Below are 72,089 nucleotides of genomic sequence, written 5' to 3'. Positions count from 1 at the left end.
TGCCAATGGAAGTGGCGCTGCACTAGATATCTCAGTCATGTTTTCTACCACTTCTATGTTTTTGGAATTGAGTTAATTGAGTTAATTAGGTTATCTGACTAATAATACGACTTGCTGTGTGTGCAGATGATCCAAGAAATCTGATGAGCCAAGAAAACAACATTATGGTGGCTTGAAAATGCAGCTACATCCACCTTTTATAGAGTCTGCCATTAAATCCAGATGTTCTTTCCAGCAGAAAGCCAAATTTCCAAAATATAGAAATGTTACTTTACTTTCAAAGAATGGGATCTGTCAAGTATCATACTCGGTTTGCTGTGGAAATCATTTCTAGGCTGCTAAACTCTCAGAGTCAAAATGATTGTACATTGGCATTCAAAAAGGCTGCTTCTGTCCCCTCGTCCTTCGTTCCCAGACTTTCCATCTGAGCGCCTCGCAGCTTGTGACTCTGAACAAACTTCTTTGGACGGGCAAAGAGAGCAGCTGACAAACTGGTTGTCCTGGGAACGCCGTGTGCATGCTCACTTTCCACTCGACATACATTACACTTCCACTTGACATGTACTTTACATTACAAGAGACACGCGGCAGGGGGAGGGAGAGATGTGTGTGGGAGACAAGGATCAGGAGTTACTTTTCTGAGGATGTGGCTTGTCACAGCACATCACAGAGACAGCCGAGCTGCGAGCACAATAGGCAATTAGAAGCTCCCATGGAAGCAGAGGAGACATGATGTAGCTAATAAGGGAAAATAGAGGAAGGGCTGGGTGTAGGAGAGGAGGGGGTGGTTGTTGTTGTTTGGATGTTGCATCCTTTGAAGAGTTTGATCCCGCCAGGAGGAGATTCACCTTAATTTACTTGTAGGAAACATCGGGAGCTTGAGGGGTTTGTGTTTGGGACGTACACAGCAGCCACGCGCTCTGCTGTGATATCGCAAATTTCTCACAAACACGGCATCAGCCCGCATGCTTCCCTAAATTACTCCATTTATAGCCTGAAGTGGCAGCAGGTGTTTGATTCTTTGTGGTGTAAAAGTCGACAGGACCGGTGAAAATCTCCGGCGTAGCTTTTCGCCTTTCATCTCAGCCGCCGTCCCGTTTAGAGACGGCAGCAGCTGACCTAATTTTCCAGGAATGTGGATGCTCTGTTTTTAAGCCCATCGATACCCTTTCAATTGGCTGGATGCACACTGACATATCTGTGTTGTCACATTTGTACCTTGTTGTGGAAAACGTCTTATCCATCATGCAACAGCATCGGGGAGAGGCCTGACCCTGACCCTGGTCTGGTTCCAAATTCATTTTGCAGGAGTACAAACATAAAGAACAATGTTCAGCTGCAACAGTTCAACAAGCACAGGTCCTCTGGAAGAACTGAAAGTAATTTATTTTATCCAAGTATAAAGTTTGAGCAAGAGACAGGCCTGCCTTAGCCTGACCAGAGAGCCAGATTGACGTAGATAAAGTGAGTGACGTACCATATATTGAACAGCCAAAAAGAAACATGACGCACAAAGTTTTGAAATGTGTTAAAATCTATAAACTCTAGTAGACATGACAAATTAAATTAATAGGAGATGGCACTCATGCACTGGGGCTGGAAACACGAGAAGTTAAAGCTGAGTTTTCTTCTTCAAACTGTTCCTGCATCTCCCTCTGTGCAGTCTGGGATCTCTGAGCTGCTGCACCGTAGCAGCGCGGGAACAGCAGGCCAAACATGCACAAAAACAGCCAATCAATGACGCAATCAACAACCGGACTGGCTGATTTTCTACTGTTTGTTATCTTAATGTTGAACTGTTTGCATTTCTCAAAGCTTAGTCAGTTTGTCAGTTGTCAGTGCATAAACTGCGAATGCACAGTGCAACTTTGTGCTTCAAATTCTCATTGAGCAACGCTCTGGGCTTTGAGATTAAAGATTCACAGCTAGAGAAATTTGACCCCTTTAGTGATGCTGGTGACTTCACCAATGCACACAACGTCTTTCACCACAATCCAGATGGAGTAGTGCAGATTGTGATCGATCTGCAGTTTCTTCTAAACCTAGTGGAGCTTTTACTCACAAGTTAGGAGTATTTATCTGTGTGCATTGTTACCAAACTACAATTAGTCAAAGACACAGTTTGACATCTTTACGCTAACAACGACAGTTAAGGCCTGTTCACACTGAGTGCTTTTGCGAAAAAATTAGACGAAAGGCAAACTTGTTGTGTATCATCCACAAACACACTGAAAATGTGCCGTTTTTGCAAGAACTTTGTCCTTAAAAAACTGAATTTCTAAATATGTAATTGACAACAAACAATAATGAGCTGGTCCCCGTGTTTCTAAACAGTAACTGAGATTCTGGGTTCATCCAGTTCTCACGAGACGCCAGCAGCAGGGAGAATTTCACGGTTTCATCCAGGAGTTGAAGCTGTATCACAATCGCTTTCATGCATATTTCAGGATGTCAGAGGGGCAGCTTGAGCTCTTGTCTGCAGAGTTGGGACCACATCTGAGGACGCACAGAAACTGATTGACCCGAAGCAGCATCCAGCTGTATGTCTGAAACAAAATAGTATTATTTCACTATTTCCATATCATTGTACATTCAGTAGCTACATGTGTTTTGAGCTACGAGCATGCTTGTTGCCAAATCCAGTGGTCTGATTGGTCCGATCGCATGCAAAAAATAGGAAAAAACAAAACAAATCAAGCTAGGTTTGAAAAATCAAAATGCCACAAATCTGTTTTGCTAAATTATGTGATCGGTGTGAACAGTGAACAGTGAATACTTTTAATGCATAATTTATTTGCACATTTTACACATCCGGTGTTTAAAGGCCTTTAGTCTGGAAATGTTTTGGAAACAAAGTAAAAAAAAGGTTTTTTAAGTGACACCAAAACACCACATGCCAGCCGTTGTGCGTCACTTTTGGCATCATGCTGCTGTTGACAAAGATGAGCATAAATTCAGTGTCATAAACATTCAAGACTGTTACTCTGTCATAAGTGGTCTCCATCACTCCAGTTGCTAAGTTTAAGTTATTTATGTTAGACCCCTCCTGGGTAAAAGAGAGAAAATATAGAACAACAGCACAGGAAGTAAACACACACAAATAAATAAATCTATAAATAAATTGTCCACATCCAAATACAAATATAAATATAAGTTCATTTGAAAATGTTGTGAGTGTGTGTTGTATTGTAATATCTTTAGAACATATACAGACAGATATTTCTGTCTTTGCTACTTACAAAAATTGCCCAAAAGCTTTCCCAATCTACAGAGTGCACAATACCTGGCACGTCCAACCCCACGAAACCATCGAAACCTCATAAATTAACACCAAAAAGAAACATCTAGACTTCACAGGAACACCTGGTTGAATATTCTATAATTTATACAGAAGCTGTTGTTAAAAATGACAGATTTCTAACTTTGCTTGAGGATATCAGATATCCTCATCTCAACTGCAGCTTTTCTGTACCTGCCATTCACTGCACATAAATAAGTCAATCATGCATAATCAAGTATTTGTTTTAGCTTTGCCATCAATTTAAAAACACTCTTGTCCTGGTTATTCGAGAACAACCCAAAGACAGATGAAAATTAACTGAAAAATTAACTTCAATTTGGGGTCCAAGGACAAAATCATAAAACACAGGAGGGGAAAAAACATGGGGATGATAAACAGACACTGACGAAGGAAAACGGGAATATATCCAAACACAATGAGGAAGAGGAAGTAACTAAACAGGGAAGCATCTAACACAGGAGGGAAAACCTGAGGCAACAATAACTACAACTAAGAATTCAACATTATAAGACCAATAGTTAAACTAAGGATCAAACAGAGAATATTCAGTAATAATTAACATTTCAAAGTTTAAAAAAAAGAAAAGAACAAACAAAAGCAAACCCCAAACCCTGCGTCTCAGACTGAGGAACATGACACGGTTCTCTCCAGGTACTCTGGCTTCCTCCCACTGCTTGTTAGGTTAATTGATTATTCTAAATTGGCTGTTGACAACCCAGCTAAGCAGGAAACAATGCATGGAAGGAAATATGAAAAGATAATTTATTCCTGTTGCCATTCAATAATGTGAACCAGAAGAAAATCATCTTTGTCTTGGTAAAAGAGTTATTTTGACTATTGTTGCTGTGAATACTGTGGTGCTGCAGAGCGGATGCATGTGAAGAACGCTGAGGGAAGTTAAAAAAGAAAAAGCAAACCTTTCATAGCTCTTATAAAAGAAATATATATATATATATACACTATAAAAAAATACAAATAAGTTGTTTGGCTTTTCTGTTTTATTGAGTTCTCACTCTGGTAATTAAGATATTACCGTTGTCCATTATTATTGTTATGTGTGTGTATCTATAGCTATGAGAATGTAGGTGGCCTGTGTAAAGTTTAGTTTGTAATTTAGTTTCTTTGATGCCAAGTTTATGTATGTTTGCTACCAACCTCACTGATGTATCTTGGTTTTTCACTTTATCTTTTTATTTATTTGTTGGAAAAAAACTAATCCATCTAAAGGGCAGTCTAAAAGAAGCAGGAAAAGCTCGAGGAACGAGAGGTACGCAAACAGAAATTAGAGACAGCAGCAACAATGAGCACAACACAGACAATAACAAAAGAAGGAACAGAACGAAAGCTTGATGTTGATGTGAGCCAGACACAGCGATAAAAGCAACCAACATAGCAAAATGTGGAATACTTTTGCATGATAATTTGACTACTACTATAGCACCTAAGCAAATACTAACAGTAGGTGTGTTTACCCTGAACAAATAGAGTCTGAGCAGAAGTGCAGAATAGCTCTGCTTGCTTTCTCTTCCTACACTGATGCTACACCTTTTGTCAGCAACAAAGCAACAGCTTTCCCATCAATAATGAACACTGACAGTCTGCCCAGGTGCCCTGCAAGATGTATAGAATTAGACTGTAAAGACTGTAAAGAATTATTTGACTTGTCCTTAAGTTTATTGTATTCATAGATGATGGCTAAGAAACACTGAGAGACACAAAATGCACATTTGAATGGATGAAAAACAGGAAGAAACTGAGAATTCAAGCTTTTGAAGCCCGATAAATAAGACAGCTACAATCCTGCTGCCGCAGATAACCACGTATGTACGATGTAATAGATCTGCTGATAATTTGTGTGGCATTATGAGTCCTCAGAAGAGGCTCTAGATGAGGCTGCAGCACTTCAGCACTGCAAAGGATATTCAGAGAAGGCCTGATGGTTGGAGAAATGTTCACAATAGATAATAATTCTTAACATAAATACCAAATTGATCCTGCCCTGCTCTATCCAACCTTAATTACCACACTAGATTGCTAGTTCTGGACAATTTAGCAGCAGCTTCGATAACACACAATTGCATTATTATTGCTCTTTCCATCAATATTGGCAGGGTTCAGCAGGAATCCCAGCCATCTGATTTTTTCTGCACATCCAAGAAGGAAATGTCAGATATTTTGAGTGCAGCTGTTCTTACCTTATAGTGGCGAGGCCCCCAAAACAGAGCCGTGTAGGGTCACCAGATGTCCCTCCTTATGTAGGACTGCACAATATTTTTAGCCCTTGTCCTCCTGGCCCACATAGTAAGACAATGCCCCACATTTTGATTGTCTCTGCTTTTCTAAAGTCAATACTGTAGGACAAGACAGTTTTCTAAGATCTGGCTTGTATAAAATGGATTTGAACAAAGGTGCAAATTTGAGACTAACCACCAAGATTTTTGTGGAATATGGTGATTATCACATATAAAAGGAAATTCAACTGCAAGCAAGAGGAAATTTCCAATATTTGTGTGAAACAGGTTGAAGGTGATTCTCTGAGTAATTTTTTTCCTGCTCAAAATGACATGTGAAAGAATAAATATCAGCTGAAATACCAATAAACAGCAGTTTTGGCTCTACTGATTCTGAGTGAACTACAGTCAGGGTACAGTGTGGTATGACCTACAGTCCGAAATTATTCCATTTCAAATGATGCAGAGAAAAGCATTCACAAAGAAGTGGCAGAATCCAGACAATGTTTAACATTGATGTAATGCTTTCAGAGAGAGGAGGAGCCATACCAGAGGCAGGGAGAGTGAAATCCAAATATTTATTCCAGGCTTGAGAGCAGATAAAAGATACAGAACGACTGGAAAGCAGAGGATTGCGCTATAAAGCAGAATTTGGGGTTAACTTTTAGGATGAACTCTGGGTTTTCACTGTTACAATGATGTTTCACTTACTGGTGTAAGTTATGCTATAGATCTGGTTCAGAGCAGGTTGTGTTTGAGATAAGAAATGAACAAGGACAAACCTACTGCCTACTGGCCTATTAATACTCTGGAAAATAGCATCACGAGTCCTGGAAGATGCTCAGATATCAGTGTGTTGACAATAAGAGGGTCTGAAGTCTTTGTCTTTCTCTAATGAGCATCAGTAACAAATATGATTCTTAGATGAATCTTTTTTCTTTTCTCATATCATAATTGTCCCACATGGTCAGACTCCTGCCTTTCTAGCAAACCTGCTGAGGGCCCTTTTAACTGCTCTTATTTTAAAACCAAAGGTGATCCCAGTCTTTTAGGTTGTGGCTGCTAAACTTTGGAAGCGTCAGTCCGTCAGATAGGCTAACCAGTCTGATGGATCGAGGAAGCCTGACGTAGTCTAATGACGTAGTCTAATCGGCTGACCTGACAGACTGAGAGCTGAATCAGTGGTTTGTTTTAAAACAGCTGAAAACTCAATTTTAGAGGTTAACTTTCTCTTGATCTTTCCCCCATTATTTTTGGCTCTTGTGTGAAGTGTGTATGCAGGAATGAATGTTGAACCTGTAAACTTTTTTAATCAAACTGTGAAGCACTTTGTGACTCTATGTTTTAAAAAGTGTTCTACAAATAAAAGTATTATTATTGCTAGATTAAGTCTATGTTTGAATTCTGTTTCTAGATTAATTCTTGCTTCAGGCCGTTAAACACCACTGCTGAAAGAGTAAAAGCTAAACCGGTCCTGTGTCCATCTAAATATTACATTAAAGAAGTAATAATTACAGCCTGACATTTATTCAGTGCACTCTCACATACACTCACACACACATGTGCTGCTTTCAGCCTATATTATGGGTTCAACCATATTTTTCTAATATCATATTTTTATGTTTCTTATGTGAATCAGCTGTTCTGCTCCTGTCCATGGACATGCTAATATTTCTGATTGGATAAGTAAATGATAATTTGGGTAAGTTGAATTGCTTCATAGTGCAGGAATGCACGAGAAAATGAACTAATAATAAACAGAAAAAAATGGAAACTGAAAGCTGGAACGGTCAACTTGATGAAGTGCAAAGATAATCTGGCAAGTGGGAGGTGGACAACTGGTGTATGCACAAAGAAGGTGGTGCAGACACTGAACAAAGAGCAGTAAAACTGGCTGAAACTGAAGTAAAGTGGCAGAAATGAAAAACTATTGCAAAATATTGCCAAAAACAATAAGAAACTAAACTTTAAAAAAAATCCTTACAGGAGTGATATAAATGGTTTAAATTACATTTTATGCAAACATAATTAAGAAATGTTGTTAATGTTTTCCAAATATGGTCATTCAATATGTTCAGGGAAGACACGAGCGTCCAAGCTTGTATTGCAATATCCACAGCTTTTTTCTTCTTTTGGTTATTTGGTTTTACGGGTCCACAGCACATCATTGTCTATATCTCACCCTATTCCTACCATCCTCACTTAGCACACCAACCCCCTACCCTACATCTTGCTTCACTTCACTACATTCATGAATGTTCTGTGGTCTTTCTCTTATTTTCCTGCCTGCCAGCTCCATATTCACCACTCAGTCCAATATATGCACTCTTCCTTCTCTGCATGTCCAAGCATTAGCACTTTTTGGTTTTTGTTAGAACCAAGTTAGAAAAAGGCAATCATCTGCTTTTATTAAAGAAAAATCAGTGATTGAAAATAGAACATGGACCTCTTTTCCTTGACCAAAGTGTTTTTTGTTTTTTAAGCCACATAGTAGAGTTTGTGGCGTGAGAGTCGAGTGTTTTGTACGCCCACTATCCACCCCCACCTCCTCCTGCTGACACTGATGCAGTTTGTAAATGCTTCTCCTCATTTATTTTAAATCAAAGCTGCTTCTGGATGTGATCCAGAAGGAATTATATGTCAGCTAAGATGGGAAAATAATTGATCTGCAATGAAATATTAGAGCCAGGGCAAGTTAAGAAAAGGAAGAAAAACTGATCCATGTGCTGACCATGACCATATACGTCATCACATAGATCAAGGGCAACAACAATCATTGCTAAATCTAGGACATAAAGAGTAGTTTGTCAGAATTTTGTGATGAAAACTTCTTAAAGTGCTCTTTCCCACCTAGTAAAGGGGAAGACGTTGTGGTGTTTAACTGGTGCAATGCTTTCTAGTTTTCTCGTTAGACTTTGCCAACAAGTCTTGCTTTCTAATCCATTCAGTGTGAATGTTAGAGAGCACATACACAGAAAAAGCATTGGAATAAAGTGCTTTTATGAATGAAGCAAGTTGTATAAAGCACTTTGAGTGTTCAGAGGAGAAAAGTGCTATGTAAGAACCAGTCCATTTACCAGATCACCTGTAGTTGGCACCAAAGATGCTGATGTTTCTGCAAAAGTTGAGAAAAAAGCACAACAGAAATGGAAAAGGTTCTTTTTCAAAGTAAAAGCTGTACCTCACAACTGCAATCAACATTTTTCAAAATGCACAGTTTTACTGTGAAGCCAAATGCTCTCTGTTTCCTGTTTATGTTGCACGTTGCACAGTAGAGTAGAATAGTTGACGAGTGTTCGCTAACAACTTGATGTCTTCCATGCAAATGTGTGCAAATGACCAAAACAATGAAAGGAGGCTCTTGGTCCTGCACTGTATGCCTCTTTGTGACCAGTTTTACCTAGCGACACCAACAACCTCCATCGACCATTTGTGTTGATCATAGACCAGCCTCTAGATCTTTGTGACTGGGATCTGATGTGTCATCTGTTAGTCAAGTCACGTCAGTCTTATCTTATCAGTCAAACTGGCAGTTTTAACCTCCCGGACAGTGTGCAGGAACCATAAGAGCTTTTTTGCTTTGCTTGTTAAGTGAAGATGTGTTGAATGTGTTTCTGTCCATGTGTGTCCTGCACTGGCTGAGGCTCTCGACTTTTAAACCTGATTTAATTTCTTTTTCTGAATAGACAAGAACTCCCAAATCTATTCAGTTGGCCTCTCCAGCTTTATTTGCACTATTCATGTGCAGTTTTTCTCTAAGCCAAGTTTACAGGTTAAAAAATCCTCCCGCAGCGGTTGCTCGTGTGTCCGGTGAGCTGCTGCAGGGCTATCGATCAAGAGAGATGAGGACTGAAGGTTGCATCCTGCCTGTCTGTGTGTTTATTTAGCCTACAGTAAGGAGGGGAGCGTGTCTACCGAATGCCAATTAAGCCAGTGATGGTCAGATCATTGTCACACTGCGTTGATGACTGGCAGGTCTGACAAGCTGGCTGAGCCGTGCATGTGGTTCCTTTAATTAACTGCATGTGGGCGGACAGAGCGAATGTGCATGTCAATGGAGAGCAAGCTTCGTATATTTTTTGTAGAACAAAGGATAAGAAATTGGGGCAGCGTAAAGCTTCGCTGCTCTCTGACAGAGTAAAGTGAACGCTCTTCTATAAGTTGGTCTCAGGAGGAAAATTTTTTGGTTTCTCCAAGCATTTTGTTTGTAAGTGCAAAGCAGAATGGACGGCATTTAAGTGAGGGTAAGCTAATGCTTAGTTTAGCTCTCCCGTGACAAGTGCACATCTCTATCACAGGCTCACTCATGTATTTGAACCAGTGAGTCCCATGGGCTGCAGCCAGATTTAGGCACCAAAAAGTCAGCATTAGCATTTCAGATGTCCTATCTGTTTTCATTAACTCAATCTTGCATGAGAGTTCCCAAACTTCCCTGGAGCCTGAAGCTCTGTCAGACATTTATGGACTCCAGGGGGAGGTTGCCATTTCAGAGTCTTGATGCATCACAAATTCAAACTCCTTATCCTCCATAATTAAAGCAAATGTATTAAAGGCTGCAGCAATACAGTCATTGAACTCCAGAGGGACCGAGGCTTAGGTCTGCATCACAGGTGGCTTCAAAGAAACTTAAGCACACACATTCACACATACAGTATATCGAAGATCTTTTTCAATGCATCCTCAAGGCCCCCTTTTAATAATTTAACTGAGAGACTTCCCTGCATCTACCTCAGCTGTCTGCTTATGAGCTGCATTTGCCATTACTTTTAATTACTCATCACATTTAATCCTAATGTTCAATCTGATGCTGGTGAAATCACTTTTGAAGCAAATCAGAGCTCCTTCACTGGCAGAAAGTGGTTATAATACCCCCATAATACTCTCAGAGGATCAGACTTTAACAATTATGGTAGTTTCTGAATTTCCTATGAGGGAATATGGCAACATTCTCATCTTCTGCAATCTATTATATTAAATAGAAACCTCTTTTACTCTCTTAGAGTGCCTTGTGTTGTGATTAAAAAAGTTTTTACTGCATCTTTGCTTTTATTTGGCTGAGTAACAATTGGTTCAAATAAGGCAACTTTAGTGAGCAGAACCAACTGCTGCAAAATTACATATATATACAACAAACAGCATATATATATATGTAAACAACAGCAACAGTGTAGCTTGCAGGTCAAAAGTTTGGCTGTTTAGGTTAGCCTCAGGGTTTTTTTTTAGCAACAATACAGGTGTTTGGTGACCAGTGGGCCCCCACCTACTGCTTAATCTATCAGGCTCCTGCTAAGAAGCCAGTTGTTGTCATTTCCATTTCTATGGCTATTAAAATGTACTCCTTTGCCTATTTATAGGTCATTTGCATTCTCATCAGTATTAAATGGGGATAACAAAGGATTTTATAGGAAATATCTTGTAGATGGGGGTGAAATTACAGGTACAGTAAAATCTACATTGGCGAGTGAAAGCAATGAAATTGGATCTTATCCAAACCATAATCTTTTCCTAATACTACCCAAGTAGTTTTACTGCATAAAATTAAGCAAACAGTGACAGAAAAGTGGGAAGGCAAAACTAAAACTCAAGTATAAACCTAGGCTGAGACTCAAACACTCTGGGTAAAAAGTCTGACTTGAGCCTCTGCTTATACTCTGTTGTGGACATGGACAGTTGGAGATACGATGGCCTGTTCTACTTGTTTGTAATCCACTCAAAGTCCGCTGCCTGGAATGCATACGGAAATTTGTCCACTGTAATTGGACAAATCTGCACAGTCACAGAAGCCTAGCAGGCATATGGATATCCCCACGAGCCTCGTGCTCGCCATCTGATGATGAAATTTACATCACTTGAAAGTATACTGAAAGCCAGATTCCACTACCTTTCCTCCAGTTATTTAAGAGACTTTTGTTATTCTTCTAAACTGCAACACACTGATCAGCCACAATATTAAAAGCACCCACCCAAAGCTATGGTTATTGCAGATCTATTGGTTATTGCTTGTGCATAACCATAACCATTCAATGCTCGCACTTACGGCATGCTTGACTTGCTGCAGCCTTGTGTGGAGGTGTCACAACAGGAAATAAAGCAATTCTGAATGTTTCTTCATGGCTTTCTGCAGAATGTTTCATCTTTCCCAATTAGAAAAGAAAATGATCTCCCTCAGCACGATCGGGGAATCCTTATGCTCCCGCAGAGACCAACTTTCATACAGGCTCTTGCCTCCAGCTTGCTTGCTCCAGTAGACATGGCATCAGAAGGACAGGCAGTGAACATATCCTGCCTATAATATGACAGGGCAGCCAATCCTTTGGGTCCTTGAGTTTTGGGGCTTCCAGGCTGGCACATCCCATGATGTGGTGGTGTAGAGTGTAGAGGACCCAATCTACAGAATGCAATAAAGTTGAACCATCTACCTATTGCAAAAAGGAAACGCAAAGAACAGTCCTAGATTAAAACCACAAAGAAGAAGAAGAAGTGGCAAAAAACAACCAAGGAGCACAGGCTGGTAATATAACAGACAATGTGCTAAAGATGGCGGCAGGACTGTATTAATACACTCTATATTGTTAGATTGGAAGCTGTAGCTGAATGAGACACAAGTAAAAGTGATGAAGATATTCAGACAGAGAGAAGTTAAATTTCAAAGCAAGGCGACACTAAAACAAAATGTAACTAAAAACAAATACAATGATTTGATCTAAAAATACATTTTCAGAAAACTGTACATATCAAATGTACAGTTTTCTGAAAAACAGAAGGTCATTTTGAACGGCTGCTAGATGTAAATGGGCTTTGGCGCAGAGAACACGGCGTTTGTTAGCATCCAATATTGATTTTCAGCCTTGTCCCTTACACACAGAGATTTCTTCGTATTCTCTCTGGATGACATTCAAAGTCTTGGGGAATTTTACATGAGGACCGTTATTGTGAAATGATTCAACAATTTGTAGATGGAGTTTTACTGATTTTGTAGACCTCTGCCCATCTTTACTTCTGAGAAACTCTGCCTCTCAAAGATGCTCTTTTTAGACTCCGTCTGTAACTGACCACTTCCTATTTAACGTAATTAGTTGTAAAATATTCCTCCAGCTGTTTATTTTAGTACCACTTACATTTCTAACCCTTTGCTTCCCCTGCTACAACATTTATGAGCTGTGATATCGCCATGAAATTCAAAATGAGCTAATATTTTAATGTATCAGTTTAAACATTTAAACTGATACATTAAATTTAAGTTCTCTATGTTCCATTTTGTGAATAAAATAGGAGTTTATGATATTTGCAAACTCCTTTTTTGGAACTGGTGTTTTTTGAACTAACGCAGGACATGAAAAGAAACTAAACTTTCAAAGTGAAGCAGGAAGAAAGTAAAAGAGAAATACTGATCACACAGACAAGATGATTCAGGCGGGGAAGCACTGAGGGAACTAAAAATACCACTTTGACCAAAACCTACAGCGCATGAAGAGAATTATCATGAAAAAGAATCAAGAATAAAAAAAATCATAATGACAAACAAGAATCTGAACCACAAAACCCGAGGATCATGGATGCTCAGTCAAAGTGGGAGAGCTGGAGAGCTTGGAGGCCTGGTTAGAGCCTTGGGCTCTTTGTCTCTTCACCCTCTTATGAATGGTTTGGAGTAGACTGATGCTTGGAGTAACTGCTGCCCTAGGGGCTGGGCTGTAACAGTGTTTAGGTGGGTGGTAGATCCATAGTTTCTAGTTTAATGTCAGCCACTACAGCTGGCAGTGTTTTTATAGTTGAGGTTCACTGGCTTATGACATTTCACAGCCGCCCTTATATGGCGTGACAACGACCCGAGCTTCCTTGTTGTTGGAGGAGGGCGCCTGCTGGAGCTATACATGGAAATGGCATGCAAGTGAGAACAGCCTCTAAGAAGAAATGGATATAGGAGGAGATTTAGCTTGAAATTAATGACTGCGTGAATGGGTTATACTGGCCAGGCACTTAAAATGTAAAATGGAGGCTACTTAAAAACTAGGACAACCATGTTAAAGGAACTGGGGTAACCACGGGCGTTGTTAGGATTAAAAAAGAGGCACAAATGTGACTGGACTTGGATGGGAGACCAGAGGTGAAACTGGGTCAAACATCGTCGGCTTTTGTGTATCTAGGGTTCGGATTAATTAATATAATAAGGCATGAAAGGAGCTGGGGGTGGTTGCGTGGGGTGTAGACATGCCCCAGCTTTTCTGAATGGCACTTGTCAAAAAGGACAGACTGTACCCCTCCTCCTCCGGGCATCTGTTCCCACTTTAAAACCGTACATGCCTTTTGCAGAGCAGTTAGAGCCCCAGAGGAGCTCGGGAGTGCAGCAGGACTCGCATCACATCGCAGCGCAGCCTGTTTTACTCCGATACCTGCAGCCTGTGATGTATTTATTTATACACATTATTTTGTCTTCCCCCTGACAGTGAGAGGGCGTATCCGCTTTGAGAGGGAGGCTGAGCGAGTACAGCGTGAGTGCAAAGAGTGGGAGGGCTGGTTGGAAACACGGGATGAAAACAGTGGAGAGCCACGCCGCCCACTAAACAAGCCGAAGCGCGTACCAACAATTTCGCAACCATCTCTTCTTCTTCTGCTGCTGCTGCTGGTGCCCTGCTTAAATGTACAGAGGAGCGGTGGAGAGCAGACATCCGCTGTCATACATCAGGCAGACAGAGGAACTAACAAAAGGTAAGCGCCGTGTCTCTCTTCCTCTTATCTCTTAAAATGGTGATTTGGTGAGTGAAGCCTGGTCTAAGGCGTTCGAAACACGGAAGAAACAAGTTATTATGAGGGAGAGGATTGCTTTGTTTTGTCGTGCAAAGGTAGGAGCAGCATCTTCGTTGTTTGGCTTTGTCTGCTCACTTTTGCGTGCGCATTGTGCTCGGTGATTCGCGCAACACGGAATGCATGATAGTGACTTTATTTAGGAAAATGAGTATTTTAGCAGTGTGCACTTTTGCAAATGCACCAGAAGTTCTTGTACGAGCGGATTTATCTTCCTCTTTGTTTGTTTATTGCACTTCCTTTGTGTTATCAGGATCCCTGCGCCTTCATCAAACTGCCCTTACCAGTATGCACTTTGGTAATTGGGTCTGCTCAGCTTTATCTGCCCGCTGTGTTTACTGAGACTGTGAGCATTCATGTTTAAACGCTGATGTCCTCAAACACTGCCTGAATTTTATTCTGTAAATGGTTTTTAATAACCTACAATAAGTGAAGCGCCCCAGCTGTGCCACAGGCCATCCGTGTTGTGCTTTACGCAGCGCTAGTTGCGCCTTTTCAGCAAGAAGACACAGGGTCATTTCATGAAACTGTGCACGCTGATTACCACTAATCTAAATGCAAACTTTGATCAGTCTTCATCTTCTCTATGAAATTGTCATTTATTTATTTATTTATTTATTTTTCCAGCTGCCGGGATGTTTGCGCTCCTACCTAATTCTGGGCTTTAGCTTAATTATCTTGAACTGTTATCACAGTTTTATTTCCCTGTTGCGCAAATAATTAAACTTTTACTGCTTTATAACCTGTCTCCCCCTCCTTTTTAAAAAAAATAAATAAATAAAATAAAATACACGCAGTTCAGTGTAATCAGTGTGTCAGACACTTTCTGCAGGCGACAGTCTGTCAGCTCTTCCAAATGTGAGAATTTGGCTGCTAAATTTAATTATTTGAAAAATACCAAGAAGTTTGAACACCATAGTAAGGCAGTGAAGGATCCATTTCAAAGGGCCACGGGGCTGACAGTGAACTGTGGCCTTTTATATAAAGTTAGATTAAAAAAAGATGTGAAAAGAACCTGCATTGTCTAATAACCAACAGGGTGTGACTCCTCTGGTTTCAAATCCATTATTGAAATCTATGGGAAAACAGCCACGGGGCTCTTGAGCCTGACTAACCACTTTCCTTTATGCGATTTACGTATTATTTAATATGATATGATGATTATTTTGTAATTCTTGGTCCCAAATTAGAGTAAAAAAGGAGAAGAACAGAGGGCATGCTTAAGAAGAGGGTTACTTTGACATTGACAGGTCAGTGAGCGTACTGTTCCTTGTCCTGCACTCCTCAATCTGGTTTCAAATTGCTATGATGAATGCAAAAAAGCTTTGAAAACATGACTCAACAAACCAGTGCTCCAGGTTTGTTTGCAGTGTTGCGTACTATTCTTATCACTATTAGCTTGTGACACGTCAGTTGGTTGAGTTAGCACACTTTTAAATCAGTCTTATGTTTGCAAGCTAGCATTAGATTTATCAGATGGTTGAGTTAGCTCACTCCAAACAAGTTACATATTAGTTACTTTACTAGCAAGTTGCTAACCTAATGGTCAATGGTCAATGGTAACTTTATTGTCCCTAACGGGAAACTGATTTGCAGTATGTCCGTACAAACAAACAAACAAACAGACAACCAACACATCACATACACTCACCAAAGTTAGCCACTTGAACTAGCTTTCTCTTAGAAGATCAGATATTAGCACTTAAACGTTAGCTTTGTCAGTGGTTTGCTATACAGGGCATATATATTTGTTTTATTAGCTACTAGGCCATGTGTTAGCTAATTTTAGGTTGTTGAGTTAGCTAATGCTAACTCGATTAAATATTAATGAACTAACAGTAGTTTTGGTAATTTATTGAGTTGGTTCACATTTAGTAGATAACAGCTAGCATTAATTCACAGGTGTCAAACTCCAGGCCTCGAGGGCCGGTGTCCTGCAGGTTTTAGGTGTGTCCTTGATCCAACACAGTTGATTTAAATGGCTAAATAACCTCAACATCTCTTGAAGTTCTCCAGAGGCCTGGTAATGAACTAATCATTTGATTCAGGTGTGTTGACCCAGGGTGATATCTAAAACCTGCAGGACGCTGGCCCTCGAGGCCTGGAGTTTGACACCCCTGTATTAATTGATTCAGTTAAGCACATTTTTACCTGGCAGTTTCTACATAACAAATAGTTTGAGTGGTTTAATTTTGTGTGTAAAAGTTCTCTTAATTCAGGCTTAATAAACAGCTGGTGCAGCTAGGTCCAGGGCCGTTTGCCTGGTTATACCTGCCAAACTGGCAGGATTTAATGTTAATGACATTAATTGAAATGAATTAACAGTGTTTATCAAATGCAGTTTAAATGAATAGGGTTCGGCATTGGTGACTCATCAGGAGATGTTGCAGAAATAAGTGCAAACAAGTAGACATGGTAGAGAAAAAACAGACTATCAGACTGAGTGCAGCAGGAGAAATGTTTAACCTTAAGAGTTCATTCAGTGCAGTCATCCTGCTACAACCTTACACTTATATTATTAAAAGACAAAATATCTCCCCAAGTTACAGTTTACATCCATTGGCTCAAACTAGCTTAGGTAGGTTTATATTCCTGCAGTTTTGTTTCTTCTTTGTCAACACCATCTAATTAGAAGTTTATCCTCCAAACAAAAGCCACATGTATTCATAAGTTGCTTGTTTACTGGGAAGAGTTGTGGTAACCCGTCAACCTGCCTGAATAGAAAGTTTGGCAGTGAGAGTCAAAACAAATCTGATTGTACTCTGTACTTGAAATGTGATGGATTTGACAAGCTTGGTCAAACAAACCAAACAAAAACAACCCCCCAAAAATGTACATGTTCTGCTCTCACAGATTTGGGCTTGCAGTAATTTAAAAGCTGCTGAGGTATTTCACAGAGACATTGCGGTCTTTGTTTTAGGCAAAGTGAAAAAGAACAAAAGTCTGGAGCTGCAATTTTAGTGTATCACTTAATTCGAGGAACCAGACGTGCAAAATTTTATAGTGCTTTGTATGTGAGAAATAAACACAAAGTGAAAATCTCATAAATCTTAGGAAGTAATGCAAATGGAATGGGATCTCTGTAGTAAATACAATGTTTTGGGTTTTTTCTTTTTCTCTCCTCTGGATATGTGGTCATACTAGGTGATCAAAAGTATATGGACAGGTTTTACGTATGCTAGTTTGGACTAAAGGGAAGCCTTAAAGATGACATGTTCTGCTCATTTACAGTTGTGCATTTTCATCCTTGTTTCTCACAGAGTGGCTTTTCACATACACAGTTGAAATTAATCTATATTTGTCTTCCTCTGGTCCTTGTCGCAGCCCCCTTTTAAGCCAACTTTCTTTTTAGTAACAAAACACAGCGATTTTAACAGACTTTCAAGGGAACAGTGTAACATCTCTGCCCCACATTTCCATGCAGTCCTTGTTAGAAGTCCAGATTATGCAGAGGTGCAGACTTCAGCACCAGTGCAACTAAATCTCTGGGGGAATATGTCGCCTTATATCACCAACACTTACCAATATTTACTTGGCTTCATCCAGCAGCTGCCTGCCTTCTGCGAGCAGTCAGAGGGAATGAAGGTAAACACTGCCTTTAAGCTTGCTGAGGCAAGGATCCTTAGAAACATGCACAGCTTTCAGACTGTCCTCTGGAGAACCTAACTCGTCCTGGCATCTTATTCCAGCTGCTTGTCTCTTTCTCTGCTCTTGGGTAGACGTTTGATATTTAACATCATAAAATGTTGCACGTTCATTCAGTGTCAGCTGAAACGGGGAGATTATTTTCAACGCTGCAGGTTAAGGTTTTTGTAACTCCTTGCTGGTACTGCGTTTTTGCCTTCAGAATTCTTTACGGCATTCTGTTCTTTGGTCTTTTGCTATGATTGGACTGATGTTGATAAATCTATGCTCACTGAAATCTATGCTTTCAGTGAGCAAAGATTTACCAATGCTCACTTGAAGATTCCTCACAAGTTTTGATCCATATTTGATACAATAGCATCACACAGTTGCTACACATTCATGGTGTGAGATTCTCAATCCACCACATCCCAAAGATGCTCTTTTGGATTGAGGTCTGGTGACCGTGGAGGTCACTGGAGGTCATGAGAAGGTCATCATACAGTGAAATCATTATCATGTCATGATGCTCAGCTTGTGCGGAGTCCAGAGTGTGTGAGAAAATATCCTCCATGATCAGGCTGAACCACTCATACAAGGAAGGATGGATCCATGTTTTCATGTCGTTTATATGAAATTGTGATCCTACTGTCTGAATGTCAGAGCAGAAATCAAGACTCATCACACCAGGCAATGCTTTTTTTTCAATCTTTTGTTCTCCAACCTTAGTGAACTTGTGTTAAAGGCAGCCTCAGATTCTTCTTAGCTGACAGGAGTAGTCTTCTGCTGCTTTAGCCCATCGGCTTCAAGGTTTGAGGTGCACTCAGAGATGCTCTTCTGCAGACTGTTGCTATAATGAGGTGCTATTTGAGTTACCATTGCTTTCTATTATGTTCAGAGCTCCAGCATGAGTAAGGTATTTTCATCCAATGAACTGTCACTCACTGGATAATTTCTCTTTTTTCAAATCGGTCTCTGTAAACTCTAGAGATGGTTTTGTGTGAACATCCCTGTGCATCAGCAGACTCTGAAAAACTCTGACCAAGAACCATGCAACATTCAAAGTCACATATATCAGTTTTCTTCCCCATTCTGCTGCTCAATTTGCTCTTCGACAGGTCATTTTGACCATGCTTAAATGCATTGAATTGCTGCCATGTGATTGCTTGATTAAACATTTGCATTAACAAACAGTGCATTCACAAAAATTCAACGAATTGCCTACCTATCGTACCATGAGCAAAGACGTGAGCATAACAACTGATCTTTGATCCTGTATAGCTCACAGGTACCATGCAGCCTTGCCTTCTCGTGTAAATTTTAACACGCATAAATCACGAACTGACTTTTCTGCACCTATACTGATTGGTGAGCCAGAGTTAGAGTTTGCAAAGATCCTTTAGTTTGACACATTTGAGTTGGTTAAATATGACAGGTAGGTCTACATTGATGCATTTGATATATCAACCTGATGCTAATGCAATATTAATAAACATCCTCCATCACCAGATATTTCCCCCCCTTGTTTCTGTTAGCTCTCTGGGGATCTTCAGTCCAGCTCTCTGTGTTCCCTCCATTCATCATTTCTCTCTTTTTTTCTCTTTCCATTTTCCAAAAGCGCACTTCCGCTGTCTCCTCCATTAATTTCTCCTCTCCCAGGACGTTGGCAGGTCCGCTTCCACCTTTCCCTCTGCTTCATTTGCATCTTGGCTCCACACGGCTGCCCAAGTGTTTTCTGGGAGTCAGGTGGCTAATTGGTTCCCATCTGTTGGGAGAAGGCGGCCTTTACGGGATGGTGGGTAATTTGTGTCAGGAGTTTTACCATATTGATTGAGTTCTTTCCTTTTGTTTCCTTTATGCTGCCTGAGCTCTGTGTTGAGTTGCCTGTTTTCTGCTGCTCTGCTTTTCATAGAAGTGAAGACTGTTCTCCCGCAAGCTTTATTTTCACTTGTTTCTGAGGAGAAGTACATCAAGGCTTGTGCTTCATTTTTTGGCTGCTTCTGTGTGTTAATAGTTTCACAATCCTTATCTGCAGCGTGAGTTTCTCTCCGTGTAAAGATAACGTTGAGAGGAGGAAGTGGTTGGATCTAGCATGGGCCCAGCAAACCAAAACAGGAAGTGGCAGGAAACACTGAAACGCTTGTTGAGACACACGCGAGAGCCATGAAAAGGACGTTTTGTTTACTTCGGAGCTACCTGAAGTTGGGGACATAATTTCACACAGCAGCCCAGGAGACTGCTGGCTCTCTTCCATACAGCACTTTACTGCAGCTGTTTAACATTCAGTATTAACAGAGACGACCGTGTTTAGCCTCAGGGGGCTGCAAAGAACCAGCATGGTGAGGGGGGAGGGCGGGGGGAGGGGTGGCGGTGTCTGGGCCGAGTTGTGATTTGCCAGCGATGAGCCAGTGTGGGCGAGCGACAGACTGACTGCAGTGTTAAGTTGGAGCGTTGCAGATTCTGTGATAACTTACCAAATGATGGGGTGCCTGGCAAGGACGAGATGCTCTCTGGTTGTGCCCCAAAGCTGTTGATTTGGTGGATGCATGACTATTGGCATATTCTCCCTCACTGTCATCGCCTCCCGGCTGTCTTAACTTTACTAACTTTGCATTTGATATGTATTTTTAGTTTTCACTCAAAGGATTTATTGCAGACAAGATGCAACATCTGGGCCACTTGATGCTGTGTTCGTAAGAATATCAAGCATGTGTGTTGTATTCTCTCTTTTGAAGTGTTTTTATTGCAATTATGTAACCAGTAGTATAGTTTGCTGTGTGGTACAGGTAGTCTGCAAACTCCAGGCCTCAACAAAAAAAAAAAAAAAAAAAAAAAAAGCAGTCATTATGTAAGTGTAAAAAACTGTAGTTCCTTTAGTGGCCACTTGAGTCAATCCCAGTAGACTCCCATTTATATGAAAGTGGTTAAAGCTTAAAAATTAATGTGATTGATGCTTTGATTTAGGGCATGGGCAGCTGTAGCCGACCAGTGTGTTTGGCTGATGGAGCGTTTTTAAGAGTTGTAATATAATTTTCTGATAACTGCTATGACTCACTGTGAGGTAAAGAACATCCAGTAAGTTTGTGGTTCAGTTTTAGTGAATTTCTAGTATTTTATTTATATCATACTAAGCTGTGTCTCAGTGTGTTACAACTATAAGTTTATAAATGCAGGTTGGCTGTGTTTGCTGATAACTCGGCACTCCTCTTGTCCAAATATGGGCACTTCTAGCTTCCAAAAACCCAAATAGCAGCAGCCATGATGCAAACATTTAAGTACAACAAACAAAGTTTGCTGAGTAACTGGTTTCCTGTTCAGTATTTTGGAGTCATATGACTGCTAACCACATGATGTTGACTAACTTTAAGTTCCCAAACTATAATAAATATGACGTGTCTGGGAAGTATTGACAGGTGTCCCAATCTGGTAGATAAAAAAAAAAAAAAAAAAAAAAGAGACGGCAAACTGAAAAATGCCACCAGCTACAGGTTGAGACGGCAGTCAGTTTGTATTCTTCTGATACAAACTGACTGCCCCTTCCTTCCTTCCCCCCTCGTGAACATGTGTGCATCACATCCTGTCTCTGTAAACCTGCTTAATTTTACCATCTCCATTAACAATCTAAACATAAAGCGTGAAGTTTTATGACATTTTATGAAAATTACAAAGGCACAATGATGAAATCTGTGTTTTACCCCCTGAATGTGAGTTTCCATTGGAAAGTGTGAGTTGCTATTGTTGTATAAAGACCTTTTTTACACTGCACATTCTGCGTCTTCATGTTATTAATGTAATGACTGAAAAAGCATTTGTATGTTTGTGTTATTATTAAAAAAATTTGCACCAGATTAAGTGTTTTCAGGAGACATTTGCAGAACAAGTGGAGGGAAATAAACCCCCGCTGCAAATTAGCTTCATTTAATGTGGATTTGAGTACCAAACAAGCGTTTAGGGAGAACTTTAAGGTTATAGAAAGATTTTGAGAGCCCACTCATTAAATATTCCTTGCTTAAATACCTTTTAACTGTCTGTTTTAATGAACCTAATTTGCAACAAAACAAACATTTGTGCCAGGTAATTTTCTTTTAGTCTCTTAGCTGATTGCTTTAAACGTGTTTAGCACCTTTTTTATGATTTTTTTTTTTTTAATTTATTTTTTTATTCTCTGACAGAAAAATTAAAACATTTCCTCATTCATTTCTTATTTTGAAGTGTTCCTTTTGAGATTTCAGCAGTACTTTATGATCTACATTATCTTCATACAATGATAAAATATTAGATTACTGTATGTTTTCATCTCCTGCCGTTACCTCTGACTGTTCAGGATGAGCTCTCAATCACTCTGCATCTGTGCATTTCTACTCATAATGTTCATCACTCCATCCCCTCAGAGAGAGCCGCCGGTGATGAATCAATTTCAAGCTCTTTTTGAGAGCTTCCCGACACTCGGTGGGGTGCCGGTGTTGACCTTGTGTAATGAGGGAAGGTTTCCATATCTGCAAGTTATCAAAAAAAAGTGAATAGCATGAGGAGATGGTGAATGGTGCACTGCTTGGGTAAATTTAATTTGCCATAAAAGAAAAAGGAAAGAGGAGAGAAATGATGAGGTGGCGCGTGGCAGTAGAGGGAAGATGAGAGAAGTAAGTGACATTGTTAGAGCGCCACAAATTGAGACGCTTTCAGAGAATTGCACACATCAGTATGTTTTAATGCCGTTATCGTTTTTACTTTCCTGATATCAAGGATTTGATTGCTTGCACCAGGCTTGTGAGCTGATACCGCCGTGTTTCTCCTTCCCGCGGCCTGACAGTCGATTTGTTTAGCTGCTGTAATCTAAAATGACTTGCATGCATGCATAGAGACTCGTCCATCCATCCTTAATGACACCATTTAATGCTTTTTTTTTTTCCCTTTGGAGGAATGCTGTGTACCTGTGGCCATGGATTCCTGAAAAGGATCCAATTTGATTCAATCACACTCTGTCCCGGTGTTCCTGTTGTTTGGTGGGTGTCTCTGCCAATGATGGATGCAGTTATTTCCATTCGTGGGATGCATTGTAAACGGTGACGAATGGCGAAGACTAATGCATCATCTGTTGTCAAGGAGAATCATTTACCTTGCCTTCACAATCCATTAAGCCGATGAGAAGAAGAAAAATTGGATGTGCAACTGTGGTTTCTCTCTGACACAGACAGAAGATGGACTGAACGGGATCTGTGGATTCTGCAGTTTGTACGTAATGGACGTGCCATTGTGAACGTTAAGTTCAGTGTATGAAATGCACTTTGACGGCTGACGGTTCTTTACATCTAGTCTTGGCTGAAAATTGGCTCCAAAACAAATGTTGTGCTGACGTTACCTCACCATCTGATCAGCTCAAATGTTGTGTAGACTTCCATCTTGGACTCCAGCAAAGAAAAATATGTGTACAAAGTATCTGATATCACATAGTAAAAAAACAAAGACAAAATCTCGCTTGTTGAGATTTGAGCCTGTGAAAATCTGAGCTGGAGACCACAACTTATGCTATTGTTCCTGTTGGTAAGGTGAAGAGTGTGACAGGTACAATACTGTGCAAAAATCTTAACCTGGACTTTGGCTGCTTTTTCACGTATTGTCAGTCCAGGCTTTGTATCTGTACATTTTTCTGATGATGTTTCTTTTTAAAACAACATTGAATTCTTTGAACAAAGTCCTTTCATTCGCTTCCGCTTATCCTTTTTCCGGGTCGTGGGGGATGCTGGAGCCTATCCCAGCTGTCTTAGGGAAGAGGCAGGGTGCACCCTGCACAGGTCGCCAGTTGTCGCTAAAACATAGACAGACAACCATTCGCACTCACACCTATGGGCAATTTAGTGTTTCCAATTAACCTATTCCGACTAACTGGATGTCTTTGGACTCCCCGGAGAGAACCCACGCAAACACGGGGAGAACATGCAAACGCCACACAGAAAGAACTGAACTCAGGACCTTCTTACTGTGGTCTCCCACAGTGATTTAGCCACAGTGTCAGGCAGTAAGTGAGTAAAATATTCATGTCTGATGCCCTTTCTCTGTTTACCCAGGTAGCGAGCTAGTGAGCGTTTGAGATGCTTATTCGAGGAATTATGCAACGAATGCTTCATTTATATATAATGTGGGTGGCGGTGCATGTCACAAACTTTGGTAGTTGGGGTTGCTAATCAGCTGAGTGACAGTCAAGCTGGGGTTCTTCTCACTGATTTGACAGAGGGGTCTGGCCCAGATGACCTATTACCTACTGATTATTTGGTTATAATGCAATCAACTGCTGGCATTCATGTTGCAGATTAGCAGAGATATGTCACCTATGCCTTAACAGGCCTGAGCTGTAGTAAAACCCAAACCATGTCAAAGTCTTTAGGTTTAAATGTTGAGATGTTGTGATTATAGTAAATGCACTTTAAATAGACACTATTAGGGATACTTCCAAAAAGGATTCTTTGCATAATAATCAGAAATACAAGGGCTGATTCAAAATATGGCCTGTAATTCTGAACACAAGCTTCAGTTATTTTTAGGTCAACAGTGTCATTTTAGTGAAAACCATATAAAAAAGATGGATGTAACTTCAGATTCTTAAAAATTGAAGATAATACATACAGGTGGGCCTCAACACTGCATTCTTCCTAATGACCAGCAGGGGGCGACTCCCCTGGTTCCAAAAAGAGGTCTATAGTAATACAACTCTTCAGTCTTGCAGTTTGATCAACTCAGCAAATATTTACTAGTTTTCCTCAGTTTCTTAGTCAAAAGATATTGATGGAGGCAGTTTCAGGCTTCACAGCGAAACTTTGCCTGCTAACAGTGACATCACCATGTGTGATGTCACTACATCCATCTTTTATGTATAGCATATGTATTCCAGTCCTCCTGAAACTTTTCCATGGGTCCCTGTTGCAACACACCTGAATACAATTAGTAGGTCATTAGCAACACTCTATAGAACTTGACTGCATGCTGAGGTGGCAATTCAGCCATTTGATTCATGTTACAGCAGCTCATGAGTGAATGAACATGGTGCAATAAAAGTAGTTTTGGAAGTACATTTTTCCAAACACTTAGATTTACTTAAATTTACTTGAGTAGGGTTAGGGGTTGGCACTTCAGCATGGAGTCAAGTTCTGTACTCTTGCTAATGACCTATTAATTTTATTCAGCTGTGTTGCAACAAGGACACATGGAAAAGTTTCAGGACACCAGCCCTCGAGGACTGGAGTTTGAGACCCCTGATGTACAGTATGTGGTCTCACACAAGATTTAAGGCCAGTACACATAATATTAAACCACACAGTATTTTTCTGCACTTCTTTTCATATTATTGACGTACATACCAGCATGTACCGCTGTTGAATTTTATTCAAACTAGATGTCATCCATTTCAAAGTAACAGCAGCAAAAAATGCAGAACTTTTTTTTGTTGTTGTCGTCTTCTCCTTTTTGCTCTTTTGCATTTAAATGCAAAGTATCCACATGTTCTCTGCAGAGCAGTCATTGTAATGCTAAAAAAAAGCTAAGGGGTAACAACATGATACCATCTCAAGAGTTGAACTGATGTCAGTAAGGTGTTAATAAATGCGTAATTAAGTTTTTAAGTGTGCAAAGCTCACTTTGCGGTGGTAATTGTTAATTGACTGAATTGAGGAGCTTTAATATAACAAGGGTGTGTTGCACGATTTGTGAAATGATCCAGATATGATTGACGAGCTGGACTGTAAATGGCCGATTTACGGTGAAAGGCGCATGTCCTAAATGCTGGGATTTGCATGATGAGATGGCATCGGCTGGCGTCGGGGTTGGGATTTCAGTGTCTGAGGCAGACATTGGAGGATTGATGGATGTTTTGTATTGGAGATGGATGAGGCTGTGAAGCATTGTTGAGCTGTGAAAAATCTGGAGCGCACAACTCTCCACTGTGCAGCGAGTGATGTATCGACAGAGCTGGCATGGCGCCCCTGGGAGTTGTTCATTGGGCAGTTCAGGCGACGTGACTCTACACCTCACCTTTTGACCTTTTAATGAACTGCAACCAAAGGACTCGCGAGTTTATGCCCTGCTCGGCTCAGGTGTAACCATTGCTTGTCATGTGACCTGTTTTTCATTTTTATTTAAAGCTTGACAGATTTTAACCATCCGTTCTCCGGTTGGGCTGAAGCCTCGGCTTGCTCGTCACGCAGCCGTGTGCTCAGCATCAGCTAGACACCTGACCCACTTTTCTTTTATTCCAACATCTGGGGCCGTCTGCCTCGATTTGACGCCTCGCACATGCCTTCATTATTCATTACGGGGATGTGACACAATCTGTGACAGCTGCTCTTCATGAAAGCATCATGAGAGAAGAAATATAAACAGCAGCAGCATATGGTGCCTTAAATGATGTTACAGATGCTCTAAAAAGATAAACCCACTGTTTGTTTATTATTTATTTTTTCTCTATATCCTTATCTCTTTGCACACACATCTTATTTGACCGGGGGACTGAATTAGAAAGCCATAACAGAAGCTAAAAATTAGGCTTCTGTAGTTGTTCTCTGTATTTTTTTTTTTTTTATATTCTGTGCCAGGTTCTGGCAAACTGAGGCCTGGGAGGTGAGTTGTTAATGTTGTTGTTATCCTGGGAGGGGGAGGTCTTTGTTAAAATGTGCTTTATTTTTTTTCAGGGTGACCTCTCCTTTTGAACCTGGTGGAGCTTTTTGGGGGACGTTCTGTGGAAATGGCTGCATGCTGTTTTGTGTCTGTAGGGTAGAGGAGTCACACCGCACTCCTGCCGTGATTGAGTTTTTATTTTTTTTTCCTCTTCTTTCTTTTTTGTACGTAGGACAAAACCCCAAAAGGCATACAGCTTGATGGTGCAAAGAGAGGAGGAAGAGAAGATCAGTGATAACGGAAAGTTTAGAAGAAGGGCACATAAAAGGTAGATGAGCAGCAGGGGAGTGCATTTGATTTTTAATTATGCTTGAGGCATAGCTCCAAGTCCATCAGCCCAACTCTTTGGTCCTGGGTTACATAGCTTTGAACCATTCCTTGTTACTAGGATACCTGGTACCATATTTTGGAAGTTACTTCAAAGTTAATGCTATGGTGACGAGCCTGCAGAGTAATAACCCTCTGTATCTGTGAAGCTGAGAAAATATTCATAATAAACCTACAAAATATTTGACTTTAATAACCAGGTTTGAATTTAGTAAAATAAAAATGTCTCGAGAGCTGTGATGAAGATCAGTAGGATGGTCCGTAACAAAGGATAAGACTGATGCTGATAAACTGTGACTTCATGTGACAGCTCACCTGTCTAGCTTGAAGGAAAGTAACCTTCACAGTCTTGTTTAATGTTAGCTCCTGAGTGATTTTGCCCTCGACGTCCTCGTTCACCAGAATGCATAAATGCACGTATCTTCCTAACTTTGGAAACTCTTGTATCCCGCTGCTCTCTAAAAGCTGTAATGTTGATTTGTAGGCATGTTGTCAAACCTGTATGCTAAATATTTCACTCCATTTGCAGCAAGCTCACCAACGTAAAGCTTAAGAAATATTAATAGACAAAATGTTACAGATTAACTTAAAAATATAGAGGTGGTATTTGGCACAGTTTAAAAGTGATTTTTGGCATTAATTTAGATTATTTTATAAGAAAGGTTAAAATTGGGCAAAATGAATGCAAAGTCAAATGATGTAAGACAAACTAGGAGACACTGTCCCTATTTCTGGAGACCTTGTCCATCGAAATCTTGCAAAAAAAAAAGTGCATATGCAAAATTACGATCAGATTTATTAAATGTGCACATTGGCCTAGGGGTGGGCAATATATCGTATATACTAGATGTATTTGGGACTGCATGTAATTGAGTTTTTTTTTTTTTTTTGGTCCCAAATGCTGCGAAGGCATCACTAATCCCCCCCACCTAATCGGAAAATGTTCTACCTGCCACACTGCGCTGAGCATGCTTGTTTACCAGATAGGGGGGGAAATATGGCCGCCGCAGTAGTTTCAGACGAGCGAGGGAATGAGACTTTAACTGAAGAGGAGTCAGACGAGCTAGTTCCAAAGAGAAGCAGCACTGGATCAATAATCTGGCAGTGGTTTGGATTTCACAAGAAGAATGTTGAACAAAATGTAATAATTTTCAAGAAATGCCGTAAAACCATTGTTGTTAAAGCTAGCAGTGCCATGAATTTATCCTGAAAAGTCATCCACTGCAAAATGGGGAATCCCGACATTAGAGTTTCAAGCCTACACTGGCCTATTTTGTTCTTTTCACGGGGCGTATGTTATTTAATCTGAATAATCCGTAACCAACAGATTTGTATAATCTGCATACCATTTATACACTGACACAACCCCATTTCCAAGCAGAGAAAGTGGTGACAGTGTTGTAAGAAAGTAATTTGGACATAAAAGTTCATTTTAAAAAAGACTAATAGACAACAGCAGCTACTTTACTGCCCATGAAAGCAACAGAACAAAATTGACTAGTCAACTAATCTACAAGAAATGGCTAAAACTGAGCTCAGCTACTGGATGAAAGACTGACTGTACAAATATTGTGTATATTTCTGAGCCTTTGAAACAATCAGTCACATGCTTTAATAATCAGATCATGTTGTTAAAATCTGTTGCACTTTATGCAAACACAATGTCCTAGATTAGTTTGCAGAGTGTGGCTAACGTTAGCTGTGCTATCAGCTTTCTTTCCCTGTGCAGAATTGCTACACATAGACAGTAAAACTCTGATTCCATCATTTTGGTACTGCAGATCCGTGCTGGTGCATGCGTCTGTTATGTTTATTTTCCAACTCATTGTCAATTTCCTCTCATAGAAAGACGGAGGGGAGCTCATTTCTGTTGGATATGCCTCTGTTGGTGGCCAGTGGCATAATAAAAACTTAGAAGCAACAGTTTACTGGTGTAAAACATCCATTAAATATGAATATCTTGCCGACTAGTATGGAAGGAAATTTCTATCTGACAGGTGGTTTATACAAATCATTAATTAGATTGGGGTGCATGTAAAGATGCCTTTGTATGTTTGATGTGAAATTATTCTGTTTTTTCTGGCAAGTTAGACATTTGTATATAAACTATTTGATGTATCTTCTCGGTCTAAGCGGTTAGGGCAATTCCAGAAGAGCCTTAAATCTGCTTTCTTTCTAATGGCTAGCAGGTACAGCCACTGCAAAAGGGTATTTTGGTTTTATAGAAGTCTGTGGAAAAATGGTCCTTGGGCTCCACTGATCCCTGACCTCAGTAAACGCCAAAGCAACATGGTGTTCATTTTTTAAAGTAGGATATGCTTTGCCATGTTACAGACAAGCTGCCAGCCTGTGAGTGTGTGGTGTCCTTGGTTTCTCAGTCTGATCTATCAAACATGTTCAGATTGACACTTTACAGCTGGATTTGCCAAGTGATGCCTGATATTGGGATAAAATAAAATTTAAATGTTAAAATTTGTTTTCATTGGAGTTTTTTTTTTTTTTTTAAATCCACCATGTACGAGTGACTGAGCTTTGTGCCAGATGATGCCAGTCAGTCTTCCCTTCCATCCTTCATCATTAGTCCACTGCTCCACATTTTGATTCAGGTCTTTCTGTGCTGCGGCTATTTAACGGTAATAAAGATGTACTGTCTTTGGATTCCCCAGTGCTCACTCTGTTCAGCTCTGCCAGCGAACCTGTCCTCGTAGCCAGATTTATATGCTTGGCAGCCATTCCTCGGATCATTGTTGGACATAAAACAAACCATGGGTGGAGGGGCTGGAGGTGGAGAGGATCTTTAAATGAATAACTTTCATTTCTTTTCTTTCATTTTCACTCAGAAAGGAGTCATTCCTGAGATTAGATGTCACACATGTGATTGGTTTTGGTATTAATAGACTAGTCTGTCATATATGCTGATATTATGTACTGCTTTTTATGCAGTCCACAGCAGGAAGGGAACATTTATGAGAATTTCACACATGCTCCCCAGAAGACGACTTGCAAAGCAGTGAAAACCAGGGAGTCTGCAGCAGCATTCCTACACCATCTTTTACTCCATCTCGCAAAAATCATCTACCTGGCCTCTAATGTGTCTTTACTGCTGCCAGGAAGCGCTACAGTGACTTTAATCCCTCTTTTCCTTTTATTTTTTGCTCTACCTGTTTTTAAGTCTGAGTCAGCGCTCAAACAGAATGACAAACTGGGCCCAGCCGCCTTCCCTTCTGCTACATTAGACGTCTCAGTGGCTGTGGATCACCATGGTGGGTGGCGAGGCTTTTCCCAGCACCTTGCCGATGGGGAGGTTGTTGGTTGCATGTGGAGCAGCATGAAATGACCCTTTTGATGCACACGCTTTAAAAACACATACACATAGAGATTAGTGTGGCTGTGGGTCAAGATGTTATATTTTTCTTGTTTTAAACATTTAAATATGCAGGTTTTAGTTGATTAAAAGCAAAATCCTGAAGCGCTTGTGTTTTGATTCAAAGATTTTTGCAAATGTGTACAGAATATGTTCATTTTTATGAACATGTTAAGATCACAATCAGTTTATCTGAGTTAAATAGACAAGTATGCATTTTTGTAAGCCTTTAACATTGACCCCTCAAGGTGGGTGAAAAGATCCTTTTAAGGGTTTTCGTGGCTATTGCAGGGCTGTGCGATATGACCAAAATCTCATATCCCAATATAAGACATATACATAGCCCCTCCTTTTGGAATAAGGTCCTCGATTTGTTTTGACTGGTCTTTCTGTTTGTCATCATTTCAGTTTCTTTTGAAAAATCCCAACAGGATCATCAGCTTTATTGTGAAAGGATTATGTGGAAAATAAATAAGCGGATGGCGGAGCCACACGCTGGTTTTACCATCATTGTTGCTAACGACAAGGCGTAAAAACAGTCGTTTGTCCGTCCGTAGTGTGGTTATTTTAAATATAAGAGAAAGAGAGAACTTTAAGAAATTAATGTAGCTACTAAAAGCGGTGAAAAAATATAGCTGTAAACAGTTTACTTTGCGACACCATGAAACAAACGATAGCGTAATATGAAACGATAGCTGTTTTTGTATCGTCTTCCGATATATATCGTTATATCGAACAGCCCTGGGCTATTGGTAAAAAAACAATGGAAAGTTGCATCATGTTGTGTGTGGGTTGTTGTGGTTTGTGGGTTTTTTTTTTTTTTAACATATGAATTATGCTATGCTTGTAGGTTTTGCATGTTTTTTTTTTTTCAAATATGATTTGATGTTTTGTAAATCTATATACACTCACCAACCACCTCATTAAGTGCATCTTGCTAGTACCTTGTTGGACTTGAGTGCTGGCTTAAATCTTCACAGCATAGATTCAACAAGTTGCTGGAAACGTTCCTTGGAGGTTTTGATACATGATAGCGTCACAAAGTCACACATGATGAAGATCTCCCATTACACCACATTCCAAAGGTGCTCTTGGATTGAGATCTGGTAACTGTGGAGGCCATTTGAGAACAGTGAACTCATTGTCATGTTCAAGAAACCAGTTTAAGACTATCTGCTCACAAATCACTGATTAAGTTATCTATGTTGGTGTTATTTTCAGCTTAATAAGGACACATCAGCTGGAAGTGGTATATTATTCATTTAGCTTCCCAACAAGGAAAAACTCTGCCAGCGTGAAACGACTTCATCAAAGGCTCGTTAATGAATTTCCCTGAATCTTTCTAAAGGTCATGCCGGTGATCTGCAGCTGTGCGTGGCTCAACAGTAGGTTTGAAAGACAGGATGACAACTCATTTAAAGAGCAGGAAAGAGTGGCTAAAGAAGACTGACCAGCTGCTTTGAAGGCAGTGGATCTATATTGTAGTCTTTTTATTTTTCTTTGTACAGCTTTTAAACATTCAGACAGTGTTGCTCTTGCTGCTGTGAGAGATGCGTACCATTTGCGCTTTCTGGGAAACATCATGGTTTATTTGCTGCAAGTCTTTGATGAGCTGTAATAAATTATTATTTTTTTAACAGAGAAATTGAACACTGTGTTTGAAGCTCACTTCAAATCCAGATCAAATCCAACTGGAGCCCATCAGTGGCTTTTAGGCAAAAAGGAAAAAAAGTACTCCTACTACGCATATATTATTTTAAAAGCCTGTTGTATTGGAAGTAAACCAAATAATGAAAGCAGGCATGTCAAACGCATCAGGTGTCTCTTCTCTTTCGGCTCCAAACCCTCATTTGTCTTTGCCTTAATGGGACAGCCGATTGTTTTCCTCCTTGTGAGCATGTTTCCACACAATTTGAATTAATTGGATTGTAAATTGATCCTACTTTGGAGCCAAAACCCTGGAAGCCGGAGCTTTGGCTGCGTACAACGGTTTAATCTGAATACTAAATGTTATTAAAAGCCTCCCCTGCTTCGCCCGTGTAGGACAGTGTGTACCTGGTAATGAGAAAAAAGCCCAGAGGGCTTATTGCATTCATTGTGCAACAGCATGGTATAATTCAGTAATTAATTGCCTTAGTGCCTGCATGTTGCCGTAATGTTTTCAAGATAAACACTATGACGTAGTTCCCATTAAATGGCTCTTGTGGCTCATGCTAACTTTACATTTACCACCTCTGCTTGGAAGTATCCCCAGATGGCGACCTCTTATGCAGTCAGCAAAATGGCCATCCCAGGCAGCTAATATATGTATTTACTCTGGATCAGTCAGAATGGCAAATAAACGCAAAAAATCATGTACAAACCAGCTTTCTAGAAAGATAGTTTTTGGAACCTTTTTTTACAGAAAGGCAATGAGAGCTCAGAAACACAGATAACTTGATTTAAAAAGAAACAAAAAACAACCAGTTCAAGTTAAACTTTGTACATTTTGGCAAACCAAGTGGTTTCACAGCTGCTAATTAAACAGTTATTAAGTTGGTTACGTCATACAAGTTGGCCGAGGTGGTCAGTGAGAGAATGCTCATTTGTTACAACGATAAATGAAAGCAGTTGTTTACTTGCCAGTGCTAGCTTTGTTTCACACAAAGCACAGAAGGTAACTGATCTGAGAGCAGTGAACGCAGAGCCAGCAGTGGCTTAGCTAGTATGCTAATCTCCGACAGTCTCCCGTCACAGACTAGAGGTTTATCCACACTTCACATGTGCAATCAAGCTTTATTAATAAGAGAGGGAGACAGACAAGTCCATGAGATTTTAGTAGTTCTGTAATCAAGTTTGCTTCCAGAGACAATATCCAACTGCAATCACAAGATGGCAGTGATCTAAAGGATCGATGCAATGAGAGAATGAGAATGAGGGATGAGAGAAAGTTTATAACAGAATACTGTTTGAGATCAAAGAAGATTTTTCACTTAATTTCGGTCTATTTATTTAGATTCCACTGCACAAGCACTCCCTGCCTTGCTTGCTCTGATAGAACATCAGCGTTTAAATCTTTACAACAGAGGTGGAGTTGGAGGTGGAAGTTATAAACTTACAGTATTGGAAAATCTAGGTTGAAATAAAAGTGCAATATACCTGAAACCGAGTATTTGTTGCTTTACTTTGTCTTTTTTATTGGTTAAATCAGCATTGTGTAAAACAGACTGTGTAATATATGGATGTCCACACCTCTACACCACACATCAGTTAAACATGTTTTGCAGTTTCACTGCTGCCATGTACATATCTCCTAGTTAGCTAAGCAACAGATGCATAAAATACTAGAATTCCAGCCAAAAACTGCCTCCAGTGGAATCACAGGTATTATAAAAAGAGAGATGTTAGCACTTTTTGATGAGAGGTGATTAGATAAAGAGTATATGCTGGTGACTGACACCATGAACTAATAAGGAGAGAGTTTACTGACATAGGGGTTGAGGACCATTTTCTCACAAACATCTATAGGACAGAAGTCCTTTTGCAACCACAGCTATTGGCCCCTGGTAGCTTCACTTTACAGACCTGTATACTATCTGTGGTTGGGAGACTTATCATTGAAAGCAGCCAAGCAACAACTCCAGTATTGAAATGGATAAGCTATTAAAAACAAACCAAAAAACAACAACTCTATAGAGTTTTACTAAAAGGAGAAGATAAAATAAGAGAGATTTATAGTATTTTTCACTGTATCAATCTCAGTATTTACGATGTACTGTCTTTAAAGTTGGGCAGTCACCTGAGACTATTATGAAGGTGCCACGTGTTTTATTATCTTAACATCCCTTAAAGACCTTATTATCCTTGGTGAACAGGTTTTTCCTGTGTACACTATACATGTACTTATTAATATTCTGCTCCCAGTAGTAAGAGCTCAGTCTGATGTTTGCATTGTACGAGGAGCTCATTGACATTAATTTGCATGCATCCTTTGATTGATGGTATTTACCTGCCTTTTTATGAATGGCCTTTTATATCTGGTGTTCTCCATGAGAGCATGGACGAAGTGAGGCCTGAAAGATTTTTTCCCCTCCTTTCTGTCTTGCACCTTTCTTAGGATCACATTTAGCTGTATAAAAAAAGAACAATGAGAAAAATGACTTAAATGTGTCTGGTCTGCTTTAACTCATTTTCTATTCTCATAAATTCTCTCTAAACCTTGTGTTTGTTCACTTTTGAAAGCTCTCTTTCCAAGAAAGTGAAGTTCTTCTATCAAAAACACATTTCATTTTAACCCCCCCCCCCCACAGACACACACGCGGCATCTTATTTTGCTCCACCGGTGGCAGAATTTTAATTCTCTCCTTGCAAAACCTCCTCGCCTATTGTGCTTCACTATTCAGATTACAGCGCTTCTTCTTCTCATCTCGCCAGCTCTGCTTACACAGCCAAAGCTCGAAGGAGCGAAAGACGCTCCCCACAATGTAGATGACAGGATAAAGGGAGAAGGAGACGGAGAATGAATGAGGAAGGGAAGCGAAAAGAATGGAGAGAGTGATAGAACGAGAAGCGAAAAGGCCAGGGAGGGAGGAGAAGCCATGTCTCCTTTGTCTTGACATTTCTCTGCGTCTCTCCTCTGGGAATGAACACCTCGATATAAATGTTCCACACAGAAGATGGAGTGGGATAGGAGGAAGAGGAGGAGGGCTTGTTTGATGTGCATTAGTTATTACAGAGTCTGCGTATAATTTGGTTTGGGGTTGATGTAATTAAAGGGTTCGGGCCTCAGCAGTTTTCCTCAGACTAATTTGTTTAGGAAGTGCTGATTCCCCCGCCGGCCGCCGGTGACGATAGAGTGACTCTGCTGCAGCTGTTGCTGGTGGTCATGGCAACAGGAGGGCCCACAGGTGTCCATATTGATATCTCTGTCGAGCTAGCTGCCTCCTCAGCGGGACTGCATTCACATTCAGCACTTTGCACCTGGTGCTGTTAATCCACACAGTGGCTGGAAAGGACATCCACCTGCTAAATTCTCTAAGAGATGAGGTGGTATTTAGAGGGCGGTACTCATTTACACCTGGGAAAAGGTTATATCCCAGTAATAGATAGGGCCCTATTATATTAACTGCTTATAAAAACTGAAAAGAAATCCTGCTAATTAGTGAGCCTTAAGCCAGCACACTTGTCTGAATTGCTTTCCAGATGGTTAGCTGTGTAGCTCCTGAACAAGCAGGAACAATTAGACCTGAACCTACCAGAAACTGCAGTTCCTCTAGTGGCCACCTGAGGCTGGCCCAAAAGTGAGTCAATCCCCGAGACTCCCAGGTTAAAATTTGGACATTTGGACAAAGCATGTTACAAAAACCAGTTTTGGCACCTATCGATAGTTTCCCTCTTCATGATCACTCTGATCTTGATATTGGAGGTAGGGACGTGGTGTATTTGACTGACAGCTCACTAATCTGTGGACCTCTTTGAATGGATTATCTGACTGATTTTGTGGTTGGTTTGTGTGATACACACCATCCTAAATATTTGTGCTTCAGTTTTGATGTGTGAAATTCTTGTATTTTATTAGTCTGTTAATTAGCACTAATTTGCAGGTGTCCCTGTCTGTGCTTTGTACCTTCTCACACAAAGGGTGACACCCTGGTGGCTGTGCTGTCTTTTATATACAGTCTATGTTCCTGAAGCAGATTATATAAAGTGGCACTAAGATGAATTTTTTTGTTTCTTTGTTTTTCAGAAAAAATAAACACAGGAGTCTGACGACGCTGGTGAGTGACGTTTATTTAAGTAGAATTAGATTTGTGCCCTTGTGTTTTTAACTTTTAGTAATTGTTAATGAACATTTTGCATTTCAGATATGAACTTATGAGGTGTGAAATGGAGCATGCTAAAAAAACCTTTGAGAAACAGGGATGATTTCTGCTTATTTTATAATAACCTTTAGGTTCTATTAATTTCACTGGACTACTTTTTATATTAAAAAGTATTTTATTTTATTCCTAATTCTTTCATTGACTTTCAGTGATGGTTCCCATTAGTTTTACAAGTGTAGCTTTGGTTTTCATTATTATCTTGATGCACCCTCGATCATCCAAGTAAGTAAATCCTAAAAAGCTGATTCTTTTCATTTGGACATTTTCAGTGGGAGAAACGTTTTGTCGCTCATCCAAGTGACTTCTTCAGTTTCAGCTGACTGCTGAAGGTTTCCCCAACCTTATAAACAGTACATTTGCAGAATGACTGAAACCAGCCCAGTTAATGAACAATGGGCTGTGAAGTCAGTTTTTTGATCATTAATATGGAAATTGTCCACTCAATTAATCACTGGCCATGAGTACCATTCACAGAGAGTTGGGGAATTTGTGTTGGCGTTACTCAATAACATTTATTCAGTGCGAAAAAGAATAACAAAAATCTCTCAATTTGGGTTTCATTATTACACTTTAAGTTTAATAAACAGGCAAGTTCAGCGATCTAAAAGAAGCAGTGAGATGATGCAACGGTTGCACAGCACATGGTCAATGCATAGACTTGTCTGAATAACAAGTTTTAAAGGTTTTTCTACTTACATCAGTCTGTGCTGAATTTTGTAATATAATCTGCCATGCTACAAGCATGACACACCCACAGAGTAAAGGCAGGAGGGCCACCCCAAAGTAGACTTCCAAAGAGTCTGAGGGAGGGAGATTTGAAGAAACAGGAGACAGGAAAACAGCTCGTTTCTGACAGAAGACGAGATGATGATCTGCACAAAGAGCTAAAAGTTCACTTTCAAAAAGAGTTCTCATCCAATAGTGTGTCATGTACAAACTGCATGCTGGTACCTGATATAAAATGATTTCTAATTCTAGAAAACGACTGATTGCACAAAAAGCTAATTTGCCTTTTTATGCTGTTTTTCTGTGGAAAAATCTAACGAGCTAATCAGCCTTAATCACAAAATGAGGCTGATGAGATGTGTCATTCATTTTTTGTTAACTACAATAACATGGGTTCCCTCCAAATAAAAATCTGGCATGTGTTACAGTACAAACACATCCTTGCTCGCAGGAAAGGATGAGTTGGATTTGAGGAGTTGTGAGTGCTGGCAGGGTTTTGGGTTTGTGCGAGTGTGATGCTTGTGGTTTTCTTTGATTTAAAGCCTCACGGTCTGGCCGGGACAGCTAAAGTAAGCATGCTGTGTTCACGTGCACTTGATGTCACCTTGCAGGATTTCTCTGGGCATTAAAGTTGGCTCATGCTGGAGTCTGGAGCTGCGGGCATGTGACGCTCAGCTACAGAGATGATGATGAGTCTCAATTCAGCCTGAAATGAAAATGCAACTTTTTGAGACGTGAACTCAGTTTCTCTGTGAAAGCATCATCATACTCATGCAACTACATGATTCTTACCAGACACTATGGTTATATCTTAAAATTGCTGCCATTATTTCTTATAATTTTACCATTTTGCAGTAATAAGTTCTTCAGTTCTGCTATGGCAGACTGCAGCTTTTGGGATTGGTTTTCTCTGCGAGGTATTTGATGAAAGCAAAGCTTTGCCTACATCTCGAGGCCTAAACTCGGCAGGTTGAGAACCGATCCTGCTGCTCTGCTTCCTGCCGATGATAATCTGTCCACTCCTCGGGTGGCCTGAATGAAAGCAGGAGCTGGCTGACAGATCAAACAAACCACCTCCTTGCTTTCCTGCTAGATTTTCTGGGGAAAAGAAATAGTTTTCAGCTTTGCTGCCAAAGAAAATCACAGGTGGAAAACAGTTCCTAACTATGCACAGGTGGAGTTTTCTTTTTGTGAGCTGCAGGTTTGATAATCACTGAATCTGTAAGTGGTACTGATAATTTCTTAAGTCCTCTCTGGAAATATTTAGATGGACTTGCTGTTTTTGAAATCCTGGAGGCATCCACGGATGTCCATACGTGGCCTCCCCTGATTGTGTTTACTTCGTGCTGGACCAGGCAGGTGTTTCATGTATAAATTATGCCCATTAGCTCTAACTAAACACTGGAAGCAAAGAATAAAAGAGGTTTCCAGCCTTCTCTAATTCAAATGGCTTCGTAGATTTACTCTGTTCAGTCATGCATTTAGTGAATCTCCTCTCAGTGCAGAGAAAACTGGCTCACCCGTAATAATCTTTTGTTGGCCAACTGTGTTTTTAAGGCCACCAAGCTGCTAACCACGAGTGCACCATTAGTACTCATGGTTAATTCTCTTTTAATGCCATCTGGAGCAACCAGTTAAACCGAATGAGCTGAAATCTGTGTGAGTTTCACAATAAAAGTATGGAAACACCAGGTGATAGAAAAACATCATTAATAATCCACAAGGATCCACTCCAGGAGAGCGGGGCTTAACTCCCAATGCTTATGCTTTTGTCTAATTTGTTGTTAGATTAGTGGTAAAGTACACTTTGTTACAATGTTAATCACATTAAAAGCTCTATTTTCTGAGATACAGGCTGACAAGTCCAAACTCATGGAATATACTGTGTGCCTGCATCCCTGAAAAGAAATGCAGTGTTTCCCGCACAAAGATTTTTTTTTATTTAAATGTAACAATAATTGTGAAAATCCTAAAAACTAAGTATATTTTTAAGAGCTCTCTTAAGGACTTGCCAGATAATTTCAACTAGGTTAATATTTGGCATTGACGGGGTCGTTGCAACACCTCAATGCTTTTCTTTTTCAGCCATTCTGTTGAAGATTTGCTGCTGTGCTTGTTGGACAGATGGCCTCACATTTGACTCTAGAATATAATTGATTCTAATATCTATTGTATATAGCGGAGTTCATGGTTGACTCAGTCACTGCAAGGTGACCAACAAGCCCAAATCATCACCCCTCAGCCACAGTGCTGTCAGTTGGTGTGCGGCGTTTCAGCTGACAGGATGTGGTTGGTGATGCTGTCCACTATCACCCAACATCTTCACTCTGGTCTTGCCTGTCCAAAGGACATTGTTCAAGAAGTCTTTCTTTCTCACATGACTGTATTTTTTGGCTGTGTGAAAAGAAATGCAGTAGCAAAATAGAGGAACAGCAAAGGCTTGAGCCTTCATGGCCTGCTGCAACATGGTCAAAGTTTCAAATAATGAGGTAAGCCTATGTAGATGTAATCCCTAAAGCTTTGACTTCACACATATTTTTTTATAATGCAAGGATGGAATGGGATTACTTTGGACTGTAAAGCGTGCAAAGCTACTCTAGAGTCGAAGATGAACGAAATGAGCATGATAGGCCCCCATTTAAAACTTTTTTTATGAATATAATTGTGTTGAAGTAGCTTCTTCACTCTAATCCTCTAATTGAACTGTATTAATATGGCTTCACATATCTCTGTCCATTTAGTGTAACTTATGTGCGGACACTTAAATGCTCTGTAAATATTAGAGCACTTTAGGTCACAGTGTAACATTTATGCTATCTTGTATAATTCTGCTATAAAAGTTGCTTTCAGATCATATGAACGCCACTACAAAATGAAGGGAAAGCGAAAGAATTCATGAGACTTTGTGCTTATCTGTGTGCGTGACAGCACGTTAACATAGCTACCATTATGAGCTCCAGAAATATACATGACCCATATTCATGTCTTGTGGGGACTGTCTTCACTCAGTTCATCCTCTGGTGATGTCTTCAAGCTTTATGTATGTCTTTCTTGCTGGTGTCTCATATCTCATTCATGCTCGTTGTACTCTTTGGACGTCTTTGTTTTCTCCCTCCCCCCCCTCATGCTGTCAGTGCGTCTCTTGGCCTGTTGATTGAAACATGCCCGCAGTCTGTCTGACGACATTTGATGCCAAGTGGCTGATTTATTTGCTCTGTAACACACCGATCCTCCTGCTGTGAAACCCCCCTCGGATCTGCTTCCATTTGAGGAATCTTTGAGTGGATGTGGTGCATTTCATCAGACATTGACTCTGTAAAACAGTTTTCCTCCTTCTCGCTTCTGGCTGCTGAGCTCTCACTTGCTGAGATGGCATTGTGCTCTTCATTGACTGCACCTTTGTGTGTTTGTCTGGTCCTTTACAACCGTCTCATCGGATGTCATGGCCATTGATTAACTCGACAGGCCTCGTCAGAGCTTGTTATCCCGTCCATTTTCTTGCCAACTGCTCGAGTCATTAACATTTAGGTTGCTGCGCAGAATGCCTCAGCAGGTGTTAATGTAGCTCATTTTCCTCACCAGCGTCCATCCATACCTGTGCTGCTGTCCGAGAACAGCGTGTGCTGTGCAAGTGTGATAAAGAAAAGCAGCACATCACAAACACTCTGAAGTCTGTGCATCTTACAAAGGATGAAATTAATGATTGAGTCACTTTCTGGTGCTTTGTTAATCAGCTGATTGCATTTGGGTTGCCAGGTTGTCACAAATCCTCTTCAGTCCTCACTTAAAATAAACTGAATGACCAGCTGAAATCTGTCCATCTGTCCATCCGTCTGTCCATCCAATCACCCATCGATTCATCCATCCAACAATCCATCCGTCCATCCATCCATCCACTCACCCATCCATCCACCAATCCATCCATCCGTCCACCCACTCACCCATCCATTCATCCATCCACCAATCCATCCGTCCATCCGCTACCTCCAGCTCATCTGCGGGAAAAATGTAATCTTTCTGGTTTGCCATGGGTCTACCTCACAGCCTCTTCTTGCTACGATATGCCAGGGAGTACTTTGCTCATCCATTCATTGGAGAAGCTTTTTTTCAGTCACTACCCTATGACCACATAGATCGACCGGTAAATTGTCAGCAGAGCTCTCTTTACCACACCGTTTCTGTACACCATCCGTTTGTCAATCACCCACTCATGAACAAGACCCTGAGATACTTAAACTCCTCCACTTCTATTAGAACTACATTATCTACTAATGTATTCAGACAAGGTCATGTCTGTGTTATATAGTTATTATATACTACACTGGGCTACAATTAAAATTACAAAATGGGCTTTAAATTTGAAACTAGGCCAAGTTTTTCTGCGCCACCCCCCCCCCCAAAAAAAGAGAGAATATGTAGGACAAATTAGAGGATCTCATCCAGGCTGGTTTGTGATGGTTTCTCTTTGGTATGAGCCACTGCAGTGATGTCACAGTGTGTAGGAGGAAGTGGTGCATTCAAACACAGGGAAATCTCTGTACATAATATTTACATATCACCTGACTTCTGCAGGCTAAAGGACAGCGTGTTCTCCTGGTTTCTCTTACCATGGAGGTGTTTCTTTAATACGAGCTACATGTTGTTGACCACTACAGCAACAGCTCCCTCTGTCAGCTGCAGGTCTTTCCGGAAACCAATTGTTTCCCCAGGTTGTCCACTGCCAAGCACGAGAATTGGCTTTACAAAAGGAGCTCTATGAGGCTGAACCAATTTCATCAGAGGCACCTTGAAAGCATGTGTGCACAGGTACCCTTTCACATGTTTGGCCTCAGGAGACACCACTGAAGGTCAAGCGTGTCAGCTGTGAACGTGCAATATGTGTGTTTGTGTGTGTCTGTGTGTTTTGTGTTTGACATTTGCCTTTTGTTTTTTGTTTTTTTTAATAGTAGCTCTCTCAGCTGCGGGGCTCTTATCTGGTGTGTTGCACTGCTTTAAAGAGAGGGGTGATCTACAGGAGAGAGTGGTGTTGGAGGTGGAGGTAATCAGGGGTTTGTCAGTGGTCGTGTCTGTATGATGTCTGCACAGGTCAAAGGTGCGTCATTCAGCTCATGTGCATGTAGAGACAATGACACGAGCCTCTCTGCCTCTAGTTTTGTTCTTTGTCTTTCCCACTAACTACCCCCACTCTCTGTTACATTGCGAAGGATTGTAATACAAGATGGATTAACCTCCCGTTAGACCAACCAGAATACAACAAGCAGCTGAGATTATTGGAAAAATTTTTTACCGCAGTAAAGGCTTTCATTATTTCCTTTTATCTCCTGAACAGTCATTTGCTAAAGAGTCCACATCTCAGTGTCTCCTATAACGGATGAAATTGCCATTTATTAAACGTGCCACAGTGCTTCGTCTGTCAGCTCCTAAAAACAATACAGTCATCAATCTCAGACGTGCTCTTGGCCGAAGTTTGGTGAATTTTCAGCATCCTCTCCTACCATACGATGATACTTGAACATTGCTGATATTTGAAAGATTAGCATCTTTCCTGTGCTAATATTAAATAGACTGGTACATATACAGTGCTTTCCCACAATATCTGATAACTTAGTGTTTTTAACCAACTATTTATACACTCACTCTGACTCATCAGGGGCAGTTCAGGGTTCAGTATCTTCCCCCAAGGATACTTCAACATACAGCAGTGCTCTGTGTTTGCAACATCATGACATATAATCTTTGGCTTGTTAGCTAACTGTTGTTGTTAGAAGAGTCTTTGTATTACTGATGTATCTTTTTTTCAGCTCTATTCTGAATCTTGCATTTGCACTTAGTTACAATTTCCAGTGTAAACATAATTATCTGCCAACTATATCCTGACAATCAGTCATTAGTCACTCTGACATGTTCATGTGTTTCTTTCTGGTAGTTATTGTGCAAATTAAGTGATACTGAAATTAATCACAGGCAGCCATAGATTGATCTAAAATAGATTCTTTAAGACTTTATCCCCTAAGAAGGTCAAAATCTCCCTTTTTGATTACTGGCACGAATTAAAAACCAACAACAACGCAGCCTTTGTTGGGTCCGTCCATGCCTTGTGCCGGAGTGCAGGATTAAACCACGACTTCAGATGACCTCGACATGCTCGCAGATCAACGCCACGATTCCCCGACAACCTCGGGTGTAATGAGCAACACCTGACACCACGACAACAACACACCGTCAGGCTTTAATCCTGACAAATTGCCACCACTGGTCTGTTTTCTAAAGCCCTTTATCTGCCTCGCCTGCCCATTCACTAACATGCATAAGCTCCCAGAGTCACTCTGCATTCTATATCCTCCCCACCAGGGCCCATTATCTTAAGTGAGTGCTGATAGGATGCGAGAGGATGTCCAAATGAGCAGCAAGAGTGTGTTTGAGATCTGACTCGTAATCTAGCTTGTATAAAAATTGCGTCAGTAATATGTTCTAAATTTTCCTGTATGTGTTAGTATAAACCAAACCTGTATAAGTGAGAGCTGCAGGGCTTTGATGTTGCTACTCAGCTGTCAGACACATCAACTCCATGCTCTTTTTAAACACAGCAAACACAGCGAGCTTGCCAGTGAGGGAGAAGGCATGTAGGAATATCAAAGCCTTTTTATTTGGCAACATCTGGGGACGTTTTCTGGAGGCTGATTGCAACAGAAACTATTGAAAGCTGCCCTTAAAGTGGGAATTATGCACGTCAAGGTTCCTCTGGAGAGGAGTCTCTTTAGCGCTGGCAAGCTGTTTTACAGTCCCCATACTGAGGACTGCTTCTTATTTCAAAACCAGCCCCGTGTTTTCACTTCTACAGAAAAAGGAGAGGCTTCGAGGCTGAGCCGGGTTTTTTTTCTTTTCTTTTTGTTGATGTGTGTTGATGTGCAAATAGTCGTCAAAGCCGTAGTTCCCTGTCTGAGGTCGGAAACACTGTGGACACAAGACTGTATATTTCCTTTCTGTTTGGCTCATGTTGCTGATTTAATGGGATCATAACAGATTCTCAAGTCTTGTTATCTCGGCCAGACATGTTCTAATATTTCATATATGTAAAGGTAATAACCTTGCATTCATTTCGCAGATTGCTTTTACAGAAATGTGATACAATGTATGCCTTAGTCTATCAAATAAGCTGTAAGGGTGCCTCAGTTCATCCCTGACAGTATCTATATTTTCTGAGATATTTCTTCTGATCAGTTGCACCAAAAACACGATTCAGGACTTTCTGTGCAGGCTTCACAGCAGCATCAAGTATCACTTGATGCTGCTGTGAAGAAGATGAGTGGAAAGAACAGCTTTCAGTTCTTCCCACTCATTGAGATCAGCTGCAATCTTGTCATGGTCTCACGGATTGTGAATATTTTTTTCTTTGCTTCCCTCGGTCTTGTCTGTGCCTTTCTCTTTACGCAGTTACTTTTCTGTCTGTGTCTCTTTTATTTCCCGTCTCTGTCTTCCCTCTGGTTAACTGCTCTCACCTGCTGTTATTTCTTTCCTTGCACTGGCATATGACTTGTTCTCTAATTAGTGCACTTTGTATACACAGTAACTGTCCACTTTGTTAGTTACACCTTGCTTGTACCAATTATGACCTCTTTTTGGCTTCAGAACTTTCTTAATTCTTCATTGCATAGATTCAACAAGCTGTCGTATGTATTCCTCCAAGATTGCTCACAGATTTGCAGATTTATTAGCAACACATCTGTGATGAAAATATCTCATTCCACCACATCTCAAAGATGCTACATTGGATTCTCGTCCTTCGTTATGTCGTCTGCTGGTGTCTTGGTCCTTTCTCTCAGTGCAATGATATATTTACAATCAGATGTCTTAGGTTGGAGCCATTACTTGCAGTAACAATACTTTGATCATTTTCTCTTATTCTGAATGGTCATAAAATCTAAACTTTAACTAAACAGCCCCCAACAAAGCTGTTAGAGGACAAAGGGAAGTCGGGGCTGCAAGGAAGATGAATTTAGAGAAATCAAAACACGTTTTGGTGAATTAAACAGTACAAATGTATAAAATTGACTTTTGGACTCATTTTTATTAATAAAAAGACCATAATGTTGGATCTTTCACCTTTTCCTAACAGAACTGGATGTTATCATTGATTACAGGTGACACAGTATCTTTCCATTTATTTGTTGATGAGGCTCGTTAAAGAGATCAAGAGGTTACTGTATCGGTTTGCACTGCATCCTGATGGATTCATTAGTAGTTGTCCTGACCTGTGACTCAGGAGCTACCTGCCAATCAGGGTATTGACTCGCTTTGTGTTTTCACCAGCTGAAGGTGTCCACGCTGACATCGGCCTCTGTGGAATATTTCTGTCCTAGGCTGAGTGCCAAACAGGTCCTCGGCCTCAACACAGTCTGTCTCACTAAAAGAGATGAACGGGGAGGGAGAGAGGCAACATCCCGGCCATTTCTCAAAGTCTAAACTGTGTTAGCAGGTGGCACAGCAGGCAGCGAATTTATGAAATACTGTTTAACTTGCTTTTCCCATTTTTATCTATAAACTGACCACGTAGTCCTTCAAAACAATAGCCTTTACTTTCCCTAATGTAAAATATGTTTGAGGAGTTTTGTTTCTTTTGCAGTTTTACAACACAGGCAGCTTTCCTTTGTCCTTCCAGAGACACCACAGCTGCTACTTAAAGATTTCTGCTCTCTGTTCTGGTGTTCCTTCTTTTCCTTGTTTTTAAGATTTCAATTTTCACTTGAAACAGAAGGATTAAATAGTCTTAATTGGTTTATACTCAAAGGATTTAGGATTATAATATAGAGTTACGTCATCTTGCCTGAAAGACAATGTTATTGGGGGTGAAAACAGAGCTTTCTGTGACTGGGGCGTATTGAAAAATATCTTCAAGCACACAGAAACAGAAAGACGAGTTTACCCTGACATATCTGGAGCCTACTTGCTATGAAGAACAATATTGAGTTTTAATTAAGGTTCAGACTGTGGAACGAAGGCCTTTGGTTCTTCTTTGATAATTAGAGATGGCAAAAAACTTTTTCTCTTGAAGATTTTCTCTTGAGGTAAATGATGCCAGTGCACATCATTTGAGGTTGGAGTCTCAACATAAGATAATGTTGTTGAGTTGTCAGTTTAAGAGCTTTGATAAGCCAGTTATGTTATGTGTGCTACCAAAAAGTGACATTGTTGCTCACAGTGTCTAACTTTGCATTTTATAATATGAGTTTGTTCACTTTCCGGCTGAAAGTTTAGGAGACTAGAGCACAACAATGCCTTGGTCATACAGGCCTAGGCAGGGACCCCCTGGCAACCTCTGGGGGCTAGGAAAAAATGTGCATTCCCATTTCCAAACAATTTTCAAGTGGTTGCTGACCTTGACCCAGTTATAGACAGTTTCAGTTTGGCTCGGTTGTCAGTAGTTTGCATGGTACACGCTGATTTGTCTGCAAACACTCACAAGCTACCCACTGTTTCCAATTTCCAGTTTGGATTGCACTTCTCATATTTACTCCAGCCCGTTCGCCTTCAAAGTAAAAGCTTTACTTTATTGTGGTAACTAACCCTTTTCAAAAGGTGTAACTTATATAAAGCAAACTTGGGAAAGGAATCAAACTATTCCAAGAGACTTCCTCAAAACTTTCTCAAAAAGATGGAAAAATAAAAGGAACAATAAAAAGATGCAAAACAAGAACATGCTAAAAGAAAACTCATGAGTCACTAACTATAAAGATGCAATCCAGCCCTGAAGAGATGCAGAACAACCACAAAGATGCAAAACAAAAATAATGAGATACAAAGAGACCTTACTTCAAGACTGACTAGAAAGAGATTAAAAAAAAGAAAAAGACAAAGAGGTCATAATTAGAAACAAAATGGCCAATGGAAGAGCGGGCGTACTCAGTAGATAGGATTTTTTTTTTTTTTTTTTTTTTTCAATGCATTTATCAGAAAGCAGTATTGATTTGTACTAGTACCTTAAAACTGGAATTTAAGGTGATATTTACCGCCCTGCTCTCAGCAATTTACAGCTGGATTCAGAGCAGAGTTTCCTGTTGTTATTTCCCTCCATCCCAGTCAACACATGCTGAATTTTACTGAGGGGAGGGCAAGAGAGGAAAGTGAGCCGAACTGGAAATCGCATTACACGTTTCCGCAAGGACTTGGAGGGAAAACAACCTGTTGTTGTTGTTGTTGTTGTTGTTGCTGATGCCAAACAGAAAAACCCTCGAGCAAGTGTCAAAGTGGCACACAGTTCTTTTTCATCCTGTGTCAGAAAATATTCCAACTTGTTCACACGTGTAACCCCAACCTGACAGCTTTTTCAGAAGTAAGATTGGCAGGAAGTTTTTTTTTTTTTTTTTTTTTTATGAAACATGTATAAATGTTGTTGTGTTGAAAATAAAAGCATGAAAAGACAAAAACTGTGATGTTTTCCACATTTTCCCAAACCATCAGATATACTTTAATGCCTGTTTACAATATGGCTTACTGAGCTGTCATTGGTAAAGGACACAGTTCATTTCTAACATCTGTCTTTGGACCAATTGCTTGGCAACAGCACATACTCCATCATCCTACGACTTCGTCATCTCAGGCCACTCAATCCTCCTCGAGGCTTTCCATGTTATTCTCAATGATGTTCCTCTGTTTCACTGGCATGTTAAATCTTGATTGCATTAAATGGAAAGTGGCTGGTATGCATTTGTTTTAATGGTGGTTCGACACGATCGCAGCTAATGGGTCGGACGTCACTCTGAAAGGAAAATAATCCACCATTTAAATACAACTTATTATAGGGAGGAAATTAATGCATGAAGGTTAAACTTGCTGTTGGATAATAACACAGGACCTGTGGAGTGCCTCTTAAGAGTCGGGGACATTACACAGCAGATAATGATGTGTCTGAGCGCTAATAGTGAACGTAAAGATGAGTTTCACAGGTAGACATTTTCTTATCTAACACCTGTGATCTAATATATTTTTCTTATTTTACTGTAAAGATGAGATTTGTGTTTGTGAAGTTGAGTTTGAAACATGATTTTGGTTTTATGTCAATAATTAATGCTAAGCTTTACCCATCCATGATGAACTTCTTTTTAACATTGTGGATTGCTCCCTTTTTCAAAAAAAGTGTCTCAAGATCTTGATCAAGAGTGATGATTGGATAGCAAATCTGTATTCAAACACTCAGCAGTGGTCTTGAGCTTTAGGTAGAGACCAAAACAATAAAGTTTGTCTATAGTGTGGCTGGGTTCAGCCCAGATTGAGGAGTTTGTGGACTAGATTTGGTGATCTGCTCAGGATCTGTTGGTCATCTGAGCATGTCAGCTGGGTAGGGGACACCAGGGTTGGAACCAGTGATGTTATTAAGCCATAAATAGACATAAGTTATTTTTGGCAGTTCTTCAGCGATCAGAGGCCGATCCCCTCAAACTGCAGGTGTGCCTGACCTGAGATTCTTTAGCAAAATATGAAAGAAGTGGATCATTAGCTCACTCCAGGAATACAGGCTTTAACCCCCCACCTTCCTCAGGCCTCCATAGAGGCAGCTCTTAAATCAGGGCCAGTACTGACATTTTGTCTTTTGTCCTTTTCTCCTAACAGCGATCCTTTTGGACCTGATTTATTTATGCTTTGGGCACCACGACTGATCGGAATAACTTGGAATCTGCTTCTGTCTGGGTGAGTTTGTAAACCCTAAAGACACTAGTTAGACTCTGGTTTGCGTTTATTTTCTCTGCATGAGGTCATGTCAGCCATAAGTTACATACTTGAAATCACAAATTTTATAATCTGCTCTTTACTATATTTAGTCTTTTATGCTAAAAGAGAATGAAAGATAAACAAAAGACAGAAGGCACAACATGGCAATACTCAACCTTTTAGTGCCAGAAATGATAGCTGATGTGTATGAGAGTGAATTTGTTGACTATTTTAATATTGCACAAGTCTTAACATTTCAGACATTGCAAATACAGACTATATTTGACCTTAAAACCTGCTGTCCTACAGAAGTTGTGTAGTATTTAGAAGGAAGTACTGCATTTAATGAGAACAAGCATTAAAGTCAAACTATAGTTCATGAATTAATGATTATGGAGGGCATAATAACGCCATACTTACCGGCTTTAAGAAGCTTGTACTTGTAAGCATGAATTGCTGAACTATGGTTACCTGTAGTTTGTCATGTTTGTCTGTAAAATCTCATTAACTACCAGCTGAGTAGTCGTAAAATTTGGAAAACAAAAAACCCCAAAGAGTGTAACACAAACTGGAAATGAAGGTTCGTCTCCAAAGTAAAAGTTGCTCCCTCTAAAACATGGTGGCACGCCTTTTGCTTTCATGGTGAACTTTCTTCATATGCGGTTTGCGTCGCACTTTTTCACTACAGCTCAGAGAAGAGCGGGACAGTATCTGTAGACAACTCCGTCACTTCTACTCAAACTACAACTACAACTGCAGCAATATGCTAGCAACCAACGCAATCACAGGGAGGTTTTTGAAAACCAGTTTGGGAATATAAATGTTTCTCTTGTGACTTTTGGTTGCCACAGGATCACGGACTGGTCTGGCGTGACTCAGTTTTTGCAAACACTCAGAAATAGTCAGGTAATACAAATTTTTCCCCTCACAACTGGTGGTTTACAGCTGGTTGAGGACCAATCTCTGGGCCTTATTCTCTTGATCCCAGATTTCCAACATTACCAAAGGTAACTTCATGTGGTTAGTGGTCACATGTCTGCAAAAGGCTTTCACCACAATTTCTTTAAGACTCATATTTCTCCCATAGATTTCAATTTGGTGTCTCTCTCTAATCAGACTCATAAGAAACCCGTCTAAACTCTGCTGGTGCCATTATTCTACCGAAATGAAAATTTTCATTTACTTCATAATGATAAGGTAAACCTTGATATTGGAGCAATTAACGCTGAGCAAAACAAAAGGAAAATATTTGTTTACGTTCTGTGAAATAATTAAGTTGTCACAAAGCATTAAATTACACTGAAATATGCAGAATTAATCCTCAGGCCTTATTCTGGTTTTCTTGTGCGTGTGGGAGTAGACGACATTTGTTTGGGTTCGCCCATAATTAACGTGTCAAAGCGCCAGCGACGATATAGAGGTGTTAATGGTGACAAGGTGACATGTAAAGGTTTGAGGGCAGCTCTAAAAATATGCCGCTGTCACCTCATCAGTTCTCCCACCTCCGGTCGTTTCACCGACGCCCTCGGAGCGAGTCTTTGACAAAACATCCACGATATGACAACCCGTGTCTCCTAACAACGTGCCACGGTTTCCAAACGCGCTTCAAACTGACTGACAGACTCTTGAAAGCGTTAGCTGGCAGCGCTGCCGTCGATGGATGTGCGAGCCAAGGTGCAGGTTGAAGAGGAGGCGATACGTGTGATGACTCTCTAATCGACTGTTTCTTTTTTTCTTCTTCTTTTTTTTTCCCTGAATGTTTTCCTGCCGAGCTTCTAAAAAACACTCAAGCTTGGTGTTTTTTAGAGCTTGTGCAGTGGAAATGCTGCAAATGGACGCGCACACACATGAACACCTACACCAACACGCACACAAATTCCTGCTGTGCTGCTTCCTGATGTGCGAATGAGCTCGTACTGAGGGATCAGGGGTCGAGGTGCATTTTCTCAGGTACCAGAGAGCCTTATTTACCACTTCCTGTCAGGCTTAAAACCCACAAATCAGGGCACAAACACACATAGATGGAGAAAAGCTCTTCTTCATACACCTGTGATTATGAGGTTTTTTTTTTTTTTTGGTTTTCTCAAATGTCTTCTCACAGCCTCAAGGCCTGTCCTTAAATGCCATCACCTCGCCTGTGAACTCTGTTATTTAATAAGTGAATCGAAGTGTTTCATTCTGCAGCGAGATGTGCTCCATTTGAAGACCTGATGGTACAAAATGATTTCTGCCATGAGAGGAAAAAAGCACATTATGAGCTATGAGTCATCTGGAGACTGCATTAACCTCTGAAAGTTTTTCTTTGTTTTAGAAATATTATTCAAACTTTTTTTTTCCAGGAAACAACATAAAATAATAACAGTGCCATTGTCCCACAGTTGATAATTTGAAGTGATCCTCATTTACATAATTTCTGTAAGCAGATTAGCTTAATTAAAACTGTCAGTGCTGTTTTGAAGTTTAGCCAGAGCTGCTGCGCTTGCCTTTATCTCCAAGCTCCTGGATCTTTATTTGAATCTGCAGATGCAGATCGAGCCTCCGGCTGCTGAAGTCGCAGTGATGACCTTTTTCTCCTTTAAAAATCGCATGTTTTCTCAGGATAGAGATGCCTCTCATCAAAGAGCAGAGAGGAACATTGATTAGTTTTCCAGAGGGAGTTTTTTGGACTTACTGTGACCTCCGTGAAAGTTGAAAGGATGCATCATGCCTATGTTGTAGTCACAGGCAGTTTAAAGGATGGATGAAGCTTCATGGGCTGAAACGTGAAGCCAATGCTGAAAGCGACTTAAACTGGGCTTCTTTTTAATGGCCAGCAGTAGTTGAGTTCTCTGCTCAATTGATCTGCTATTTCAGTAAAAAGATTTTTGAGGCTTTTATGAGGTCAGTGTGCAAGTTTATAGTCTCATACATTACAACGTCGTTGTAGTCAGAAAAGTTGATAAACCAGGGAAAGCATCCAGTTTCATGATGGTGACTGCAAAGATTGTCAACTCAAGTCTTATAACCAGTCTGTGGGTTCAGTAGAAGTGTGCTTTCTGGTCTTATATTTATTGAAGAAAGACATACATTTAAAAATAAATCTGTTTTCAGTTTATAAGGTTGAATTATCCATCTCTAACATTATGGACTCTCTAACTCACTGTAAATCATCCCGGGATGAATTGTTGTTACGCTTTATAATTAAACTATAGTTGAAACTGAAATGCAGCTGGCATTAGTTTTGTCTAAATTCTAACTGGCTTTTATAGCTGATTTTAAGTTTGCAGTCAGACTTTTTTTTTGTACCTGGAGAGAGGTACTGGATGAAGTCAGTTCTCACCAGGTAACCTCCCAGCATTGCGGGAGTTGATGTGACGGACAGTCATGCACAGGCAGACCCATGCTGGTGGAGGGGGTGGAGGGAATCCATCCAGCAGCTCTGCCAGCTCTGACTCTCTCTGGCTTCTCAAGCTGGAAATTGCCATAATGTATCCTGCAGTGGTCGGCTGCACAGGCCTCTTTCAGGCGCTCCATCTGCTCTGCTGACACACATATACACAGTGCAACACTATCACATTATGTGTGATGCACAGAAAGAAACACGCAGATACAACAGTGTCAGCTAATGTGTGCACGTAATATATGCTTAAATACACAGAGAAAAACGGTATGATTACTAATGTGGACTCAGGTTTGGTTAAGCTGCTGTTGTAAAACCTGAGTCAAGCACACAGCATCACTACTTTCTTTTCTTCACTCTCTGTCTGTCTTTACTGTTGAAAGCAGCACAGTAACCCAGCAGCTAGCTGGCATTACCCATCATGCCTTGTGACAGTGTATGTTTATCAGATTACTATATTGTCATTGTGTTTGGTCTGTTCAATAGGCTTAGCTGCAGATGATTAATTCTTCTTTTGCATTATGATTTATATCATTTAGTGTAACAAGGAAAAAAAACTTCCCCATGTTCTTTTTGGCGAGACTAGTGACCAATAATAAAATGTGCCCATGACATTTTAAAAGCCACATTTTATATCTTTTCTGTTCACCAGTACTCCAAAACCCAAAATCCCACATGTACTGATTCCAATTTTCAAGAGTAAGGGTGATGTGCAGAGCTGTAGCTACTACAGAGCAATAAAGCTGATGAGCCATGCCATGAAGCTATGGGAAAGAGTTGTTGAAGCTAAGTTAAGGGGAGAGGTGATGATCAGCGAACAGCACTACTGATGCAATGTTTCCTTTGAGGGTGTTGATGGAGAAGTATAGAGAGGCCAGAAGGAGTTTCATGGTGTTATTGTGGCTCTAGAGAAAGCATATGATAAACTACAAAGAGAGGAACTGTGGTACACCATAACGAAGCCAGGAGAGGCAGAGAGGTAAGGGGTGGTGCAGGACGTGCATGAGGACACCGAGACAGTGGTGATGTTTGTGGTAGGAGTGACAGATGGGTTCTAGGCGGGGGTGGGATTACATCACAGATCTGAGCACTTTTTTTGTTTGCAGTGGTGGTAGACAGGCCTCATCCCACCCGGCTCAGATGAGGCCGGGCGAGAGTCTCTGTGGACTATGATGTTTGCAGATGATATTGATCTGTAGTAAGGGTAGGGAGCAGGTGGAAGAGAGCCTGGAGAGGTGGAGGTATGCTGTAGGGAGAAGAGGAATGAGTGTCAGTAGAAGCCTGAAAGAATACATGTGTATGAATGAGAGGGAGACGGGTATAACAAACAAATAGTAAGGTGGATAAAATTTACATAGAAGAGACAGTGGAGAAGAGAGGCAAAGAAGAGAGTCCAGGCAGGGTGGAGTGGGTGGAGATGACAGAAGGATAACAGCAAGAATGAAAGGGAACATTTACAAGATGGTAGATGGAAGATTCGGAGACGGTAGCATGGACAAGACAGGAGGCCAAGCTGAAGATGATAAGATTTTCATTGTGATTTCCATTGAGCAGAATGGACAGGATAAACGAAGAGCACATCAGCTCAGGTTAAGCGGTTTAGAGACAATGTTAGAGAGGAAAGAGTTTGGACAAGTGCACAAGAGGGATAGTGGATGTATTGGACCAAGGATGTTGAAGATGGAGGTTTCTGGCAGGAGTAAAAGAGGAAGACCACAGAAAAGGTTCACGGATGTAGTGAAGGAGGACATGCAGACAGTTGTTAGGACAGGTGAGATGGAGGCAGATGTGGTGACCGTTAAAAGGAATAGCACAAAGAAGATGAATGAAATTATACCACACAGGACTGTACAGAACCTGATAACTTTTTAGGTGTGTCCCACTTAACCCTTTGGCCTCTGCACTGTTCCCATTAGGCCCATTCAGTATTGCCTCCATGCCCACTAAAATCAAAAACTGGTCCTCATTCTGTACTCTGCTCTTGAGCCCACACTCAAATATGTACTGTAAAATGTAACGTCTCAAGGACAGCCTGTTCTTTGCCCTACTCGCCTGTGCAGTTAACATGAAATGCGTATGAAAAATGGGCCGCTGTTTAACGTAATTGATGAGTTTTGGATTAAAACACACACAGACACACACCCATACACACACAGCTACTTGAGCTTTAACCCCAGCAGCTCCTGCTTGACCACTTCAGCTTCAGTTAAATGTACTCTGGAGGAGAAGTGTTGAGACCCATCCAGACTTGTGATGTGTGGGAGAGAAAATCGACACAGCAGCTTTGTGCAAACGCTGCCTCAGCACAATGCCTGCAGTCCTGACACACAGCAGAGGAGGGCACGTTTGATTTGGCATGTTTATTCGCACTGTAACATTTATGTTGCTGCAAAGAGCCTGCAGCTGAAAACATGAAAGTTGATGGAAAGATTAAAAAAAAAAATTGGAATACGTTAGTGACGATTAGCTGCAGTAAAACCAACACTTTATCCCCATTTGTCTGTCATGTCATGGAATACATTAAAGGTTTTTCACAGGTTGAATTGATAATTTTTTAACAATGGTAGCAGGGCCACAGCACAGATTTCCACACTAATTTTCACACTAATCAGTAGTAACCTATTGCAGTGACCCTGGAGGCAACACTGCCATTTCATAAATGTTTGCCGGGGAGAAAAGGTCACGGAGGAACGCAGGTGCTACAGCTTTTTGATGTTGGTTGGAGTTGTTCATTCATGATAGAGGATCAGAAGTGAGTTTATTGTTAGGAAGCTGCTGCAGAAATACGTTTTCAGGGTTTTCCGGATTGTTCTGACTCAACCGACGAGTGACAACGTTATGAAGGACACCTGCACAACTCCTCGTTGATGCAAATATGTGATTGGCAGCAATTTAGCATGCAGATATGGTTGAGAAGTTCTGGTGTGAGTATTTCATAAACTGTTAGCAGTAGCTCAAATAACCATTTATTACATCCAATGTATCCAGAAGAACATCAGTGAATGCGCAACAAATCAAAGCTTGAAGCTACAGCAGCAGAAAACCACACTGAATGGCACTCCTGTCAGCTAAGAACAGGAAACTGAGTCTATAATTCAAACAGGCTCACCAACACTGGACAGCAGAGGATTAAAGACATGCTGTCTGGTCTGTTGAGTCTCTGCTGCGACACGGTGGTAACGTGATGGTAGGCTCAGAATTTGGCTTAAGTAACATGGAAGCATGAATCCATCCTGCCTTGTTTCAGCAGTTCAGGCTGCTGCTGGTGGTGTAATGGTGTGGAGGATATTTTCAGATTGTTTAAATTCTGGCCTCTCATCAGATTTATTATCTTCATAAAGTCTGTCAAATTGTCAAAGATCTGATTTGGAAGCAGTGACATGTGAGAAAATCATAAGTCATGATCAGCTGTTCTCATAAAGATTATGACGTCCAAAGGCAACGATTTATTGCACACTGTTCTGTTTGATTTGACATTAATTAGCTTAATTTTCATTTCTACTTGTACTGGGTGAGTGCTTAAATTTTCTCATTTTTAGACTTTTAGATACATGAAACTGTGTGCAGTCCTCCTGACAGTAAAGTTTATGGTTCAATTTGTTGTGGTCTTCAAAGTAAAAAGAGAAATTAAAAATAGATCAGTTTCTAATTACAGTCTAAATTTTTTCCAACCTTAATCTGGGCAAATCTGGTTGAAATCTGACAAAAACAGTGAGCTGACAGCATTGATTTAATAATTTTTTTTGAAAATGTCATTTCGTTAATGTAGAAAACACTTCAATTCGTAAGAGATCTGTTTAGCAGTGACATAGGACCCTTTAGACACATGAATGCAAAATTTGTGTTTGTTAGTTGAAGCATCTTTTTGGCTCTTGTGGGTCCAGGTGTTGCTTTTTATTTGGTCTCACCTGAGTTTTATTGTCTGTAGTATTTTAAAAACCAAAAATGCCAAAACAAACTATCAACCCTTTCAGGAATTTCCTTTGTCATCTGCTCTTTCGTCTCCCTCGAGCTCACACTGTACATCATCAGCTCACTGACATTTCATGGGTGCAAACCGCCGGATTAGCAAAGCTCTCCCCAACGCCGCTTCCAGCTTCTTTATTATGTCGGCCATGTGGAGCTGAGGCTGTTGTAACTGTGGCTCTTGTGGTTATTTTTAACTCCTGTCTGCGAGAACGAACACTTTCTGTCCTCCCCCTCGATTGTGTGCGGAGGCCCCGTGGGGAGGGGGTGTTTTCTGTTGGTCACTCCCAGAGGACCGCAGGCGCGATGGGCCTATGGAGGCTGCCGCTCGGTCACTCTGCATCGTTACTAAATCAGACATCATTCCCTCCTCCCACGCAGCAAACTTTCCTTCAAACAAACCATCTCCAGGTGCGCTTCAGTCTCAGGTCGCTGCTGTTTAACGCTGCTCCTGAACCCTTTTGGGGATATTTCGTTGTTGCGTATCCACAGCATGTAGGTGTGACAGTAAGTGGGTCAGCCAGGTTGTCCTGGTTACAGCTCAGTTGAATCGATAAATCATATTGTTAAGTCGCAGCCGCGTTTGGTCCTCCAGCTCCTCGCTGTTATTTCATGACCTCACAACGCTCCTCGAGAGCAGACGAGGACTTTTTTCCCCCTTACAGGCTGAGAAAATGATACCGCATGGCTGATTCTCCATTATCATCCCTCCCCATTTTCAGGGAACATCAACAACAAAACAACTAAAATCCAGACATGACAGATTGTGACGATGATGGTGACAGATTTTGGACAATGGTGGCGATGGATTTTGGAAAATTAATCCAAAACATAAATAATCAGTGCTAATTGTAGACACTGACTTTATTTAATCCCACACTGGGGAAATTCACTCATTACAGCAAGAGACAGGATAAAATTAGAGATGTATTCGAAAAATAAAAGTATTTAAAAACATAAACAAGAAAAATAGCATAGTGTACGCAAAAATACTATACTATGCACAGACGGTTATAATTTACAGTAAAATACACCGTGGTGGTGGTGGTTGTTGTGTACATAAAGTGCAGTGGAAATAATAATGATACACATGTACTTCTATCCCGTGTGGGTATTTTACAAGAACTGTAACTGATTTTCTTCTATAATATTAAAACTAAAAAAATGAGCTTCCATTATTCACACAAATGTTAAAAAAAAAAGCAAAGTTACATTATCCTCACTTTGAGATAAAAGTATACAAATTCATGCTTCTGGAAAATAAAGTAAATCTAAATGCCTAAATGGTGCTGCAGGCAATGTAAAAGATAGACAAAGCTTTCAGGTCTGCAAAGTTAAGCTAACAGAGAAGTATGTTAAACCTGTACTCTGTTAAAAACCACTAGGGGACAATACTAGGGGGAAAAGAGCCTTCTGCTGACCTCTGTGAACACTTTAAAGAGGAGTTTGTGGGCTCTGTCACAAACAGAGGTTGCTCTGTGCTGTATCCAATCCCGAGTCTCCTCTTCTGCCCACTCCCCGGCTCACACTCCGCTGAACGATCCGATGGTGAGCACACATCAGTTCGTCTCTACTTTTTCCATGGAAACACTCACTCTTGCAGTTACAATTGCAATTTAGTTTAAAGCTTTAAAGCTAGCTACACAATCTGAAGAATGACCTTTTTATCACCAAAGAGAACAAAGAGAACGGCTAAATCTCACAGCCTGACTGGGCTAGACCCAAAACCATCAGGGTAGATGCCAACGGCAATCATCCCTTAGCCCAGAGGTTCCCAAAGTGTGGGGCCCGCCCCCTAGGGGGGGGCGCCGTATGAAAAGAAAAAAAAAAAAAAGAATGCTTGGACACTGCTAGAATAATGGACAGATTTTTGACGGGGCTCCCACACAAGATGAAACCTCACCAAATATGTTTCCAAACCAACTTCCTTCCAAGCCAAAGACTAGAAAATAGTGTGAAGCATATCTTCCCTTTGGCTTCACCTGCACAAGTGCCGAGGGACGTCTCCCCTGCAGAATTAGTTTTCCCTGTCGGGAGCAGCGCTGGGCTCTCCAAATCACGGACAAACAGTATCCCACATTCGTGATTTTTAGTTCACAAACACTTCTTGTAATGACTAACTACTCCTGACATTTTGGACATGTTAGCTCTTTATACAGTAAAGTTACAGTGGGATACAAATAATATCAGGCTGCCACGATTTGTTCCCCCTTTCCAAATGACGGACAAACAGTATCCCACAGTTGTTTGTGTTTTTGAACCCATTTTGCACAGAGAGGCATTTTTTGATAAATGTATTGACAGCAATGTTGAAAATTATTACACAGGAAAAAAAACAACTACACGTAAAATAATCACACCGTGACGCCTCTGCCTTTCTAAATGGAGGGGCAGTAACTACATGTGTGTATGTAAGCGTGTAAAAACTGAAGATGGTCAGATTAACAGTATTAATACTGTTACTGTTAAACTTATCTTCAGTCTCTATCTGCCATTCTGCAATTCATCTCATGTAAACAATAACGTGGCGCACAGCGTGACGTGAAAAAAGGCACACACCTTTGACGTTGCGTGACGAACTCTGTATTCCTCGTCCACACATAAACGCAAAAACTGAGTTTTAAAAAATCTCCGTTTTTGGTGATTCGAAACGCCGTTTACGTGTTGACGAAAAGCCCAAACGCATGCGTTTTCAAAAATACCTGTGTAAGCGTGGACGTAGCATAAAAGAGTTAGTAGTGTATTTTATTACTACCTGTAATTTATTGCAGTTTACTTTTGTTTGTTTAATTGTTGACTAAATGTTTGAGGTGTGAAATAAAACACAATGGAGTTTGAAAAAATATGGGTGTGTGTGGTTGGAGGATGTGTTTGTGCGCGGGGGTTAGGTGTTGGGGGGTCGCAAAGATTTTTCTTGTAAAACAAAGGGGGGCCTAACAAAAAAAAGTTTGGGAACAACTGCCTTAGCCCACGTGGGACCAATGTCCTTGTAAGTCATCTAGTTGTTGCAAGCAGATGCACTTAACAGTGTTTGTACTTATGTATTAAAATTACATTTATTTTTTTTTTAGCCCTTCCCAGGCCTCATATTTTACACAGCTACAGAAAGAATGCTTTAATTAACATTTGAACACAAACACACCAGAAGTCGATAACTGCTACAGCAGTCATGGTGGTCTGTTACTGTCTAACCCTTAATAAACACAAACATTGTTTATATGTGGATTATAATGTGGCTTCAAGGTCTAAACACAGTATAACAGCCCAAGGAAATTAATGAAGTGTGGGAGTGTGTGGAAGTTTCTGTAGTCAAAATATGTTATTATTCTGATTTGTTATTATATTATTAAATTAAACAAGTGTGTGAACAAAAAGTAAAAGGCACTGAGTGAAAAATTTAGGATAAATGCAATAAATAAGGCTCATCGTTTACATTAACAGATCTAATGATTTATAGTAGTTTGTATAAATGACCTCAGGAACCACCAACCACTGACCTTACACACACACTGTGGTTGGCCAGTACTGGACTCACAAACCACAATGGTAGCAGGTTGTGTCGATGCAACATTTCCTGAGAGTTACATTTCCAGGGAGAGTGATGTCAGGTTACATTGTAGGGTTTCTGAGGGGTTTTGTGGTTATGACTTAACTCCATTGTAGGTTTAACAAGCATAAATCCATCCCCTGTGAGCCACGGGGCGATGGATTAACACAAACTCTTAAATACTTCCAAAATAAAAGCTTTACTCATGACTCCCTGCCTAACGTTGAATGTTCGGTGCAGGTGAATCCAAGATAAAGTTATATTTCATGACCCAAGACGGTAGGCCATTCATTCAAACCTGTTATCGTATCAGTCTTTTTGACATGTTGATTAAACTAAAGCAAAGTGCACTTTTCTTATTTTACAAGCCTATGCCGTATTTTTGTATCATGTGGCTTTATTTTTATCAATGGCATCTACAAAATGCATAGAAAGGAAAAGGCCAAAGGGAGGAGAGCAAAAAAGTCACTTGGAAAGTGGAAAATCATGAACTGATGTAAAGCAGAGGAGGAAAGGATTTGCAGTCAGAAGGGAAGAAAAGAGGAAGGCAAAAGGGAGAGCGACTGGGTGTATGGGAATATTGAGCCACAAAGCATTTATGTCAGATCAAAGCTAATCCTTATCTTTGGGAGAAGGATTCAGTAATACCCTGGGCTGTCTTTCCCCCCCTCAAGGGCAGGTTTCTGTCTCCATCTCTCTGTGCTGTTCTTGCTCACTTTTCCATGGAACTAGGGGAAATTTTCTGCACCTTTTCCCAGCTTTGACTCAGTGTGGAGAAACTGGGTCAGCTGGGGAGTGCAGAGTGAGGAGGAGGAGGAGGAGGAGAAATTGAGGGTCTAGCCTCCAGACTGAGCTGGGGAGGGAGTTTTGCCTCAGGGGGTGCTGGTGCTGCTCCTGCTGAAGGCAGAGGAGGGAGGCGGGGCAGCCGAGTCGATGATGCTGATGAACATGAATAAGCGGACTACGGAAACTAGTGATGATCCACGACAGGACTCTCTTAAAATCTCATCATAACTTTCCGAAGGAAAGTGTAACATTGTACCAACATACTTATGGACTTCCCTAATAAACCTTATTGTAGGTCTGCGATATTGTTATTTAGCCAAATGGTCATTACTACATCACCTTCTGGCCTGATGCTTTCTGATGCTAAGGCTTGCTGACTAGTTGCTGAGTGGTAGTGAAACTGAAAAAAGTGAAACTCTAACGGAAAGTGAAGAACATTCACCTTCAAAATATCTGTGCATGGAATTCACCATCTTCCATCAAATTGTCGTACTGGTGAATCCCTAAAAACTAAAGCTAGATAGAATCAGTAATCATATTCAGAAAACAGGTTAAAGGTTTTGCAAATCTGGGAAGGGTTTTGTTGCTTCTTTATTCTGGAAAGCGTTCGTTTAGGTGGCTCAACCCTCTGATCAGGATTCCTCTCGCATGCATCCCTAAGGAGGTGTTCTGGTTAGGACAATTTGGAGGAAACCCCAGGGCGAACCTTGAATACACTGGAGGGATTAGGCTTCCCATCTGGCTATGCAGGATCCCCCAGGAAGAGCTGCAGGATGTGATTATGCATGAGGGTGCCTAGGCTACCCTTTTTTTTTTTTTTTTTAAATGCATATATTGATGACTCAGTCAGTGAAATTATTTAAAACAGACCAGCCTTTTTCTTGTTGTTGTTATTTAACGCCACTCAAGGTCGAATGTGATCATCTGTTTTCACTCAAGTGAACCAAACTAAAAGAAGACTGAATAAAGCGCTCCAAGCATACTTAGTGTGAACTCATTCTTATCTGTCACTGCTACATCATTGTCCCCACAGGGCCAGAGGATGAGTTTAATTGCCTAAGATCTTGTTTTTGATAACAGTGTGAGATGCGCAGTGTTGCAGGGCAATCAGTGGTCACCTTTTTCCCATTTCTGTCAACACGTTTTTTTGCCAACCCCCCCCCCCACCATTTTCGCCCTCGATGTCGGCCCACAGTCATGCCCGGAGGGACGCCGACGCCGCTGAGATGGCAGCGTAGAGAAAGATAGATGCACCCTTCCCTCCTCAGCAGTTTTCACACTTGACAATCTGAGCGAAAAAATAAAATATAAAGTCGGCAGGGCCCTGTTTGGTATTCATTGTTTCCTTGGTGCTATTTTGACAGGGTTTAATCATCTGCAAAAGCAAACTATCACAGCTTCCGCATGGATTAACACGGTAGAGACGTGATTATGCAGGAGGAGGAGGAAGAAACTGTTTATGGAGTTTGTGGCCTGAAGGAGAAAAGAATTAGCCGTGGTTAACAAAGATACCGAGGCGACGAGTCTTGTGAACTTGTCCCTTTCTGCAGTCCACTGCTGGTTGATGTGTAGAGTCACGACTCCTCATCTTTCATGATGCATTGTTGCATTTTGACCACTGCCCTTATACCTTCCCTAGGTTTATCTGTGCATACGTCACATCGGTTCCTTTTGCTGATTCATGTTGCATTTAGTGATTTGACATGACTCTTACAGCATGTTTGCAATTTCTGAAAGCTCCTCTAATACAGAGCACCAGCCGCACAGTTTGAAGGTCCAATAAGAGCAGGAAACGATGGCATTTGGTTAATTTGTTTTTGTGATTGTGTGATTTTGTTTTTGCTACAGTGGCAAGCAGATTGCACAAAACTAATTTGTTTTGTCAACCTGAATGCAAAATCCAGAACAGGAGGTACTCATTAATTGAACCACAATGCATGCACGGTTTACAGACAATTATGAGATAGGAGGCTGTTAATTTTTAACAGCACGTAGAGCTGTCAAACCTCCTCAAAATTAGATCCAGCAGATTAGTATTTTTTAATAGATTAAACAAACATTGAACATTTAGGAAGAAGTTGGATGTTTTATATTTATCAGTTAAAGTTGCTTCGATATCTAAAATCATCGGAGTCAATCATATTTAAACATATTTTTAATTAATGCCACAGGAAGTTGTAAACAAAGTGAGAAGTCCAGTACAGTTCTGCATTAGTTTGACCGAGAAAGTGAAGAATTACACAATAAAGTCAGAGTAAGCTGATATATAACCGCTTATTGGAGCAATGCATAATCACATTCAGCACAGGCATGTGGACGTTAAACCGCCATGAAAGATGGCTCTTAGCATTAGCAACACTAATCACGCATAAAAGCAATATTTTAACCTCATCCATGAGATTTTAATAAGTTTTGAGTGTCAAAAAGTCAGATTTTTGCAAAACTGCTATTTCAAACCTATAGTCCCTATGAAGGTCACATAAAACCATTCAATACAGGCACACAACAAAGCACTCATTATAAAATACATATTATTGTATTGTATTGTTTTAATACATATTAAAGCAAAACATTTAAAATGCTAACATTTAGGTTTCAACGTGTGTGAGTTTTTACAACACTAATATTACAACACCCAATATTAGTGTTGTAACATGTTTTTGATGGAATAATATTGCTGTTTAGAAAAAAGTGTACTTGTGTTTGCTTTTATTATATCAGGGAAAACTTCTTGTTTTGACTGGTAACCAGTAGTTGCTAGGGAAAAAAGTCATTCTGGACATTGCTGGGTGAAATTTGCAAATAAAGTATTGCATCAAAAACCTCAGTGTTTGCTTGTTTGCTGCAGTGGAAGATTGAAATCAAAGCAATCAGAACGAGGTTTTCTTTTGCCAGTCAGTTGGGAAATACATATTTTTCCTTGGTGACAAGTGGCATGCATATGGTTGTGTCCAGAGACCTTATTTACTTGTTCTACATTATCACGTCGCACGTCCCAAATTACAGACAAATCATGTGCTTAGTGGTCACATGTCTGCAAATCCTCAATACGGTGCTACATCGGAAACCTCATCACAATTGCATTGGTCACTATCAGATTGCCATGGTTGCCCTTAGTAAGACCCCGACTTATGTACAGTTCAATAGTGGAACCAAGGATTATAACAAAAACCAGAAACAAGGGATGTTTCTGTTGTGCTTTTCTGCTAAACTAGTAACTACGGGGGGTGGGAGGCACTGACCAGTTGCTAGGCCACTTTTGCAACAACTTAATTTTTTCAGCTTCAGTGCCTGTGCCGCCTGAATATGGACATAGGTTTATGTCCCCCAGAATCTACCTTAAACCTACATTATTTCTACTGGCCAGTTGGGGGCAGGTTCTCTGACTGCAAGACCAATTCCAGTCATATTGAAGACCGTGAGAAAACAGCCCTTACTCTCATTTGATTGATATCCTCAGTAAATACTGGTCTCATGTTGTTTATGCTCTGTTATTAGTTTTAAAGTAGATGATAAAGCACTACATGCTTGACTGACAAGTTTCTAGAATATGAGTCTGCTGCACTCTCGCAGTCAGATCAAACTCCTAACTTGTCATAAAAAAACTTGATGTCGAACTCCAAAATGCCAAACCTTCAAACCAATAGACACTATCAAGCTGACATGTCCATTTTTATATACAGCCTATGTTTCCATCACTGGTAACCACTTTCTAACTTCTGTACAGGTAAAAATACCCAGGCTGCACACTCATATTTTACAACAATGAATTGATGTTTTATAAAAAAAAAAGATGGTTAAATTTCCATTAGACACCTCTACAGCTTGACCAACTTCCTGTGCTGATTAAAGCTTGGGAACAAGTGAGTCAGTTGACCTTTTAGTTGCTATTTCAAAAGGTCAAACACAAACCGCTCAGCTCAGCAGCACGGTTTCTAAAAGCCGCAGTAACTGCAGGCAAAAGCACCGGTGCAGTCATGAAAGATTGGGTTGGGGCACAAAAAACAAGACTTTTCTGCATCAGAGAAATGGTAAATATTGGAGCCGATGTTTGAGTATTCAATGATGAGCAAGCTACCGAGAGATGAGTTTTTGGTGAAAAGACTTTAAGCAAACAGCAGCAGCACTGTGTCCTTTTTCTCTCCAGAGTCAGAAGTGTTGTAGTTCCTGCTGATACTGCAGACTCTTGATATCAAATGATGAATATCAAAAAGAAGAGATCCTCAGTAGATAGTTCTGCAATGTGCGTACAAAACCTTGAATTCTTATTGATGTTGTTTTTTTTTCTTCTCTCTCTTGCAGATGAAGGGCCATGTTGCCCCCAAAGGGCCGTAACATCGCTGTGAAGTCGTGAACGGAACCAGCTCTGCTTTCCCTCCTGCGTTTCTTCTAGAGCCAATTAAATTGTGATTGCCCTCTTGTGAAAATACTTTTTCCTGGAAATGGAGACTCTTTCCCAGGATTCGATGCTTGAGTGTCAGATCTGCTTTAACTACTACAGCCCCCGACGGCGACCCAAACTCCTGGATTGCCGACACACTTGCTGTTCGGTGTGTTTGACCCAAATGCGTAGCAGCCAGAAGGAGATCCGCTGCCCATGGTGTCGTGGCGTCACCAAGCTCCCACCGGGCCTGTCCGTGTCTCACCTCCCGGATGACCCAGACATCATCACCGTCATCGCCATCCCTCACACCTCTGAGCACACGCCTGTCTTTATTCGCCTCCCCAGCAATGGCTGCTACATGCTGCCCATCGCTAAAGACCGGGCACTGGGCCTGCCAGGGGAGCTGGGATGTCGCTTCTTACCCGGCAGCCAGCAGAAGGGGGTGACAGTGGTGACTGTGCCCGAGGAGCAGCCACTGGGTCTGGCTATGGGTCTGGAGGGTGTAGGTTTGGAGGGAAGTGAGGGAGAGAGGAGGGTTACTGGTCCAGTGGGAGGAGCAGGAAAGGGCTCCACATGGTCTGGAGTGTGCACAGTGATCCTGGTGGCGTGTGTGCTGCTCTTCCTCCTGGGAATCGTGCTGCACAACATGTCCTGCATCTCCAAACGCTTCACTGTTATTTCCTGCGGCTGAGGGAGGCCGCTGCGGACCCCCCTCAGGATTCCCTCCCACTAGCCTCTCCTCAGGGTGGGACTCTGTTAAGGAGAGGGAACTAAACTCACATCGAGGGCATTAAAGGAAACTACAGTGCAGTGTAGAGAGACAGTGATGATGATAAAGAAGAAGAGGGCAGGAAGGAGAGCCACAAACTGGTCTAATGTTGTGTTTTGTTTTGTTTTTTTTAATCCTTGAAATGGAAATATGCATTTAAACCCCTCACTCTCCTCTCATTGGACAGCACTCTGCTGGCGTTGAAACACCCACCCTTCTCCATTCCTTCCATTTTCCCTGAAAGAACGCTTTGGGAATCCCTCCAGATACGTTTCTGGCCGGCGGATTTGTTTTTGGCTGGAAGCTGTGCTGACACTCACACTCGCTGTGGTTGGATTGCGCGTTTAGTCTGTGGTTTGTAGAAGTGCATCATCATAGAGTTGTTTAGATGAATGCCGGCTCCGAGTGCGAAGTCTCCAGCTGGTGCTGCAGTACAGGGAGTCCGGACTTGGCCGCTCACCATTCCCTGATGTTGCAGGAATTAACTGTGCAGGATTTTCTTCTGCCTGCTCCGGCCCAAATATTCTGGGGAGCTGAAATCAATTTTCTTTTTCTCTTTTTGTCATAAACACAACCTGTGCAGAACAAACTGTTGCTGTGATGATAGTTCCACATAGTTAGTAAAGGCTGCGTTGTCAAAAATATGGATTGTAATATTCATACATACCAGCTGAAATACAAACACAGGTAGTACAGAGTTGCGTTATTAGGGCTTTATGAAATAAACAATGTTAAATGAATTGATTGTCATTGGTTCCAGCGTCTCATATATCAGGTTTTTCTGTCTTATATTACTGTACGATAAATATTCTTGTACTTTGACCTGTTGTTTGCACACAAAAAACAATCTAAAGCTGTCACTTAGGTGCGTCAGTTAACTCATAATTGACAGAGACTTGGCATAAGCAATTTAATGAAGAAATTAAGACCTTGAATTGGAATTCATTTAAATGAAAATGATGAGCATTTGGAGGAATAATTTAGCTTCACTTCAGGCAATTGGATGAGAAGTTCAGCATCACCTCCTTACCTGTCTTGTAGCTATAGAGAAGGGATATCTTTGCCAGTTAAACACGTTGCACTGACTTGAGAGCATCAGAACTTCTCTTTGAAGGGAGCTAGGCTAACGCTTTCCCCTTGTGTTTGTGTAACTAGCTAGCAAGTTAGCTTTCAAAATAAAGCTCTAAAAAATAAAACATTTGAACATCAAGTTGTGACATTTACAAACATGAATATAGAGCTTACCTGCGAGGGCATATTTGCTAACTTTAAAGTTAACTTAAGTTTAATAGTTAATGAATATTCAACACATTTTCCCCTCTTTATTAGCTGATCGACTAGCTTTTTACATATCTACCTTGTTAAAAAAAATCACAACTTGATATTTTCCCTTTTTTTTTTCTTTTTTTTTTCTTTTTTTTTTTCAAATCCCAAAACATGTTACTGTAATCTGAGAACTTTGGATATATTAAAAAAGAAATCACATATTTGAACTTTGAAGCCAGCCTAGCTAGTTTCCCCATTTGTCTAGCTAAGCTGAGCTCCAGCTGTGAATGGACAGATACAGTGATGCTGATCCATCTCATCAAATTCTTTGCAAGGAAGCCAACAAGCTCATAAAAATTATAAAATTTGATAGACGTTTTCAAAATGGCAGCATTTTTCTTTCTGTTTTATTATTTTCAGTTTTTATGTTATTGATGTTTATTCACATAATTGAATTTGTTCATTTGCTTTTTCACCTGACCCGCCTCATACTGACTTGATCCTCTAAAGCCAGATCCTCCAGGCCTTCGCCAGCAGCCCACATGCCATCTTCCTCCACCTTCTCATCTTCCCCTTAATTCTGAAACTGCTTTGTATATGGGCTGAACTGTAAAACAATGAGTTTATGTATGTGAGTAACAAGTCAGGAGTGGGAGGCCGCTGTAAGGTTACTGTTAATGAGGGCTGTATTGATTTATCTGCTTTTGAATATTTCACTGCAGAGGTGGATGTTTCCGGAGTCATTTTATTCCCACTTTTGTATGTTGAGGCAAGCATTTTGTCTGCTTACTGTAAATCAGTAGATGTACAGTACACATAAACAGGGTAAACGCTTTTGTACAGCAGTCTCATCATGTACAGAATGATTGTAATTGTCATTTTTGATCATTTCCTTTTTCTTTGACATATTTTAGCCTTTTTTGTGTGTTTGAGCTTAAATAAACATGAGTTATTCAGGGCACTCAGATTTGTTTCAACACACCAATGATAAAACATGAGAAAAATAATGTTTAATATAATACTCACGGTTTATTTGAGACACCTAAACTATAAAATGACTTTTACCCTGAAAAACAAACTAGAAGAAATATTATTTGATTTATACTCAATATTTATTTGGTTGGATTCATATCAACATGATTTTATCGACTGCCGCCAAAGTAAGAATTCCAAACTGTTCAAAGTAAATAAATTTGGAGATTAAATCTAAAGCGTGCTTCAGATATTTTGCCTTTCAGCTCTGCGACACTCTCCTGAAAAGGCGTTCAGGGTGCAGCGGGGGCAGCTGTTTGTTTTGCAGATGCAGGGATAGATGGAGTTAAGTTCAGCCGAAATGGTTTGTGTCGTGCTGGTTGCTACGAAACAGCGCTGAAGGCCCTTTTGAAGTTGCTCAAAGTTGAAATATTTTTAGCTCCTAGCACTCTGTGTTCTATATGCTCTAAAGAACTTTCTAATTTCTCAACACTTGGGGTTGAAGTGGGGTTTTTGGGGGATAGCTTCCTCCAAGATAAAAGTTGGATTTTATTTGTTCCTGTTAGTTGGAGATAATGGCTCATTATTGCTTAATAAACATTAATAAATGTTATTAATTTCTTAAAATGTCATCATTACCTTTAAATCATCAAAAAGATCCTCTAATGGACCTTGCAACCCAAAGCCATTATTACTATTAACATTTAAATACGCCCATATCTCGATGCCTAATGTAGAATTACAGCATTTCTACTGGGAACTTGAGTCAAAATGTCAGTTTAAAGCATTACAAGTATGTCATGCACAGTTTTATTACCATAATGTGGCATGACTGCTACTTTTAATCCACAAGAGCAGTGCTGAAGGGGGCAAGTGGAGGATGTGCTCTTAAAGACCAGCTTAACCCATATGGGTTTATTCAGCCATGCTTCATAAGGTCAAATATATCTGCTAATTTTTTTTTTTGTATCTATGTCTTAAATATCTGTGGAATCTTTGGGCTTAAAAAAGATGAAAACAAAAAATATCCAACTCAGTCAACCTGTTGTCAAGTACTACACACTTAGTACACACTTAGAACTGGAGTTAGTATGTTTCTAGCTGAACGTTTTTGAATACCAGTGTCCACCCTAAGCCCTGTAATGACTGACCTCTCAGCGTTCACCTGTCTGAGGAGTCCTTGGTTACTCGCGAGGGCTCAAAATGGTATCAGTAGGAATATGACAGCTTCACATGGGTTATAGAAAACTAAGGGTATTACTTTAAGTCAAGAACTTAAAGGACCAACTCTCTCACTGGAACATCTTATAGGCTTTTGTCTTAAAGTGGAGAAGGGGAAAACATGGTTGCTTCTCCCATACTTGCTTACCCTTGTTTTTCAGTAACCTTATAGTTAACATCATTGCACTTTGAACTGTGGGTAAATTTAAGCAAGACATATGTGCATTCATTCTGGTGCAGTTGGTGTAGGAACAATAACCAGTCTTCACAAGACAAGCTAACAGAGGACTGTTACCAACTTTTATGATGAACTTTACATCAAAGTGCACAAACTACCATGTTGCTCTTTCAGTGATATTGTTCGGTTAACACTGTTGATGCCTGGAATGTGCGTAATGCCCCTCAATATCCATGAATCTGTGAAATGGACATTTGAATTGAGCTGTAGTTATACAACGAGTTGGATAGGGTTGTCAAAGGTCATCAACCCAGCAGCAGGCCCAGTTTTGTGGATGGGGGGCATTTTTGGAGTCCCACATAATGACCTCCAGGAGGTTACTCAAGTGCATGTTTCTAACTAAACAGTCTGAAACAGACTATGGGGGTGGCATGAGGACCTGACATCTTTAGTGGGAGCTGTGCTCAGACCCTAGCACCGTTCACCTCAATCGTCATTCAGCTCATTCACACTGAGCACATGTGACAAACGTGAAAGAGTCTGGAGATGCCGTGGTATGTTATTTCCTTAGGGTTGCTTTTTTAGCAATTAAAGTTTATTCTGAAAAACAAAAAACAGACCAACTTGAATTGATTGACAAATTGATTTATAAACAATCAATCTGTATACATATCAACCATAGATGATGGCAAACAAAGACTTGTAGCATCGTACAGAACCTGTAGTAGGCATATAAATAAGACCTCAGATCCAGTAGGGTCCATCGAGTGTTTGGTGACCATTAGCTTTTGATCTGCTACAAACGCCATAGCTCTAAATGTGATGCCTACATGTAATAGTTTCACTATCCAGACTAAGAACATTAGTTTTAGTCATAAGCTATTATGAATAAACTGGAAGAATATAAATTTAAAACACCAAATAAAACCAATATAAACTGTGAAAATATGCCCTTGATGGTTTTCAGTGCATTCGAGGTATGGCCAAGATCTATGTTACAGTTTAGTGAGCAATGGGCCGCCATGAACAAGACCTCAAAAGCAGAAAAAACAGGTTAATGAAAAACGAGCCCGTCTTTTTCTTTTGCCACCTTGGAGAAAGTCTTGTTCCTGCCATTATACAACCATTTCATCTCTTCATTCTCCCTCCATCGACTGAAAGAGAAACCAAATCACATCACTGAATCTCCTTCTTATTCTCAGTGTTAATTGTTTTGTTTCTGTTCCAATCAAAATTTGCCCTGTACTTCCTGTTTTCTTTCTTTTTTAAAAAAAAACAAACAAAAAAACAAAGCAAAAACAGAAACTTAAGGACAGAAGTGTAGAGGGAGGCTTGTCATTTCTGTGCCTGTGTGTTTGTACAATGCCGTGAAGTTCCTGTTGTAGTTTCCTGTGTGTGTCAGCTCTGATGATGGCTGACAAAGCAAGCAGCAGCTGTTTTTAGTGAAATATTAAAGCAAACACTGAATCTAAGCAAGGACTCTGACTGTCTTTAATTGAACCTCCATTGCACCTATTTTCTGGTGATATATCAACTTTTTTATTAGAAGAAATTGAGCCATGTAAAAGATTTAAAACAAAAGCATATTCCCTGTTGCTTTATGCATTGAAATCCCATACGTCATGGTAGAGCAAACTCAGTGGAGAGCAGACTCTCTTCTGTTTACCCTCAGGAACCTCTTTTCTCCTCAAATATTTATTGATATAGTGGCACTGTGGTAATTAAGGCTCCCCAGGGGCCAATTGCATCCAGCTTTGTTGCAATAAAACACCTCTGTTTCTTACAGGCAGCAGTTGCTGCTAATGATGGCCACAATGTTCGTGGACTGCACAGCTAGAGAGACCTTTGTAGAGTTTAAATGGTTCTAACAGGTTACACAAGCCCATGAAATTAAACAGTCCTTGGGGTTTAATTCTTGACCACTAGAGTAAATACTAATAGCATTTCATGAAGCTAGGACTGTCTCCACACCAGCTTTAGACTGATTTTTGAGGATTGCTGCTAAGGTCATATTCTAGAAACCTGGCTGACCTCAACTTCTTATACGGGGGTATTTGTGCCTCACTTTGGATGTCACAGGTTAGGTCCCAATCATTGTGCATGACAACACGACCCAGGAGAGCAGTAGAAGCCAACTGCATGGATCTGATATCATTCGGACTTGAGTTCTAATGGAAGGAGAAGTGAACCAGCCGGAGAGGAAGAGTTGTCTAACCCACAGGAACTAGCAGAGGCAGGCTAGAGGAGGTGCGTGTGTTGTGGAAAAATAGGACAACTACACTTGGTGGTTGACAGCTGTTGGCCTGCAAGTGGAGCTTGAACTTCATTCATAAATTTGGTTACAGTCAAAAGTTCCAAAACACATAATAAAAATAGACAAAACCTGAGGACGCCCTGGAAGAGACTTTACAGCTGAAAAACATCAGCCAAAATATTTTGGATTGATTTTCTTCAGTATTAGTTCAGTTTACAATCAAGACTTTATTGGTCCTCCATTGAAATGCTGGATTCAGATAGCATACAAATGCATAGGGATTAACAAGAAATGCAATTTATTAAATCTGTCCAAGAAAGCAAAGGACACTCGTGTGCATGTGCCATGTCATTCACATATTAGGACCACCCGAATGTCTTTTGGTAAAATGAATATTATGTTACATTCAGTAAGATTTAAATTCACATAAATTTATCAGGAAATTGTTTACTGAGGTCCTAGGTCAAGGGAGATTATTTTCCCACTGGTTCCTGTATAATCAGACTTCGTTTTGGAACATGCCATTGGAACTGCTGGCCATTAGAAAAAATGCAGGATTAAGGTGCTTCCTTAATGGCTTCAGCTTTCACGCCTGTACGCTATATTTATATTGTACATATGGTCTAGAAGAGCAACACAAACAGTGCTGTGAGAATACCTGAGATGTAGGGAATTAAAAAAACCCATAATGAAGTCAGAAATGAAAACAAGCATAGGGGCATTTCAGTCAAAACAGTGTCTAGACTAAAATTAGTCATGTG

At 40.5% G+C, this 72,089-nt stretch overlaps 1 protein-coding gene across 2 annotated transcripts; it reads left to right on the top strand.

Annotated features, from left to right (window-relative positions):
• Positions 1–13,875: 13,875 nt before the first annotated feature.
• rnf152 (ring finger protein 152) lies at positions 13,876–70,546 on the top strand. Of its 2 annotated transcripts, XM_031728544.2 has the most exons (5): positions 13,876–14,238; positions 26,795–26,890; positions 36,039–36,069; positions 48,508–48,585; positions 64,587–70,546. In XM_031728544.2, exon 5 carries the CDS (start codon positions 64,727–64,729, stop codon positions 65,357–65,359), a length of 633 nt encoding a protein of 210 aa, XP_031584404.1. In that variant the 5' UTR covers positions 13,876–14,238; positions 26,795–26,890; positions 36,039–36,069; positions 48,508–48,585; positions 64,587–64,726; the 3' UTR covers positions 65,360–70,546. The 2 variants fall into 2 exon arrangements, with proteins under 2 accessions (XP_031584404.1, XP_031584402.1); XM_031728542.2 differs by lacking the exon at positions 26,795–26,890.
• The last annotated feature ends 1,543 nt before the right edge of the window (positions 70,547–72,089 follow it).

The sequence above is a fragment of the Oreochromis aureus genome, linkage group 9 (assembly GCF_013358895.1).
Source record: "Oreochromis aureus strain Israel breed Guangdong linkage group 9, ZZ_aureus, whole genome shotgun sequence".
In the NCBI taxonomy this organism is placed as follows: Eukaryota; Metazoa; Chordata; class Actinopteri; order Cichliformes; family Cichlidae; genus Oreochromis; species Oreochromis aureus.
The sequence above is the reverse complement of the archived record's forward strand: the minus strand, read 5'-3'. Positions and strand labels throughout refer to the sequence as shown.

Excerpts from the sequence above, each read along its gene's own strand:
- rnf152 (XM_031728542.2), top strand. The coding sequence starts at position 64,727 with ATGGAGACTCTTTCCCAGGATTCGATGCTTGAGTGTCAGATCTGCTTT.